This window comes from Pteronotus mesoamericanus, unplaced genomic scaffold (genome assembly GCF_021234165.1).
Source record: "Pteronotus mesoamericanus isolate MK-2021 breed Mesoamerican mustached bat unplaced genomic scaffold, CSHL_Meso_final contig_90, whole genome shotgun sequence".
Lineage (NCBI taxonomy): Eukaryota > Metazoa > Chordata > Mammalia > Chiroptera > Mormoopidae > Pteronotus > Pteronotus mesoamericanus.
In genome coordinates this window covers 4,704,498-4,766,865 of record NW_026555277.1, presented here as the reverse complement: position 1 = coordinate 4,766,865, position 62,368 = coordinate 4,704,498, and the positions used below count along the sequence as shown (strand labels likewise).

The window sequence follows — 62,368 nt, the reverse complement described above, 5'->3', positions numbered from 1 at the left end:
GAAGAAAAGGCACTGACTGCAGAGGTAAGGATACCTTAGTGTCCACCTTCACAGCTTGTAAAACCAGACGTGGACGTTTCTCTCATCTGGGGCCCAGCTCACACCTGCCCGCAGCCGAGGGTCACCCAGCGGGCAGCATGCTGCCCATGTCGGCATCCTGAAGCCCGCTCCTCCCCCCTCAGCTGATTCCTGGGCTGTCTCCACACCTCAGCCTGTGAAGCCCTCTACCATTGTCCCCTAGGACCTACAGCTTCGGGTCCCCCAACATTGGCTGGCTCTCAGAACACTTGAAAGTCATGGTTCTCTCTAGAACACCAAGAGTGATTGCTAGATTGAATCCCATCTTGCAAACTAAGAAGTCTTCCTGGGGAAAATTCATGCAGTCGAAAATTATAATCACAAGGACATACAATTCGGGGAGGGGGGGGGGCGGGGAAGCAAGCTGTTTGGCGCTGCCGCCGCCTGGGCTTTCCAGTAACACTTGTTTGCTCCTTTCCTGTACCCGAGAGCTGTCAGTGCTCACTCACAGCAGAAGGCTCAGCGTTTGGGGGAAAATCTCAGAGAAAAACACGAGAAAATTAAAAACATTAAGTCATTCCCTCTTCCATTGAGGAAGAGCTCCCTTCTTGGGTTATTCACAGAATACCTTTTTAACCACATCTGTTGTACATGAAAATTGCGAAGTGAACTGATGATTTTGACCCACTGAGTTTTGCGAAGAGATGAGTAATGAGGTCACTGACAGACATAGAAGGTTATTTCTAGTCAGAGGAGGTGGGGTTTGCCTGGCCTTCTGATGACTCTTCCTCTACGGAAGTGAGAGATACTGTCACCTCCACAGTAAAGAAACGTATCAGAAAGGGCCAGGAGATACCCATCAGTAGGCGATACAGTCAATAAGACAAATAGTTAACGTTCAGCGGGCCATCCTCATGTTAACAGGACAGCGATGTCCATAGGGGTCCTGACAACCTGCCACGAGCAGTCACTTCTCAGGCCTTTTCTTGTTTGGAAGGAAAAGCACACAACCTGTCACCCTTCTCTTTACCTTTGGTAGCTGGGATTGTAAACTTCAGTCGGAGGAGGTGTACCACCAAGAAATTTAAACATTCACTTCCATTTTGCTTTGTAATGCTCAATTTAATCTGCAAACACTAACGATGCGCCTGGTATCATTGCAGAGCAGCGATTTCTCCTTTAGCCAGTTTCTCAACATCTACGTCCTTTTTCTTGATTTAGGAGAGGGAATCTCCAAAGAAATGGAGTGTGAGATCCAGTGGCGTCTTCCATTCTTCAGCCACTGGAAGTGGACTCTCTGTAGGCCATGGTGTCTTTCAGCATCCACGGGAGGGTGAGGATGTAGTGGTCTTTCGTCAGTGTAGGGGAACTCGCTTTAGATGCAATATGGCTCCCTCAGCAAAGGCATCTGGGAAAAGTTGGACTCTGTTTAACGCTGTAGCCTCAGGCTTGGCTCACTACACAGAAAAAGCAGAATGCCGCCCAAAGATAAATGTCATGCCCCAGGAAGAAAGTTCATGAATGTATAGAGTGTGATAACTGCCTGATATTACTGCTAACTTAGGAATGAATTCTTCTCTCTGGTAGTCGAAGTGACTACCCACCATGTGGCTTTATATTAACTTTCTATAAAAAGGGACCCTGTCCTGGGAGGGGTGAGCCCCCTGAGTTTCCAATGTCCCATCTCCCTCTGTCCGTCCATGGAAAAAGTCCAACCTTGTCCTCAGCAAGGCCAAGACAAAAGCCAGTGGCCAGAGTTTTGGCTTCACATTAAAGCTTAGTCCTCTGGAGCCTGCAGGCAGCTGCTAAGTGGCCTCAGTCCCCATCCAGGTTGCTTAGTTTGTTTTCCTGCTCCGGTAGTGGAGTCCACGTGGCCACTGGCCATGCAGCTGCTAAGGCCAAATGGCTATCGAGAGAGGACACGTGAGTGCATGGGGCAAGTGCAGGTCACCTGGGCGAGAGAGAGGAAGACAGAGAACACGAGCTGCTTTGTTTCCCTGGGGTTACATTAGTTTGGGCTTGGGATGGACCAGGTGTCTTTTCAAAAGAACCAATCAACTTCCCAAGCTTTCGCGGACTTCTGATCGGTTTACACCCCCTAGTTAGACCAACAGGCCTTTACGGTCCAGCACCCTCCCCTGTGCCCCCAACAACCTGGTGCTGGAGGTGGGGGGAAGGGCGGAGTGTTAATCCCCTTGGCAAAGCACAATGATGAGCCATAGAATGTGAAAAGCTGTAGCTTCCCAGTGAAGCAAACAGGCTCATGCCCCGCGCCCCCCCCCCCCCACCGTTTATTAAGCTCGATGTCTAAGAACCTTTGCTTACCTTTTCTATTAATAATTAGTTAAATACCATTGGTAACAGTACTTGGTACCCAGAAGGTACTTGAATAAATGAATGAATGAATGGAGTTCATCATTCCTGGATTACTAATAACACTATTCCTATTTTAAACTATTCAAAATAATATAACTGAATGGGATCAGAAAACTGGAAAACCAGTGAAGCTCTGAAAGACATTAATAACTAACTATACCAGTATGTTTGCTAGAGTCCAAGTGGTCTGTGATAACCCTTCAAAATAATTATTTTGGCATTTAATCTTAAGGAAAACAAGCACCCCTTTACCCCTTATGGTTAATCCAAGTATCCATACTTAGTTGCAAATCACAATGCACAGCCCATGTGACAAGTAAGAATTACAAACAGCAAATTGGTGGAGTGTTGAATGTGAAATTTTAATATGTAAGGAGTGATGAGTAGAGTTCATGGGTTAAACATATGTTTTTAGGTCGCCCTGGCAGGGTGGCTCAGTTGGTTGGAGTGTTGTCGTATACACCAGAAAAGGTGGCAGGTTTGACTCCCCATCAGAGCACATATCTAGGTTGTGGGTTAAGTCCTCTGTCAGGGCATGTACAGCAGACAACTCATCGATGTCTCTCTCTCTCTCTCTCTCCCTTCCTCTCTCTCTAAAATCAGTAAGCATATCCTCAGGTGAGGATTAAAAACATGTTTTTAAGTACTGATAAAAAAGTATTTTAAACGATTCTGATTTAGATAAGACTACCCAAATATTGAAGAAATTAGTAGGGGGGAAACAGGCAAATAAAAAATGGTAACATTAGAATTGTGATTAGTTCTCAAAAAAAATCTTGTCGCTTAAAAAAATTAACCCTCCAGCCTGTCACCGAAAGTGACACATCCACGGTTCACTCCAATTTTCAAAGTATATTAGTCCCCAGCAACTTCTTTCTGCATTTGGTTTCAAAATCCGTGCTTTTGCTGATAATACTTGGCCCTCACTTGAGTGAACAGGCAGCTGAGATTAGAAGTGCTTTAACGAGATGGTTATTTCTCTGAAGTGATCTAGACACGGAGAAGGGGTGAAGCAGAGAACAGTATTTGATTGTCAGGTTTGGAGGAAAAAGCTGAGGGCTTTGGTTTTTCTGCAGCTTACCGAAGTGCTAAGTGTTATTAGAAGAGGCTGAAGTCTTTATAAAAGGCTGCTTCTCGTGTTGTATTTTCAAATAGCAGAGAAATAGCTTTGTTTTTAACTACTCATAACACTTTATTTTTACTTTGTACAAAATACAAAAAAATGCAAATCCAAAGAGTACAGACCAGTAGCGACAGGCACACTGCACAACAGCAAACCTTGTCTAGCAAGACATTAGTTTTTAAAACTTTATTTTAGTGAATACATGCATTATATAAAACAACAATGACAACAACAACATCAAAAACACATAGAGGCTAGAGATTTCACTATTTCTACCCCCCAAAGAATGCTTACTATCAAGACTTTGGATGAGACCCCAAAAAAATAATAATTAAAAAAGGCCAATAATATTTTTTCATAAAAATGTAAAAGCTACCATAAAATGTCTTTTCCCATTGTCACACTGATTAAATTTCCTCTGCAAAGCCATACATATAAACAAAACAAAACAAAAATCCTGAACTGGACAGTAAATACTCAAGAGGGTTGTTACCTAGGTAACCACTCAGTAGTTTAAGGAATCTTTTAAACATTTGGAAGCCTTTCTATTCATTTCTCAGTACAGTGTTCCAGCTGTCCTGCCCTTTTTTCCCCTTTAACACATCCTGAAATAGAAATGCTTGCATCATTGACTCTCCGTTCTTAGGAACTAGTTTTGAAAAAGAAAGTAATGTACAAAATATTTAACAGAACTATGAAAGACGTAGGCCCGGAGCCTTCTCTTCACAGCAAAGTTGAGTTTGCTTTTGCTTTGCATGGCTTCTTCTGTATTACTTCTCAAGGTTTGTTTATCTGCCCCATGAATAAGAAGGCACCTACGGAATTCAAGGAAAACAATGCATAAGTATAAAACAGTTTTTTAAAATGAGATGAAAGCTATATTTAAAGGAAGGTTCTGGGCTGAGTTTAACCTACTGCTTTCAATAGAACTTCATTCAATGTTGGGAATGGTTTATATCTTCATGGTCCAATAGAGGAACCACTAGTCATATGTAGCTAATGAGCCCTTGAAATATGGCTAGTGTGACTAAGCAATTACATTTTTAATTATATTTCATTTAAATTAATTGGACGTTAACGTGAAAGAGCCACATGTGGCAAGAGGCTCCCATAGTGGGCTGTTTGGTTCAAGTGCACACTAATTATGACATTAAAAATGCAATGAGACAAGAGGATAAGGAAGTAGCTGACATTATTGATTTAAAAAAGAGTAAAAAGTTAAATGTATTAGTTTCTACCCTGTACCAACATGAAGCCAACCTCTCCACAAAGACAATCTTATTTATTCTTCAAAATTGTACCAGAGCTGGGAACTGCTGTTATCCTTCAAGATCGAGCTGAAGTTTGAACCAATGACTCACAGAGCCAAGATCGACTGAAATAACAAATCTCAAGTCATAACCATAGAGCGGGCTTCCAAAGGCTGATGACATCCAGCTTCTTATAAAATTTAACTACTGAATTTATTTTTAAAAAAATCAATAGTGTTGAAAGTGCCCCAAAGGGTTGCAGAGCTCTCTGTTAAAAATAAAACAAAACAACATAAACATAAAAATATCTTGTCCTTTTTTAAATGATTCCATCACCCTTTGTGAAAAGCCTGATTTTCCTCTCTCTCCCAGGTGTGTGGTTCTACTATTCGAAGTGTTTACGACAGCTGCCACACAGGGGAGGGACTGAAAGCAGCACTATTGGACTGAACCACAATGACGATTCACCTTTCTGAACTCTAGCAGGCTGTGACCAGTGGAAGGGGAGAATTGCTTACCTGTAGGATTGTGTCGGATGAAAAATAGAAAAGGTCTGTCCACTATGAACCAGGGAGGAGATGACCTTGCAATTAGAATCGCAGCTGTGGGAAGAAAAGGAAACATGTTGTACGTCCAACGTGCGGCCAGCATGGCAGCTGGCCTGATGGGTCCTTGATGCTGGTGTTTGAGAATATGCTTAACAACAGGCCCACTAGTCACCATTTACTGAACACCCACCGTGGGCCAGGCCCTATACATTTACCATCTCGTTCAGTCTACGCAAGCACCATCTTCTTTAACAAACGGACTTACTCCTTTTTGGGTTTTCATGAGGATTAAATGACATAAACATATTACGGCTCTCAGCCTAGTGCTTGTCACTTAATAAACACCCAATGCACATTCACTGTCAGCTTTGCCTGTGTTTACTTATTCCATCCGCCTCCCTGATGAAAGCCGCTGGTCCTTTCGGCCTCTCCCAATCCCTTCAGTGTATCAAGGCCCAGCTTCGTGCTCAGCCATGAAGAGACTATGCCTCTTCCTCTGGCATGATCTAGGTTTCCCTCCCAGTGGCAACAGAGGGCACTCAACTGGGACCAACTGTGGTGTTCAGCTCATCTGCTGTAGACATTGAACGTAGAAAGCAAACTTCTTCAGTTTATGGTCTTAGACGTGCTCACTCTGCCATGCTTACCAACAGTGGCTTGACTTTAATAAGCCTTCTTATGAAAAGGAGGCTTATTACCCTTGCCAGAGGGTAGTGCCAGGCATAGCTGCCCCATGCTTGCTGCGATGACCCGCTCTGCTTGTTCCAAGCCCAGAAAGCATTAATGGCTCGGGCTTGATGTTCCAAAGGAAACATCTGCAGCTATGTTGGGGTAAACCATTCAGCCCGGGGTTATAAAAACAGCTCAGTAGTTAGCAGGTGTTATAGGCTAAACTGAATCCCCTCAAACTTTGTATGTTTAAACCCTAATCCCCCATGTGACTGTATTTGGACAGAGGGCCTTTAAGGAGGTATTTGTTTACATGAGGTCATGAAGGTAGGGCCCTCATCCATTAAAACTGGTGTCCTTATAAGAAGAGAGGGAGACACCAGGGATGTAGGCACGCAGAGAAAAGGCCGCATGAGGACATGGTGAGAGGTGGCCACTGCAAGCCAAGGAGAGACGACTGAAGAGACCCTGCCAGCACCTTGATCTTGGACCTCAGCCTCCAGAAGTGCAAGAAATAAGCTTCTGTTGCTAAGGCACCCATTCTGTTATGGCAGCCCCAGAAGACGAATATAGCAGGCCTGGGCCTCGCGTGGATGGGACCCGGGCAGTTACACAGGGCCCCGCACTCACAAGGGCCCCACACTTGGTTGAGTGTGCTTGGTTTCATCTGCTGCTGCCGTCTTGAAATTTGTAATCAGTTTTGAACAAGGGGATCCACACAAATTTTCATTTTGTGTAGGGCCCTGCAAGTTATGTGGCTGGTTGGCAAAACTGGTCAACAGCTTTGGCAAAATTTAGGTGTCACAACCTAGAAAAGACAAGAGTCATCTTAAAAATCCCAAGCCCTCTTATTCTGGGTCTGTGTTTTAAATGCTATTTTAAAGGAATATTAAATGTTTGTTTTAGAAAGGCAATAAAGTGTCTATTGTGGGTGTACCTTTTAATGACCAGAAATATTTGACCCAGTTACAAGTGTAGCTGAGATATTATTCACTTTATGAGCTTGCAGAGCTTGGTCGTATCTATTCAGGCAATCTCATGTGGATAATTAGGGTGAAAAAAAAGACAACCTAAGGCTGTTCTAGTTTCTCCATTATATAAGCCATCAAGGAGAAAGCAGATGTGGATGTTCAAATGATCAAGAAAGGCTGCACAGCGATCCTGGTGCCATTCAATAGCTGCGGGCTAATTCTTCACTTTGTCCGAGATAAAGCTGATTGACTATCTTCCTATTAGTAAGTACTATTATTTTATTTTTCAATCTGAAGATTGATCTTTTCTGCCAATAAGAAGCCAGAATACGCTCTATCCTTCTGAGAGCAGAATTCAGCAAATTACGGTGCTCAGGCCAAGAGTAGGGGTCAGATCCTGTTTTTATCACGTTCTAAATAAACAGCCACACCCATGTGCTTGTGTCGTCTGTGCTGTCCTGTCACTACAGTGGCAACGTTGAGAAGCTGCTTTGGGGACAGTATGGCCCACAAAGCAGAAAATACACAGTTTAGCTCTTTACAGAAGTTTGTCGACTCTTGTACTAGAGGAATTTCTCTCACTGAAGTACTTCCCTTAATAAAACAGACTTCAAGCTTCATGGACATAGGTCCTCAATCTGTCATCTGTCTCAATTCCCCACTGTCTCTCCCAGTCACCCCACAGGACCCGACCGGAAGTCGATGGTGACCTTGCCCCCCTGCACCAGGTCCAGCCCCACCACAGCACCCGGCTTACTTGTTACTGCTGAAGCTTTGGTTCCATCTTCACTGACTTCGATTTTTGCTTTTTGCAAGATGTGAGAAATATGAAGGTTTTCAGACCCTGTTTCCAGAAAATAAGACAAAAACAGCATTTGTTTGATATGCAAACCATCTGTTTAGCTGGAAAAGGAACCTCAGCCAGGGCAGATGCCAGTTCTTAAAAGGAGTCAGAGGAGAAGTGACCTCTTCCAGTCCCGGCGAGTAAAGGCTGTAGGACAACTGTCACCTGCAGCATCTGTCATGTGAACTGTGAGATCACTTAAGAGGAGGGAGGCCCTGACCCCAAATATGTTAGTGCCTCTAGCAATTCAGTTTTATCACTAAGGATCTTATTTAAAAAATAAAAATAAAAAAAGAGCAGAGCTTTAAAAAAGGAACCAGCAAGCCAACATTATTTTTCACTTACATAATGTCAGATCCAGGAGGGATTTCAGATGGCATTTATTGAAGGGGAAACTGAGGCTCCAAGTGTTTAAAAAATCTGCTCTCAAACCACATGGCTACTTAGTGGTAGACTAAGTGCTGGCTTTTTACAAAAGCCACTCATTCCACAGGCATGTTAAGTGAGAGAAGAGGGTCAAGCAGGAGAAGAGTTCAAAGTGTGGTGAGGGCCAGACTCAGAAATGCAGTTTTGCAGCTGGAACCTTCTGGTGAATTCATTTTCCTTCTCAGCAAACCCCTTCCACCCCAGCGAGACCCACTGGGCACAGCTTCAGGGACAAGGCAAATGGAGGTCAATGTCAGTCTTGACCAGACATGGATCTGGATGCAAAAGGAAACAGTGCTTTCTGTGTCATCTGGTTTTATTTTATTTTATTTCATTTTTTGAATTTATTGGGGTGGCATGAGTAAATAAAATTATATAGCTTTCAGGTGTACAATTCTACAATCCATCAACTGTATATTGTATTGTGCGTTCACCACCCCAAATTCGTCATCTGTTTATAAATTGTCTACATTGATGCTGGCTCTCATTTGACCAATTTGACTCATTTGACCACTGGTGAGAGAGAGGCACCTTTTCAGGGCCCAAGTCACCTGCAGGCTTAATCAGAATGTCTCAGGAGAATTTTGGGTACCAGGTCTTCCCTCAGAACACCTGTAAGTCCCTGGGGACACTGTGTAGCGTTTAGGCTACACAGGATAACCCTGAAGGAGAAAGTGCAGGTTAGTAGTGCTTCTCAAACGTTATTGGGCTGAAGAGTTTGGTAAAGTGAAGATTCTGATTCAGTAGGTCTGGGTCAGATTCAACACAGTGCATTTCAAACAAGTTCCCAGGAAATGCAAGCTGGGACGAATGGGCAGGAGCGTTTGGCAAACAGGAGGTGGGGGGACTTGTGCAGGGCGTTGATGGGGTGGGTGTCAAGTTTATCCCCAGGATCAGCATTCAGGTGTTCACTAGTGGGCAACTGAGGCTGCTGATTGCTTCTCACTCAAGGGGAAAAATATAAAATGGAGTGCAAATAATGTTTAAGCCATGACTTTTCTTTGGGAGGAGGTTGTTATGTTCCAAACTGAAAAAACAAAGGACAGACCATTCAAACATGGCTCCAGGGAAAGGTACCTGTGTTAGCAAAAGAAGGGATATCATACCAGCTGGGTTCTAGATGTTTGGGAAAAAAAAAATTAAAAAAAATTCTAATCAGACTCCTTTGAATTTATATTATGTCAGATTCATGGGCATGAAATGACAAAATACATACCTAGATATTGTGTATGCCTACTGTTATCTGGTGGAAATACGAATTTGAGAGCCTAAACTATCTTAATTTTTCAAGCACAGGGAAAATGTGTGCATTTGGAAAAAAAAAACTAATACCTAATTAAGAGCCAAATTTTTAGGTATTAGAGACAATACATAAAATGCTTCTTTAACTGCGTAGAGTCACTTGGGCTGCATAGGAAATGAACACATGAAACGCAGGGATGACTGACATGCTGATTTGAGTGATTAAGGCTCAACAGCACCATTGGGTGACACATCAAATTATACCTGGGTGAGTTTTAGGGCAACACATTCATAATTCTGTCCTTTTCTTTCTGAACAAATCAGAAACTCAGTTTGCAACACAGTCTTCATGTTGAAGAATAAGTTTTAAACTGAACGTACTTGTTATTTTTGCAAAATTTGCCTTGGATGGATCAAACATCTCAGTGATGCCAAGAACTTTCAGCGGCTCCTTCAGATCTGTTTGTGCTGTAGCTGTGAACCTAGCATGAAGGCAGAAAACAGGGGGGGAATCATTAGACTATACATGATACTAGCAGTGCCAGTGGAAAATGTTTACAGATTCTTTTTTAAGTAGCCCTGAACACCAATCGAAACTGTATTGAAAATTTTAATCACAGGGCAAGCTGAGAACAACTCATTCCTCAAACCCTGAGCTGGCATCAGTAGCACGTAAGTGACAGCAAGTAGGCGCCCTCTTACCCTCAGGCGCAACAAGCTCCCTATTCTAATCTTGGGAGGACCCACAGAGGCACCGTCCCTTGTGCTGACGGAGAGATGTATGTTGTTGACAAGTGTCTGCACTCTGCAATGTCTACTGCTCTTCCCCATATTCAACCAAAGAGCCGTCATCTTGGCTGCGGTAAGAACTACCATCCTAATCGGGACAGGGATGGTCAAAAGAGAGGAGATACCTTCCCACTAGTTCATGGTGGGATTCTGAAAGCATCTTACTGTTAAAATGAGAGAAAGCATTAGAAATAGGTGTCATGGTATTGTGTGTGTGTGTAATACAATTTGGATATCTGGCCTATAGCCACACGTATGTCAGCTATTACACGTGTCATCAGAGGACGCTTTACCAGATGTGATCACATCCTGCATGAGAACAACAGGGTAGGTGAACAGATTCTGATCACAAATGGGCTGGAATGGTGATTTACCATTATAACTGTAATTTACCTACAACGTCAGCATCTGATTCACTGATATTGAGCACTGCCTATGTGCAGGCTTGTTTTATAACAAAAAATAATGTTGGGAGGATTACTAATACTTATTATCAATGTACTTCTCTGATTTCTTAACTCAGTGACTGGAAATGAAGAGCTGTTAGAAATGGAAGGAACCACGTCCACGCCACTGAGGCTGGGTGGTTAAAAGCCATAGAGATGGGTTAAACACTCGTATTAAAAAGTTCATAAAAGGGGACCCCTCACAGGTCTGGGCAAAGCATGCTCTGACCTGTTAGAAATTTAGGATTCAGACAGAATCTGGGTTACTATATTTTGCTGTGTGTAATGTGCACCCACAATTTGGCCCAAAGTTTCAGGGAAAAAATCTTCCGTTTTAATTTTTTAATTTAATTTTTTATTCATTTAAACTTATATACTTGTTTCCTGTATTATAAAGGAATTTTTAGCATTAATTTTTAAACATTAATATTATGGTATAAGAAATTTTATGTAACAAATAATTACAAAGCACAAGAACAGATACAAGGCATTTCAGGCACTACCCATGTATAATGCGTATGCTTATTTTCCTATCAAAAATTTGGGCAAAAAAAATACTCATTATACATGGCAGAATATGGTATTTTTCCCTTGCATTCAAGTCTTAACAGCTCAGGTTCCATATATCTTATACTTTCAGGGTATAAGAGAAAAACTTCCCTAGATACTAGTGTACGAATTCTGCCTGGTCAAAATACAGTGGAACTCATTTCTTGAACTTAATTTGCTCTGGAAGGCTATTCGAGAACTGGATTTTTTGAGATGGGAGATGTTTCAAGATGAAGTTTGACTGTATTGCATAGCTTTTGGACCGTGTCCTTCAGCCTCTTCCAGCTAAAACTTAAGTAACTGCAATGAAGCTCCTTATCAAAAAACAGAACATGACTAAACTTCATTATAATTTCATCAGACTAGTATGATGGCATGAGTTTCTCAGTCTTTGAACAGAACGAGGTATGTTAGGAGCTTGTGGGTTTGTGGCAGCTCAGAGGCCGGCTGCCCTCTCTCCTCCTCCAAGGTTGTTAGCCTGACACGGGGTTACCCAGAGGCACAGGGATAACAACAGACCTTTCCAGAAGCACAGCCTTTTAGTCCTGCCCTGTGGCTCTATACTGCAAAATGGGCTTCGCGACGGGCCAGGTTTTAGCCTCGTGTTGTCTGGTATCTGACACAGTCACTATTAAGGACTAGCACTCCTGTTTTCTTCTCCTTTAAGGGAAGGGGCCACTTACTTGGGCAGAACGACCTGCACCCTCTTGGGCACCATCATGCTGGTCCAGCTGTCGATGGTCTTGGTGTTGATGTGAGGGATGATGGCCGAGAGCGGGGTGGAGCTCTCGCTTGGCAGCGCAATCAGCATGCTGATGCTCTCTCCGTGGTAGGGCAGCTCAATGAAGTTGTACCACAGGCCATTGGGGGTGCTTGCCGACCCTAAAGAAATCAGAGGCAGGCTCAGCGTGTCCTTGATGATGGCCAGATGTGGCATGACTGATTGCTGCCCACCGGGGGAGCTTCAGAGGGAAGAGGGCAATGTAGTTTGAGAACTTCCCTTTTCCAAAATTAGCTTCCTCAGGAGACAAGGTAAGGACAATTATTTTTTCCTTTCCTGGTAAAGAATTCCCTTTCTTCTGTTTAGACTTGTCTTAACAGAATGACTTTGGGCGGCACTAAAAGTACATGAATTCTGTTGAGGAGAGATTAACTAGATCACAAGGCACTTAGAATACACTGCTTCACAAGAAGTTGACCCTTATCATAGGAATAAAGGGATGGATTTGAGCTGAGCTGCCCTAGAGGGATTCTTTGGCCGAGCCTATGTGTGCATGTTGAAGAGGAGGGAGGGAGGGGATAAACACCTTCCACTGTTCAGGGCCCACTCTGTGCCAGGCCCATGCCAAAGACTTCAGCACATTTCGCATTTGCCAACAGACACACAGCTAAGAAGTGGAGCCCAAGGACTCAGGCTCGGGTATCTAACGCCAAAGTCTGCCTTCCTACTTCGCTACCCTGACTCCCTACTCGCTCTTCATTCATTCCAGTAACTATCGTTAGGGCTCTTAGATACTTTATGGTACTTACTAATAAAAACCCAAGAATGATTTAAACCAGCATTTGTCAAAATATTGTCTAGAGAACATGCGACGTGCAGGATACTTGGTAGACAAACTGGGTTTCGTATCTCAGTAAATCTGGGAAGGACTGGATCCTTGGATCTTCTTGCAGATAATGCAATATCAGTATTATAAAGGCTCTGAGATATGCTGAAGAAAGCTGTTTAACTCTCGTTATCCCCAGGTTTCCCAAACTAATTGGATCTTAGACCCCTTTTATCCCACATAAAATATTCAAAACATTTAGCAACTGAGCAGCACACCCGAGCATCACCGATTCAAGTGAGGAAGAGTGTAGTTACCATGGGCACTGGCAAGAAGCCCCGCTCATGGGGATGAGACCCAGAGAGGCTTCTAACTCCCTAGGGTCCCATGGAATCATTACATCTGGCATGTGATGACCGACTTATAGAATTGAACGAGGTAGACGGAAAGCCAGCATTTCTAGATATATGGTAGATTTCTGAAAAGTTTTACTAAACACTCTTAAAACATTTAAAGAAGAACCTGGTGGCCTTGGTGTGGTTATTTAACCTCTGTGTGCCTCCTAGTATAGAGGATGGAGGTATCGGAAATGTTAAAAGTGTGTACCCAGTAGGGTTGCTGAGATGAGCAAATGAGAAAAACATAAGTAAGGGATGAAGCAAGGCCTGGCCTATCATGGGTTTCCCCAAGCCCTCTCTTCCTCCTCTAAGTGACATAGAAAGACACTGTATTTAAGGAAGAGAGAAACAAGAAAGGAACTGCTCTCATGATTTTCACTGTCTTTTCTTTGGGGATGACAGCCTTTGCCAATCACTGCACCTGAGACAGGTAACATCCATTAGCCAGGTCTCCACAGACGGTGGTGGGGAGGGAGAGAGACAGCAAACTTTGTTACACAATAGACCCTTTTAGCTATAAAAGATAATGAAAATAGTCAAGCAATTAGAATGTGAGACGCTACAGGTTGACATTGCCGATTCTGCCTACGAAAGAATACAGAACCCTTCATATCTACTTCTACCCTGCGCAATACAATGGTCTCAGCAGAAACTGGAAAATCAATGGAAAGTAAGGAAAAAAAATTACTTCCTAATAAGCCCTTTAATCCTCAAAGAAAACATAAGGCCCCTACTCTGGCAGAGCTAATTTTTAGAAACTGAAACCTGGGAAGTAGTTATAGGTGATTACGCCAAGGCGTGAAGCAAGAACAAGGAGGCAGTCATTAACTGCCTGCAGAAGTGTTTAATGTTCAGATAAGGATTGGGGTCATGAATAATAAACACTTACGCGCCAAGGGCATTCGAGGGTGGGGGGCGGCCTCTACCGCCTCCAGTTAATCCACCCTTGACTGGAGACATTGTTAACGAACCTTGGCGTCCAGCTGCTCACGTCTGCCTGGTCATTCACTTCTCCCTGGCCCATGTCTGCCTCTGATTGCAGGAGTGGAGGGCAAATGTCAGCTAGGATGCCTCAGAACATAGCGCGCCATGCTCATCTTCACTCGGTGGCTTGAGGAGCCAGGAGACAAAACAACACCTGTCCTCTCCTTCCACTCGGCCACTAAAGTACTGCTTTCACAGTGTCGTCTCATGGAGTGCAGGCGCAGAGGTCAAACACACGAGACCTGGAGTGATACAACCTGGATTCAAACGCTGGCTCTGACACACACTCTCTCTGGAACTTGGGCGAATTCCTTCACTCCAGGCCTTAGTTTATGTATCCATACAATGGGCTACCAGCACCTACGTTACAGAGCTGTGAACACCACATGAGAATACATATATGTACAGTGCTCAGCACAGGAGGCATTGGTGGCAAAAACTTCCATCTACTGAGGCCAGTAACTTTGTGAAATACTTCACTTCTTGAGCGTTCAGTTGCTGCTCAAACAGTTGAAACAGTCAATCCACCAAGAGAAAGCCCCAAGCTGCAGGTGAGCCCAGCTCCTGTGCAGAATGTGTCACAAAAGGGAAGGGCATTCGGGAAGCTGGTGTGCGGGCAGGGTCCCAGGCTGCCTCCCTTCAAAGCGTCCTGCCCGAGGCTCTGCACTCTGTGCCTTCCGGGACGCAGACGGAGTGTGGTTAACGAGGACAGTTTCTACAGAGGGTATAACAATGTGAACAAAGCAGGCCTGTTCATTCTGAGGGGAAGGGAAGACGTGAAAAAGGGAAAAGCAGCCTCTGCTCTTAGATGAACAGTGATTGACAAACCTTTAATGAGAAATAAAAGGCAGAAAATCAAATATTAAAAATATAGAGATTATTTAGAACTTTCTGTCAGCGGTGCTTTGGGGATGAGCCGGCTTTTCTGGAAAGCTCCCTAGAATCCTCCAATTCCTATTTTAAGTCCTGTAAGGGAGGAAGTAGCAGCGAGGCTCGATGAGACACTAAGAATGCTTATCAGCCTGTAAAGTTGGAGACTGCAGGGTCCGGCACAAATAACACCCTTTTTTTATTATAAAATCTTTTATTACAGAATTCATAAGCATGTACTTCTGTGACATAACCATATCACACTCAAGCACACCCTATGACATTTTAGGTGAAATGTTCAAATTAAAACCATAAATTATTACACCCATATTATTACCTTACCAACCACACTCAAGCAGGCCTTCCTTCTGCCAGACCCTGTATCTTAGATACTTACTCTCCGGAAAGGCTGATGGATGAATGTTCCTCTAATTACCTTCTACTACAAGTAGCTGAATGGATTTCCTGAGTTCTTAAGGAACTGTTCGGGCTGTACTTCAGTAGATATTGAAATACGTATGTTAAAAAACACAACAGATAGCTCCACTGCCTACAGTCTGTCTTCAGGCCAGAGCAAAGGGAGTTTGGGGAAAGTGGAAAGCCGACAATTTAAGCAACCGGGTGAGCACCGGTGCCCGTGCTGAGCTGAGGAGCGCCGGGCAGAGAAGTGGGTGGCTGAGGGCAACAGTGCATTTCTCTGCAGAACCAGCACTTACGACACAACCAAACAGAGAAGTAAAATGAGCAGGTAGGTATGAGCCGGAAGGTCAGAGGAGAGCAAAATCTAGAAATATACCGATACACACACAAACATACATATGTATTTTTGGAATTCCTTGTGGTCTTTTACAAAAAATAAATCTCTGCATCTAAATTCATAACCATAAAGACAAAACATTTGTAACTACTTTGAGTCAGCAAGTCTATGCAAGGAAATTACCTTTAGATGTTCTGACACAAGAATCTAAATATTTGTGTACGGGAATGGTCACTGCCGTGTTGTTGGGTACAGGAAAAAGGTCGAGGCCACCAGCAGGGTATTACAACATGTTATACCGTGGAATATAAAGCAACTGATACAAGGATCACATAGATCCACAGGAACTGACATAAAAAAAATGGTTTTACAAGATATACTATCTAATAAATAAAGCAGATTATGGGACAGAAATGACAGTGTAACCCTATGCATGCAAAAAGCCTCCTAGGCATATTTTATATACCCATAGAAAAGGTCGCAAATGCCATACCTAGCACTTAATAGGGGTTTTCATGCTGCGAAATGGAATTATAGGGGACCTTTACTTTCTGCCTTATAAGTGTTGTATTTGAGGATTTTGCAATAAGCATGAAGTGTACTTCTACTAGAAACAGATTTTCAGGCTTTTTAAATGGAAAAGTTTCTATCCTCCAAGCGTTTATCCTTGACGTTTGCGGGACAGAAGTGAGAAGGGTCCCCCCACTTCTCCTGTCTGCCCTCTGCCTTGCAGTTTGCTAAGTGAATCTTCTCAGGGATCCTGACGACACCCTGGGAGGCGGGGGAAGACGGAAAGACTGATGGAGAATGGGATGGTGATGCTTCTGCCAAGGGACCCAGACCAGGGAGGCTTGGCGAGGCCCAGGACACGCCCCACGGCCGGCCCCGGGGCCCTGTGTTGGGTTGGAGCCGGGCCTCACTGGGGCCACACAGCTCTGAGCCCTGGCTGGCCATGGTGGCTGCCTGACCAGCCAAACCTGCCCTGTCTTTCTGTGAAAACCAGAGTTTAACGAGGGGACCCCTTGTAAAGCAGGGGCAGAGTACAGAGGAACCATGAAGGATGGCGCCCTGGGCGACACACAGTGGGGCCCCCGGACCAGCCCTCGGCTGGGAGGGGTGAGGGCAGGCGAGGCAACCCAGAGCTTCCGGTCACACCCCGATGGCAGGAGCCGAGTAGGACCTTGGTGGAGGGATGCAGGGCCCTGGTGACTGCCGGACAGGGCTGGGAAGCCAGAGGCCTCGCCCTTCTCGCCCTCCTTATCTCTGTCACCTGCTGGTTTGCCCCACTAGCCAATCCGACAGGAAGCCAGGGGGCAACGGAGTGGACGGGTGTAGCTTCCCGGGGCTCAGGGCAGGGTGCGGGGTGGGGCACACAGGTCAGGGACGATGTCCGGCACCTCAGTTGCACAGAGCAGGGACCTCTGATAACAGAAATGTATTTGTATACCACTTTCTATAAAACTCACACATATGTCCTTAGACAAAGTGGTTCTTTACTGAAATGCTTCCGGGAGGTATAGTTTCCTCTCGGGGAATCCTACATACTCCAGAAAAGTGTGTTACAGTCATTCCTGGAAATGCAAACACTTGAATCTTTCATGGGAATGCCCATAGAATGCCTTGCATTTTCTTCTTTCACTACTAACTTATTCGTCATGTTTTTCAGCAATAAAAACATACAGTAAATGAGTCCCCCCTGCTTTTAATTTTGTTGGAATGCAGAGCGTGTACAAAAGTAAAATGAAATGGCTTCGCCCTGGCCCTGTGCTGTGGCCATGCTGGCGTTCCGCTGACCGCGACTCGGAGGCAGAAATGCCTTTTATTGTTATCGGTTGCGTCTCACGGTGTGTTTCTGCAGGGGTTTTAAATGTATATTATCTTTTTAAAAAATTCATCGAGAGAATGACAAAATTGTACCAAGAAGGCTGAAGACTGACAAGTGAGGAGGAAAGGGGCTTTGCTTACTGCATCCCTCTCATGAGTCATTCTCTCATTAAAAGAACTGGGCAGTTGGTAAAACGTTGGGCAGTGCCTGAAACTACCACATACTGAGCATGCAAAGGAGATACCTGGGGGCCCGCAGGTCCAGGCATAGGTCGGAGACGTCAAGGCTGACTTATAAAGTAAAAAGAAGAGTAACTGCAATTGGACCACAAATGCTTCAATAAAACCAGGTTTAAAAAGCAATCACGAGACTTAGTGATCTATGGTATAGGAACAACCGCAGAGATGGGTCATTTTTTTTTTCCTAATTGCAACATGAATACATATTTTTGAAAATTTCAAATTAAAATTTAAAAATATCGTTTGAAAAACTACTACTGTTAAACATTAAATTGAACATCCTCCAACAAGCTCTTTATAGATGTATGAATATATATAGCCAGTATTTTACTGAAATGAGATGAATCAGCATCTGCTGTTCTATAACTTGTCTGCAACCAAACATATATTATAATCTTTATATAAAACTAAGTCTATCATATGTGTTCCACTATATGTATGTATCTGGTTGCTCCTTGTTTGCTAGCGTGTGATTATCTTCAGAGCATCATTTCCTTGGCGTGGGACTGCTGGGGCAGGGGCTCGAGAAAGCCCTGCAGACCACAGCTCCTGGCCCCCAGTGGTGCTCAAGGGTGCCCGCGAACCCCACGCCAGAGCCACCGCTGGAGGCTTTGTCCGTCTTCGTAAGTTTTGCTAATTCGATAAATGGAAATCTGATTTTGCTTATTTTTAATTTGGTAATAGAAGATGGCCAATGATGAGTTGATAATACTGTTATATGTTTAATGTCCACTTACACTACCTTTGTGAATTGCCCTTTCGTCTTGCAATTTTTAACCTAAAAGCCTCTATGTGTTATATGTTGATACATGACCTTTGCAAATAATGCAACGGCTACCATGATCTTTTTAAAAAAAAAATCCTGCCCTCACCTCCTTTGCTCTTTAAAAAGGTAAAATAAAAAGGCAGGTTAGCTCTTGAACTCAGGGAAGGCACTCAAGGGCTTTTCTGCAGCCGGTGCCTTCTGGAACCGAGCTTCGGTGTGAACTTACCGCTCCGGAACAGAGAGAGCTGGGCTAGCATCGGCACTTGGTAGGACTTCCCGTCAGCTGCCACAAACGGACGCTTCTTTGTGTTCTCGGGTCGAAACCGTGATTTCCACAGACCCTTAAAATACAGGGCATTGACCAGGACCATTCTTGTGAGCACGCCATCAATAAGGTCCGGGGAGAGCAGGTTGTCGATCTTGCCTGTGAAGTCACAGAGCAAAGAAGAGACTGAGGGCTGGCACGTCACGTGCGGGCAAAGGCAGCTGCTGGGTCAGGTAGAAGGGGAAATCAAAGGACTTCTTGGAAGATTTGAAAAAGCAATTTTTCACAATACTCCTTTATACTTTCTAATTCTTTTTCCTTGCTAAAAATGAAAGCTGAAAACAAGTTAAAAATAAGAGACCAGAAAAGACCTTAGAGATCCTCTAGGTAGGGATTACCAAACTCTTCATCAAGAAATCCTTTTATACCTATGCCCTCTCAGCCCCATGCTTTAGAAAATTTTACTCATCCAAATAAGCTGCCTTTAATTATTAATTAATTTCCCTATTTTTGCTAATAACTGACATATCTGATGACCAGTGAGGGTTTTTGTTCAGCACAAGATAAGTAGCCGTGTTATTTTAACCACTGAGTTGATTTACTCTCAGTCTAAATAAAGGAACACTTTATCTCATGTAATGTTATCAAAGATAAATGCTTAATTTCTCTCAAGATTTTAGAAATGTTGTGCATTCATTTGTAACTTATGGCTAATGAAGAGCTGAAGTTAAAATTGATGTCTACATTTATGGGTCAGGGGTCAAGCTAGGTGCTAATATTACAGAGATGAAAAGAAATGTGTCTGTCCTAAAACTCCTAATTTGGAAGGAAAATGATCTTCACAAGACGTCAAGATGGTCCACCTTGTTTGTGTCAGGAGAGAAGGAGCAACAACCGCTGTTCTAGGGAGCTCCTGATAAGTCACAAATGTCCTTCAAAATGCTCCCTTGTGCCTGACACTGGTTTTTCATTTAGGTTCCTTTTGCTCCGTATTTGAAGCTTCTGCTGTATGTGTGTGTGTAGAGATATCACTAATACCCAAAGCTATTAAAAATTAGTTCAATGTAGCCTTTAGCCCAAGCATGTTTAAAAACAAAAAACAAAAAATAAAAAAGGAGTGCATACCATAAATGCAAGTTGTAATATATTAAATGGTGAGAGTAAAACCAACGGTTTCTGATGATGCAAGAACGTCTACCTCAGCTGGGAGAGCTTTAAGTCCTTTTAAATGAATTGCAAGAAGATTCTGATGTACAACAAACAAACATTTAAATAAATCGTGGTAGAGAAGCGGACCCAGGTTTCCCTGACCCACAGTGTGCTCAGTAAGACAGGTTCATGACTGCTCCTAACTTCCACAAGGGGGCACCAACGCCACCTTACCACAGGATCTGAAGGAAATCGTGTAAGTTATAAATAGTCATTACTCAATACAAGGCCCGCCCCTGGGAACAGACTTTGGGAAGGAAGTTAGAACCCTGTGCTCCATTGATAGCAAGCTCCTTAGAGTTGATTCCCGCATAGTGAACGTCTCTTGCCTTTGCTGGGAACATCACCCAGTCCAACCCCTACCTGCCTCTTTCAGACAAAGCTCAGTGGTTCCTCTTCTATACATCTTTCTGACCCTTCCTACTCACCTCTTAGGAGTTCCCTCCCATAAAGCCCAATTCTCAGCACCACCATGACACCATGATATTTTATTCTAGACAAGTTTAACGTGTCTGTCTCTTCCAAATGAACCACAAATTGCACAAAACAAGGACGCTGTCACTCATTTCTTAAAACCCCTGTCTAGCTCTATGTTCAACATACAGTCAGTACTGAAGAAATCTCTTCAGCCCCTTTTTGCTCAGATAAATAAAACCTCTGATTGCCACTGGTAGGACTAAAATATTCTAAGGAGGCATTAAAAAAATGAAAGGAAACAATAAAGGGAGAAAGAGAAGAAAGGCAAGGAGGCAGGAGGCAGGTGGGGCACCTGCCATCCATAGCTGCCATAAACATGCACCCATCATCCATCCGCAGGTCCACACACACACTCGCCATCCACTTACCCATCCATCCTTAGATGCCTACCTACCAGGTGCCATCAGGTGCCATGTACTCTCTTAGACAAGAAAATGAAACAAAAAAAAAAATTGAACCCTGCTCTCAAAGAGCTGTGGATCTACACGGTGGAGGCCAACACAAATGAACTTGGAAGAGGGTAAAGCTGCAGTTGTAATAACTACCTTGCAGTGGAAGTACTCAAGGATGTGAGGGCAAAATAAGGGGAATGTGATCTGGTCAGCAAGGTCAGGGATGGATGGGTGCCTTGAGGAAGCTGAATGGGCTAATGGCTATAAAAATAGCTCACACTTGAACATTTGCTAAGTGCCAGGCACTTTGATAAATGCTTTACATGTATTACATTTATCCCCATAACAATCTTAATGTTGTTATAACCATCCTAGTGAGTATCACTACGATGTTTCTGTTTTATAGATGAGGACACGGAGGCACAGGGACATGAAATAACTTGCCAAAGATTGCACAGCCAATAAAGAGCAGAACTGAGATGCAAACTCAGAGATTAAGTTTTAACTATTATGCTATTCATGGGACAGTGTGAAAGCGAACGGACATTAACAAGGGGCAGGGAAGTATTTCAGGTAGCAGGATGCACCTGTTGGGGGTGGTGCTGGCAGCGAAGGGGAGGCTGCAGAAAGGTGGGCAGGGCAGCCCTGCGGGGCGATTCCCATGTCCCCAGCCACTGGAAAGGGCCTCTGTGGGGGTTCTTCCACTCTCTGCAGGGCAGAAGATGCCGCGCCTACAGAATGAACTTGGTGTTCTTCGCACATGGACTGTTCAGTGTCCAGGGTCCTTCTAAGACCTGTCAGGTAGGCAAGTAGTTCTCAGAGGGGCCATTCACCCCAAGGGGCAGTTTGGAAATTTGTGGGAGCACTTCTGGTTGAATGAGCAGTAGCCAGAGATGGGACATGTCCTGAACTGTCACGACAGTCCCAAAACAAGGAAGAATTGTCCTCTTCCTGCATAACTTTCAAACACCATGCTGTATGTTCACATTGGTGAAAATATGTTTCCCATGATCTGAACCCAGAACCTTCCTTTTTCATGTAAACACATGTATCTTTTGGGAGGCATACTTTTAATGTGCAATAAATTTGCCAGGAATGTGACTACCATATAAATCAAGTAGAGACTATGCTTGTTTTATTCAGAAATTTACTGAGAGTTTTTCACCATTTCAGAGAAAAAACTGCATCAACAATGATAATGCAGCATGTGGTTTCCATGTCATGGGGACAACATACTTGTCTTCCTCTGTACCACTGGGTTTGCCTATTGAACTGTATATATAAAGGGCTTTTGTTGTTCCTTGTATTATAGTTCGACATTATACATACTAATTTTTAAAGTTTTGTGTCTGTTGTGTGAAGGTTATATTAGGCATAAATTTCATTTCAGGAGAGTAAAGAGAGCATTCAAAATATTTTTCTTAAAAGAAGGAGTTGAGTCTATGGGCTTGAAAAGTGCTGTTCGGGTCTCACTGTGCTCAGTTCCCTAGAGATGCAGTGAGCAGTTGATAGAGAAGATGTGCATTCAAGTGCTTTGAAAACTGTCAACATTACATAGTACATTAGAAGGCTGGGAGGGCACAGTGAACACACTACAGTCAAACTGCCATCTAGTTGCTCAGTGCCATCAGCCTCCTCCCACTGCTCTTAGAACTACAGGCTCAGAAAAACCTCTAAACCCTTCACGTTTGTTGGTCTCCTGATGGTTTCACTATTGCACTGTCCAGGATCCTGTTGAGAAGGGACACCATGGATTTCCCCAAACCAGCCTGGCTCTCATCCACCCTCCAGAGCATTCTTTGCCCGTCCCTTCACTAGTCCCTTGAAAGGTTACCAAACATTTACATACGTAAGTCTGGTGATGGGCGGTGGAGGTAGACGAAGGAAGAACTTGTTTTAATGCAGCATGTTAGGCCCCTCCCTTAGAGATTCTGACTCAGTAGGTTGGGTCCAGTGGTCTACATTCCAAACATATGCCCCTGGTAATTCTCATGCAGGTGCATCAGGGACCACATTGTGAGAAACAGGACCTGAAAGCCGGAGTTCCCCCAAGTTTTGTCTTTGAGTTTCTCCCTGTTGAGTCTCTTTTGCTGCTTCTCCTGTGCTGTTAATTCTCCCTTCTTTGACAACTGGTTTCCAAATCTACATTTCTAGATGTAACTCTCCCCTGTTGTCCTGAGCTACCTCTCCTCCTGAATGGTTTCACCTGAACTTCCACTTTACAAATTAACAGGTTTGAAATGCTGAGGTTAGACATTTACTAGCTCCATGTGAGAAGAGATGCATGTAAACAAGTGATCATTATGCAGCGTGGCAAGCGCTATAATGAAGGGGCAGAGGAGAGGCACAATCACATGCCCATCACAACCAGAGAGGAGCCCCCTACTTCCTGAGATGAGAGAAGCAAGAGGCCGGGAAGGTGAGAGAGATCAACCCTGAATCTTCACGGCCGAGAAGGACATTCCAGGCAAAGGAGACAAGAGACAGAAAAGAGGCAATAAAAATTTCAAAAACAACAAGAGCCAGTGGGCAAGGACTCTGGGGATGAGATGCAGTGAGAAAAGAAGAGGGTCTATGGGGCTGTATTCTGTTCTACTGTCCATGTCACAGGGAGAAAAATCCCCCAAAGACACGAGTGGAGTCATGAAAAGAAAAGGCAAGCAGACTGAGGTTGTGGGGCCTGCTCAGAGGGAAAAGACAGACCAGTCAATGGGGTACTGGCCTTTTGCAACAGAAGGGCCGCTGGACTTGCGGACATACGTTAGAATCTCAGAGTCTTACCCACACTGTCATTCACAAAGTGTAAAATCATACAAAATATTGCCCAGGGAACATGACCACTCACCCCTGGTTTCGTTTTTAACCCAAGCATTGATGGAATCACAGGCGGCGGCTGGATCCTTGAAGTTCACGTTCCGGACTTCACACTGAAACACATCTTTGTTCCTTGTAACAAAAGGCATTTCGATTTTAGAGCCATTCTTCACAAACATTGCATTAGCCACTGTCACAATATCTTTATTCTTCTTGGAGACGATGGCCTTATTGATCTTCTTCAATGTTTTACCGACTCCTAGGGGGGAAATGAGAAAATGCGGCAATTATTGCCACCAGAATTTCCAAAAGTTATTTTTCAAATTATCTTCTATCTTATGGTAAATAACAACAGTCTAAACAAGATAATATGAGTAGCAAGATATTACATCTTCTGCTTTTTCAGTAGCCTTGTGTTAATTAAGAAAGGTGAGGGGGAATAAAGTACAACTATTACTAGGTCTGAAAAATCAGTTATTCTTTGAAATCAAATCAGGCACATTCAAGGCATTCTCAGCACCTTCCCCATGTGGACCTCACTTTCCTGGAGGACTCTCTTGGGACCAGGTCAACAGGAAGATTGGCAAGCTCCTCAATTATGGAGCCATGAAGGGGTACAGGAAAGGAATCTTCCCAAGCCATTCCCTTTCTCACTTAACAACCTTGACTGTTGCTTCCTTTCCTGCCAAAGATTTAGGAATGTGATTCTCTTTTTCTATTTTGGAAATCAAAATGAATAAAATAAGCATTCGAAAGGCGATAAAAAATGGCCATGTGCCACCATCCAAGAACAATGTGATTTTTACTTGATATCAAGCTCAAAAAATAAGGAGATTAATTTTATGGCAACGTAAGATTTATTTTACATGAGCCATGCGTGCATGCTTCATTTGATTTTAGAGCATGGGAAAGAGGAAAATAAGTTATGAGGATGACATGTGTTTATATAAAGAGCTTGTTACAGATTCTTCTTTCTCGCTTCACAAAATGACACTGCCCTAAAACGCCCTGCAGAGTGACCTTGGCAGTCTTCTGGAGAGTCGACTTGTCACTGAGACTGTTTCTTCCTCAGACCCTTTAAACAAAGGCAGGGTAAAGACTCCCAGGCTCCACGAAGAGGTGATCCTGAGGCCTTTGTCAGGTCTCTCACAGCTCTACCCCTCATGCTGTTCCGGGGGCAGGCCCAGTAGGAGGGGACGGGCCCATTTTCCAGGTCAGGGACAGCAAACTTCAGAGGCCAAGTCCCAGGCCTGTCCCTTTCAGCCACACGGCCTCCTCCACATGCCCTGGTCTCCTGCTGGGAAAAGATCGGAGCAGATCTTTCCTCCTCTGCCTGCACTGTCCTGTCTCCATCCTCGAGGAGAGCACCACAACTGCGAGTTCTCAGAGGCTGGGCCGGAAGTAGGGCCCGAACAACCATTTGGGCCCCCTCGGATTACGGTGCCAGAGGAAGTCACAGCGGCCTGGGAGGAAGAAAGGGTGGGGCAGGGCTGGGGGCACCGCCGACAGGCCAGCAGCAACCAAACTTTAGAAACACTGCTTAAAATGAGGGTGGCTCAGCACTGAAACAAACAACAAAAACCCAGCTGCTGTTTTGGAATTGGATTGGCTGAAGGAGGGTCCTAGGAAAGAAAGGCCCTAAATTCTAGGAGTGATTCAGTGTGAAGTTATAAATCAGCAAGAGCTTCTGAGCTTCCAAGAAAGGGGCAGAACAATGAGTTTCAAGCATTCAGTCTTTCCATGCTGCCAATGCGTGAACCGACTGGAAGCTCGGGCAAGCTTGAACCCAGCGGCGTCATGGCAGCAGAGCGCCGAGGCCCAGGGTGCCGGCGGCTCTGCAGGGCGGCGAGGCACGGGCGCAGGCCACGCCGAGGATGCGGGCCACAGGGCCCACAGCTCACAAACCCCTGCCTCCCCCATCGTCCTCCCCGGCTGAAGGCAGCAAACGCACATCAAGACTCCTAGAGGGTCATGGCCAGCAGAAGTGCAGGAACTCGGGGAGGAAAAATCTGTCATTTTCCAATAAAGCAACTGAGACCTAGATGTGAGAGGTGACTGGCTCAAGGTCACAAAGTCCTGCAGGCTCTGCAGCCAGCCCAGCTCCTGCACCCACCACAGTGTGGCAGAGGCAGGGGGCGGTAACTCCGGGGGAGAAAACCCAAGCTAAAGCAAACAATGCTGCTAGGACACAGAAGCCCTTCGGTGAGGTTTAAATAGGTGTTTAAAAAGAGGGTTTCTTTCAAGAGAACTAAGCCTTTTCCATTGGGCTTTACTTCAAAGAAATTGTTTTTGTAGCCTTTTATTTTACATAATTATAGCTTCACGGGAAGTTGCAGAACAGCGTTTAGGGTGGTCCCAAGTCCCTGTCACCCAGAGTCTCCCATCGGTGACATTATGATGGCCAGAGTACAGTGCGACAACCAGGAAATTGCCATTGGGACAGTCCACAGAGCTCACTCAGATGCCGTGTGTGTGTGTGTGTGTGTGTGTGTGTGTGTGTGTAGCTTTATGCAATTTTATGCCCCAGGTAGATCATGTGTCCGTCACCCCAGTCAAGATACAGAACAGCTCCATCACCACAAGGCTTCCTCATGCTGCCCTCCATGGCCACACCCACCCACCTGCCCAGGTGACATTTTTAAAAGTGCACTCAGAGCCATAATGCCCTTCTAGCCCTGTATGGCATGGAGGCGGGGCAGACGGGCAGTTTTCTTTTCATGGCTCAGAAAACTGAGAGATGCAGGGACTGACCCAAAGCCCCACAGCTACAGAGCAGAAGCCAGAGCCCAGCTCTCCCCCCTTCCAGCAGCGCCGCATCTGTGCGTGAGAGCCGACTGGCCGAAGCCCCAGGCGGCGCCAGGGAAAACCCACCTGGCTGCTCCGCTTGCTTCTGGGGCTTAAAGCAAAGACCCAGCAAGGAATCCCCTGACACAGGCCCCCTGCCGGGCACCTGCAGCCAGAGCTCAGTGGCGGCACACGCACCTTTCACGCCGTATCTCATCACCGCGGTGAGCTGCGCCTTCGTCCGGCCATCGGCCCCCAGCTGCAGCATCCCCAGGACGGACGCGATCCCGTGGGGGGACACGACGATGTTCTCCTGAGGCCGGGATTTGGCGATCTGACTGAACACTTGGATTCCTATGTCGGAGCCTAGTTCCTCCAGAGGCTGAGGATTAAACTGGAGGCACACGGAGGGCAAAGTCACAGTGACCATGAGCATAAAGGGGAAACGCCAAGACATGGTTCCTGCCGGCAAGGCCCACCTGAAAATGAGATGAGAAAAAAAAGAACATTTAAATTCTACTTAATCGGACACTTTGGGGACTGTTATTCACTCAGCCAGGTATGATTTACTGTGCTCTGCATAACCGAATACCTTCTTCAGACGGAACAATGTAGACTAAATTGGCTTTGACCATATGTTGTTAGGAGGACAAAGGAGGGAGAGGAAGGGAACCTCTGCTTCGTAAGCCCCAATGACGTCCCAGACGCTATTCTAATTATTTATCACTCATAATCACCGTTCCCTCAACCAACATTTACTGAGTGCCTACTGTGTGTCAGGCCCTTGTCTAATGGCTGGACATTCAACTGGAAAAAAGGTGGTCGGACCCCTGACCTCCTACAGTTTCCATTCTAGAAGGAGACAGAAAATACTGACTAAACCAGGAGGCGCTGAAGTAACTTCGGAGGGGGATCCAGGCCAGTGATGTTAGTGAATGACAGGCTGCTGTCGGGGAAGCCGCCTCTGCTGAGGGAACACATGGGCGAGGCCGCAAGGATGAGAGGACCCAGCCATGCACGGAGCAGGGTTCGCAAGGGCGCGCCAGGCAGACTTTGGCAGGGCAGAGCCCCTGAGGCGGGGACAAGCTGGTGTTAGAGGTCGGGCGGCGGTCACTTCAGGAACCTGGACGAGCTGAAAAGGAGGTGGGGCCAGATCCTGCAGGGCCCGTAGAGCCTGAGAGGACTGTCGGATTTCATTCGAGGGGAGAAACCACTCATGTTGCTACGATTATCTAACTACACACTGTATACTCGGTTTTTTCACAAGAACATATTCCTTTCTTAATTAAAGAATTGTTAATTACAATACATTTAAGTGACATCCATAAATCTACACTGGGGCAGAAAACTGGTAAATTGATCAATTGTGAGGATGGCACTGTATACAATGATACGCTCAATCACGGTGATTTTTTTAAAATGCGCTTTCTTGCTTGAGGTCTCTTGGAAATGTACATGTGTTTAGAAAAAACCAAATACTTTCATTTAATGTGAACTTAAAAGTGGCAGCTGGTAGAACAAAAGCAGAATTCGTGATATGGCTACTTTGGTTCGTCCCTTCTAGACCGAGCTCCTGTGAAACACAGGTCTCCCATGGGGGAGGCTGGGAGTGTCTGCAGACAACAAGAAAGTGGGAGCCCTCTTAGGAGACAGGTGCTCAGGAGTGAGGGGGAAATAAAGTCTATGTGCTCCAGGGAAAAGATAGGGCACTGGGCCTATCAACAGATGAGTGGATAAAAAAGCTATGGTACATAAACACAATGAAATATTACTCGGCCATAGAAAAGAACTCTTACTTTGTGCAACAGCATGGGTGGATCTAGAGCAGCAATTTTCAAATAGTGTGCCACAAGAATTTTTAAAATATTCAATACCTGACTATTTAGTCAGGGATACTGACCTCTCTTCCCTTAGATCATCCAAAAAAATGGTAACAGCCAACACAATAGCCATCCAGTGTGAATCAATCAAAATTATATGTTTTTTTCATCTGACCAGCAAAAATGTATTTTTTGGTGTGCTGCAGAATTATAGTGATCAGTGCATGCCAAGAGAGGAAAGATTGAAAATCGCTGATCTAAAGGATATTATGCTAAGTGAAATAAGTCAGACAAAGACAAATGCCACACGATTTCACTTATATGTGGAATCTAAAGAGCAAGATAAACACACAAACAAAACAAACTCATAGATACAGAGAGCGGTCTGGTGGTCGCCAGAGGGGAGGGAGGCTGCGGGGCTGGGCGAAAGAGATGAAGGAATGGATAAGTACAAATTGGTAGTTAGAGAACAGTCACAGAGACGTAAATTATAGCAGAGGAAACAGAGTCAATAATATCATAATACCTGTAACCCAGGTGGGTGCTGGGAGTACTGGGGAGGGGAGCCCACTCTGTAAGGTGCATGGTTTTCTTCCCATTGTGCTATACATCGGAAACTAATGCAGAATAACACTGAATGTAAACTGTAGTTGAAAAATAAAGTGAGAAGGACTTTATAGATTTAAAAAAAAAGGAAGAAAGAAAAAGAAAGGGCACTGGGGCAGCATTAGGCAAAACTGGCATTTGGTGTTTCCTTGCCCTTTCTTTCTATGCCCCCGTTTCCTGTCCCCTCCAGATCATAGTAGATGTTCAATAAATGCATATGGGATTAAACCTGAGGGCTCATATACTTCCTGCCTGTGCTAATTATTTTTCACTGCACCAATATCATCCTTATTGAGTGTGACCAGGAAAACGTTTGTGTTGAGTCCCGAGCCCCGCTGTTCACGCTGAACACACCCAAGGAGGGTGACATTCCCCGGGGTGGGGAGAGGGATGTCAGCAGGGGCTCCCCGCCTGCCACAGCCCCCCACCCCCCACGGCCACCAGGTGAACCGCCACCGCTGGCATTCAAGGCGGTGTTGCAATTGTCTTACATTTTGTGAAACAAGCACATTTTAAAAACACAGAGCACTGAGTGTCTCCAGAGCTTCACAGTAAAATAATCGCATGGAGGCAGCCCGTCTAAATTCAAAACAGGTAAGTGAACTACACGCGCTCCTGCTGGGGGCTTTGCCATGGCCAGCGTGGCCTATCTTGCCTTTGGCATCCAGGATGGGCTCCACTACCCTGACAATCCCTCGCATTTCTTTTGGCCTGTTGGACTTTGGAGAGCTTCCCAATGCTGATTATGGAAGCTTTACTCATTTTATCTAAAAATTAGACATTGTGTCTCTCTTCCGTCCCTCTTTTCACTTTTAAAAAATTTTTTTTGAGATAAACTAATTCTTTAAAATGAAATATAGCAAAAAGCCATTATAAGTATAAAACAATTTGTACAATCTTTGTTACAAACAATAGAATCCGGTGACTGGAGCCAACCTTATTCATCTGAGTTGACGCTTGCATTAGAGGCTATTCTGGCTTCCACCTTCACAGGCCATGTAATCTATACCTCAAGCCTCCACCAGAAATCCTCCAGGATTAGCGAATATTTGAACAAATATTTGAATCTGCACACTCATAAAAGGCATCAGATTGGTTTTGCCTCTGAGAGCTTACAGTTGATTCACCTAAATGTTATGGACTGATGTAGACAATTGTAAAACAGGTATAGAGGATCCGGAACAGACAGAAATTTAACAGGTCCAGTATCTTAGAGTCAGCAAAGACCATCTTCTGAATAAACGGCCATCTTATTTAGCAGGATTTTGCTTGGTTAGGAAGTGTTGCTGAAAGAACAGTTCCATTATGAAGTGGGGGAAGGCTGCCATGGGTGTTTTTCTTGGTTCCTTGGATAGGGGAAGTTTCTGGGAGACATCTGAGTGAGGTTTCATAACCGCGCATTGGGGGAGTGTCAGGGCTGTGCGGAACTTGGGATCCGAGCCATTTTTGATTGATGTTCTGGGCATAACTTCTTCTTGGCCTCGGTTTCCTAGGCTAAATGCTAGCTCGTCTGAACTCACCTGGCTTGTGGACACGTCTAAGACTAAGCTTTCACTTCTCTCCAAAGTCCCATAGCCAGGAGAGTGGATAGTGATCCACAAATTACTTCAGGCTTATAAAATTCCTAATACAGATCCATATTCATGTTTAAACAGACAATCTTTTACATGGTGTAACTGTTGGCATTATCAGGCCTTGAAATGCTTAGTCTCTAGAGGACAAGCAGATTCTCATTAGGGGAAAAACACAGTAACCTACTGTTTATTTTTAAAAGAAATTATACTTTAAACTTTCAAATAAGAGAGAAAGAATAAAGATGTTGCCCGACTGTATTACATAGCATCAATATGTTTCCACTTCTTGAATAATCTTTTCGTAAGAGTACAAAAGAAAGGATTCCAGTTTAAGCCATCCATGGAGGAAGGTCATAAACCTATAAATAAAGCCATTGTTACAGGCATGTCCTTCCACATGTGGGTTTCTCTTTCCCCACAATCTTCTAGTTTCTCCTACTCCAAACCGCCCCTTCTTGGTGTGGAAAGTTTTTGAAGTGATCGGGCACTACGTCAAGCTTTCAGTGAGATTTAGTGTAGTGAATATTCTCTGGTAGTTTGCAAATGCCAGATGCACGGCGCACCCCTACACTTATAAACGTGCCACTGGCCGGGGGCAGACAGGGCAGAGCACTCTCCAGACCCCCTGGACTTCAATCGCCACTGCTCCACAGAGAAGACGCTCAAGTCTGTAGCTCAAGTTCTCAGCTGAATTTCAGTGCCATACTTTCAGCTGTTGGCTGCACATTTTCACCTGATTGTTCAGAACACTGTCCTGGCCTAGAAAACTTTAGTGTGAAGTCTACCGACTCCTCTTGCAGGGGTGTCCAACCTTTTTGGTGTCTCTGGGCCACACTGGAAGAAGAAGAGTTGTCTTGGGCCACCCATTAAATATACAAACACTCATGAAAACTGATGAGCAAACAAAAGGTTTTAAGGAAATTTACGATTTTGTGTTGGACCGCATTCACAGCCATCCCGGGCCGCATGCAGCCCGTGGGCTGGACGCCCCTGCAGGGTGGTTTTTCCTGTTACTAGTTCTTGGTCTTGCTCCCACCTAGGCTTTTGCTTCTCTCCCTTACCCTCTGCCTACTAAGCACCAGAGCGTCCCCCCAGCTCCTTCCACGGCCTGTAGGAAGCTTTCCCTGGTCGTCTCTGATAGGGCTCCTCACCTCCTCTGAGTTCCTGTAGCATTTCCCATCGGCACCTCTCATTTTGTTTTTCAAATATGTTTTGTCTTCCCTCCCAACAAGACTGAAAGCTCATGGAAACCCAGGACCATGGGACTTCAGAATCCTAGTGCCCACAGGGTCTCCTTTGGGGACTCACCATTGGTACATAAGAAGCCAGAGATTTGCCTGTGGGATTAATCCAGCTGCTCAAGGTGTTTGGTTTGGAATGCAAGGCATTATAAAAATATTTAAGCAATTAATAGTTAGAAGATGCCACATACAATCTAGATTTACAGTTATACTCAGGAAAAAGCAAAATGAACGGGAGTTCTGGTAACATGGAGTTCTCACTCCTGAGGCAAACATCCTGCGCAGCAACCAACCCCTGGGGTCTGAGCGCATGCTTTCCCATAAACCATAGCTCCCTCCGCTCTTGCCGTCCCTTAAGTCACCTCTCGAGGCTGCGGAGGGGCTGCGGCCAGACCCCTGCCCTGAACGAGTGCCAGTCCATCAACAATGGGAGACTCGCAGAGCCGGTCACAAAAGGTGAAGCTTAGTTTCAACCTCATAAATTCTTTTTTACAAAATAAAATAAATCTTCTATGTAACACATGAGCTAATGCTATCTGTCAGCTCTATTTACTATAACAAATAAGATGTAAACAGTTTGGGGAGGAAAAAAACACTAGAAAGACTCTTCTGGCTCCAACTCTTCACCAGATGATTCACATCTGTTTTACGAGGACCTGAGAATGTCTAATAAATGGGAAGCACTCCATCTTTTTCATTCTCTAAAAAATGTCTAAAGTGATACATGTTAATTGATATGTACTTAAAATCTTTATGTTATGAAAGATTTCAAATATATGCAAAAATAAAATTAACTCCCAATATCCAAATAAAAAAGTATCAACTCATGGTCTATTTTATTTCTTCCAAAATCACAGATTCTTTTGAAGCAAATTCTAGACACCATATAACTTAAAATATTTTTGACGCATACTCTAAACCTATGGAATATATTATACATATACATTTATATCTGTCTTAATATATATACATATACAATATCATTATCCCACTCAAAACTCAGTAATTCTTTTATATGTTAAATATCTAGTTGGTATTCAGCCCTGGCTGGTGTGGCTCAGTGGATTGAGCACCAGCTTGCGAAACAAAGGGTTGCTGGTTCAATTCCCCGTCAGGGCACATGCCTGGGTTGCAGGCCTGGTCCCTGGTAGGAGGCATGTGAGGTGCAACCACACACTGATGTTTCTCTTCCTTTCTTCCTCCCTCCCTTCCCCTCTCTAAAGATAAATAAATAAAAATCTTTTAAAAAAATATCTAGTTGGTATTCATATTTCCCTGATTCTCTTTCTCTCTATTTTTTTTTATAGTTTATTTGAGTCAGGATCTAAATAAGCTCCACACAATGCAACTGATTGATGTGACTCTTTCAAAAAAAAATTTCTCCTAGTGGCTTCATTTTTAATTTTTTTCCTTGGAACTTTTTGGTTGAAGAAACCTGGTTATTTGTCTAGGATTCCCACAGTCTAGGTTTTGCTAACTGCATTTGTGTGATGCTGTCCTCTGTGCTCCCTGTAAATGGGTGGATCGGGAGCAGAGGTCTGTACGCTCCTGAGTCAGATCCGGCCACACTTGCTGATTTGTCTATGGCTGCGTTCAAGCTCCTACAGCCAACCGAACAGAGTCACCTGGCTTCAACAGGGACCCCATGACCATCTGACAAGCAAAGCCAGAAGCTCAGTTACTACTTGGCCCTTTCCTAGCAGTCTGTCACCTCTGCTCTAGGGACTGATCAGATTCAAATTTCTTTTTTGTGAGAATAGTTCATAGAGGCGTTATACCTGGCGCTGGGAGAAGGAGACAGTGGCCATTTGTCGTGTGTGTGTGTGACCTTAGCAGCTACTCGTGATCATTGCTTAAGTGGGTTATTTTATTAGGGGTTGCCCACTGGTGCTATTGTAATTCTAACTTTCCTTCTTCATTAGCTGGAACACTTCTATAAAAAGAAATTGTCCATAACCAATGATTTGGTTATCCTGAGGTTCAATTTGTACAGCAAAAGCAGGATAAATGCTTGAGTCATTCCCTATATTGTTCTCACAACAGTATGTTGGTTATCTAGCATTTTTAGAGTTGACCAGAGGGGTTTTCTTAGTATAAAAACTCATGCTTTTTCTTAGTATAAAAACTCATGCTTTTTAAACATACTGTAAGGGCCTCGATCCAATGAAATTTTACTGTTCTTGCTGATGTTCAAGACGAAGTTCTTCAGGTTGGTTCCTGAACTGTTCGTACGACCTGTAGTCTCCTCAGCTTCTCTGTTTTTGGGTTTGACCACATGTTCCAGGCTCACTCTGCACACTTCCTGTCCCAGGTGGAACCAGCCACTTTTCTAAAGGGCTCTGGTTCCCTCTAGTGGGAGGCAGCATTGAGAGACCACAATCTGAGGATGCTCACCTAATAAAACTCTAAGCTAACGCTGGGAATACTGGGCATTGCTAACGTGGAAAGTCCAAAATGTGCTTACATCACTCTCTGGCCTATATCCAAATAATGAAATTCAAATGATGAAATATAGGTTGTTTACCCATGAATCAGTTTGCCTCCCACGGCCACATAGCCCAAGGGAGGCACGCTGGATGATGAAAAGATTGGGGAGAGCTGGGCATTAAAGTTGGGCTGGGCTAATCAAAATGGGTCATGCTCATGTGAAGGCAGTGACTCATCCTGAGAGTGGGATGCTAACCAGGCGAGTGTCTGAAATGAACAACTGGCACACAGCGCGACAAGGAGAGTCCCCTAATGTACATTGGCAGGCGGGAGGTATGACAACGAGCCGCTACCCTCCTTTAATGAAAGATGACACTTTCACAAGCACTGGGAAAGCTCTGATATCCTTCTGACCTCTATTTCCAGGATCCTCACTCGTAGGACCTGGAGCCCCTATTTTTCTACCTTCGGACTAACCATTCCTTCTAGACAGACTACAGGAGGCAGAGAAAAACAGTACATCAGATTATATGAGAATCAGGACATCGCCCAACAGTTTCTTTCTTTTTATTTTTTTGGACAGTTTTTCCAAAGAAATAAATGTGAAGGAAAGGTATGAGACTGCAAACTGAGACTCCTAAGTGGCCTTAGGCAGGACTGAACTGCCACAGTCATGCCAAGTGTTTCTCACCAATACCTTTAGCAACAGGCCACGGTCTAACTCTTCAGGGTGTCTAGTGACTTCTAGAGACTTTCAGGGGTCGACCCACAGAGAGGAAGGCTGATCTGCAAAGTGACAGGGGCTGTTCATGCACAAACCATTGGGGGTGAGTCTCAAGCACAGTCCTGTAGAAGTGAGAGGGCTCTGGTCCCTCAGATCTCCACAGACATTCCTGAGGTGCGTCCACCCAGGCCTGCCTTCATTTTCCAAACGTCTGCCACATTCTCTGAAGGCAGAAAGGGAGAGGAATGAGCAAAACAAAAGGGCATTTTGATACCCTGGGAAGTGTCCTGTATTATCAGAATGAGTCAGCATCTTTCAAACTTCAGAGAAGAAACAGGAAGTGCTAAATGACAACGTGCTCCTTCAGGTTGCAGGGGAGAGGCTTAGAGACCTCTTTGAATTCCTTCTTAAATTTTTATCAGATTTCAAAATGCATACTTGATATATGACACTGATTAATTTAGCCAAACATAAACCTAAGGAGACTCAGGAAAGAAATGCCCAGCCACAGAAATGTATGGCAACAAAGTCTAAAAGTTTCCTTCAATGCAGAGATACATGTTGTACTACATATACTTCAACTGACATCCATGTGCCTTATATCCTCCTATTATTCATTCTTAAATCTTTTTTGGGGGTAAAGGGGGAAGACTATGAGTAAGAAGAAGGAAACTGAGGATTTGTTAGTTGCCCATCTTTTAAAATACAAGCCTATGGGACATTCTGTTTTCCTCTAAGTGTGAGGGAAAGTTAATCTAAGGTTCAAATCCTAGTTCTATTCCCCACTAACCAAGAGATCCAGGGCAAGTCACAATCTTTATCAAACTCAGCTTTCTCTGTGCCCTATCAGAAATCAAATATCAAGGGTGGCCATGGGAATTTCATAAGCACAGACAGACAGACAGACAGACACATTATCTGGCTCAGAATAGGCGGTCAGTAAATGTTGGTCCCCTGCCCCTTCTTTTCCTCAATACTCAAGACCTGATTTTTTTTTTCAACAGCTACTTAGAAAATCTCAAGGATCAAGCTAAGAAAATGGGTCAAACAATACTTCCATTTGATAAAGCCCTAACTGTGCTTCCTTAGACTATTTGAGACATAGAATAAGACAATGCCAGTGTGTTTTAATGTCTCTAGAAGAGAATGGAGGCATTGAATCATGGTGGGGGTGGAGCTGGCTGAGTATGTCCCAAAAAACCTATAATGATGCTGAGATATGTTTTTCAATCATTAAATCTCTCTTATTTATAGTATCAAGTCCTATAGACTTTCTTGTTGACAAATCTTTAAGATGTAACAATTCAAATGGGTGATTTCCTAATCAATAGCCAAGAGATCCCTCAAGACATTATATTGATATGGACCAGTGGTTCGCAGTCTTTAAAAGAAGGAAGAGCCTTTTTTAGACATGAGAAAGTATTCAATACTTTATGACTAATTATAGTTTTAGCACTTGTAAAAGTACATGATAAAAAACTACCAAGAATTCATAAACACTTTAATAAACTGCAAATTCTTTTTATCTCTAACAGCATCTGGCTACATCTCAAAGATCATATTTTAAGATATTATTTACCCAGCCTATACTCAAAGCTGGAGCATGAACATGATTTTTCTGACTCCTTAGAATAACCCTGATGTTGTTGACGGGTCTTCAATTCATAGGTGAGAAATCAATGCACTCCAGATTGTTGCTAGTAAAAAATGGAGAGTAAGTGTCAGAAGTGTAAATTCATAAAAATCTTTCCGAAAGGCAGTTTTTGGTATACATCATCTTAAAAATGTGTACACCTATTGGAACAGTAATATCCCTTCTATCAATCAATCCTAACGTAATAATCAAGAAGATACGGGTCTAAAAATGTTCACTTTGGAGTTATTTCTAGTAGCAAAATCATTGCGATATTCTTTGCAATAAAGTACTGCAATTGGCAATAGCAATGATCATTGCAACCAACATTTCTAATGGAAGGGACCCTGTGGGTGACCTTTCACCAGCTTTGTGCATTTCTCCTCTAGCTTTTGTGTGCTTTGTTGCTAACAGTTTGCACCTGTCACCTTCAGAGAATTGCTAGTGGGGTTGAAGCCCACTTTTTTAGTGGGCTCTAAGTGGCTAGGAGCTGACACACATCATTCCTCCCCTCCACAGGCCAACAGCCACTGACTGCTGGGCTGAGAGTACAAGAGCCCAGCTTCTCCACCTCAAGGTGGCGTAGATCAGCAGAGCTCTCTGGGCTTCGGCTGAGTGTGGGACTTCACCTGGTAGCTCCTCCTTGACTGGCAGCTCCCCTTTCTAATACCCACTTCCCTCACCCTCTCACCATGTCATCTGGGGGCCCTTCCTCAATGAATCATTTGCACTTTGGCTCAGGAATGCGTCTGGGAGCCTATGATCTACGACATCCAATAATGAGGGTCAGTTCATGACATCCGTCTAACATAATATCATAAAGATATGGTAACAGCCTGATGTATCTTAATTGAAAAAAAGAAAGCTATGGTATAATTAACTATGTAAAAATAACACACAGGCACAAAAAGACTAGAAAGAAGGGTATCAAATATTATCTATACATTTATTTCTGATGGTAGGAATATGATATAGTTTATTATTCTTTATATTGTTGTGTATAGTTTCCAAAATTTCTACAATGAACACCTCACTTAAAACAAGCAGCCCTTTTCTGTTTATAAAAACACAGCAGTGGGAACCGAGATCAGCCGAAATGTGTAGTGTGGAGGAACAGAAGAGGCAACAGAGCACAAAAATACAGCTTCAATCACTGGATCAAAAAACTTGAATTAAAAAAACCAGTTACTGGAAAAACAGAAAGGGTTGAGAAGCAATATAGTGAGAGCCCTTTATATATACTAAAATGAATGTTACACCCCATTACAACCCACAGACCATTTCATATTGAGTTTTTTCAGCAAGTGGTGTAAAGTTTTATTTTGATGCATGTGACTTGAACCATTCATGTGACTAAAACTACACATTAAATATTTAGTTTCAATGATTACAGTTTATTAATTTTTTCATTCCCTGCATTTAGCATAGTACCTGGTACACAGCAGGACCTCAGTAATGTTTATGAAATAAATTGTAATTCGGTGGAAATTAACTGATCTCATTACTATTTTAGGTAGCAGCAACTTTTATTGCTAACTTTAAAAATTCCAACTTGCTTAAAACTTGTGGACTACATTCTTAAGTACTCAAAAATAATGGCCATCATTTATTGAACGTCTACCATGTGCGAGACTCTATAGCTGGGAGCTTTATATTCAACATCTTGCTGAACCTTCAACTTAAGATGTAGGCATGAGTATTTATATTTTACAGATGATGAAAACGGAGGTCCAGAAAAATTAAATAAGCTGCCCAGACTGTACAGAGTGTACAAGGTGAAGAGTCTAAAAATGGACACTCTTCACCAATATATCACGCTGCCTCTTGTGATAGAGTTTAAAGGGTCAGCTGAGGAAAAAGTGAAGAAACACTGCCTTCTTTCTGCCTCTCTGTCCTGCGCTTAAATCATCAAATACTCGGAGTAAACAAGTGACCACAGCTTCACAAGGCACAAGAATTGAAAGGAATGTTTGTTACTCTAGTGCAGTGGTCAACTTGGAGGGGGGCTCCACTGCTCCCCAGGGGACAACTGGCAATGTCTGGAGACATTGTGGTTGTCCTACCTGGGAAGAGGTGCTACTGGCATCCAGCAGGTTGAGGTCAGTGTTGCTGCTAAACAGCCTACGATGCCCAAGACGCAAGAATGATCTGGCCCGAAGTGTTAGTGCCAGGGGCGAGAAACCCTGCTGGCGCACGGGAAGGCACGCATTGCCACTCTCCTCCAAATGAAGATACCACTGACTTTGCTTAATTTAGCATCCAGGCCTCCGGGTGAAGGCACAGGCTGCTCCTTGTCAAAGCAACAACTGCATTGACACCAATTGTCACCATGGCTCTCCCTGGAACTTTCAAATCCAGGCTTCTCTATGTGGGAAAGGAAAGAACCGGAGGCCCACAGAGATTCCCTTTTGTGGCTTCCAGAAGGAGAGAGTGCATTACCAGTAATGAAAGCTTTAAAAAACTTTTTTTTAATTTTTATTTTTAGAGAGAGGAGGGGTGGGGGAGAGAGAGAGAAACATCAACGTGAGAGAGAAACATCAATAGGCGGCCTTCCATACACACCCCCTCTGGGGATCGAACCAGCAACCTCGGTATGTGCCCAAGAATTGAACCGGCAACCTTTCAGTCCACAGGACAATGCTCCAACTGGCCAGAGCAGTAATGAAAGCTTGGCATTGTCAGCCCCCTTATCAGACCAGGCTCATGGACAGCCTGTTGAAGAGAGGCAGAGAGGCCTGCATCACCCAAGCTTCCCGTGCGGGACATCGGGACAGGCGCTCGTTTGTAGCAGGCAGCTGCTCCTCGCAGGAGGAAGCGGAGCCCCAGACTCCTAGGGCTGGGTGTCCTCTGCGCACCCCTGACATCCTTCCCATGAAGCAGCAGCAGCAGGGACTGGGAACCCAACCAGTCATCGCCTCCTGTCGGCCTGTGCTCCCCATCACGGCCGGGGCTCTCCTCAACTCCCACTGTAATTTTTTTTTTTTTTGAGCCAAAGCCAGCTTTATCATTCAGGTTCAGGGACCAGCACTGCCAGGTACAGAGAGAAAAACCTAAAACGCGCACATATAAGCTAAATTATTCTTACAGCCGCTATACTCACTCCCTGGGAGCTTTCTGAACTAATTAGTGAAGCGAAGCTGAGCCCAAAGCCTGCTATCCTCCCTTCCCTCATGAAAAGGGGGCAGAGCCCAGCTACAGGGGAAAAGACACCCAGCAGGCAAGCATTTTCACCCTGCGCCAAATCACCCCAAAAATGCCACTTGTGGGAGAGCCCCCTCTACCCGCTGCGATGCCCTCTTCTTCTCAGAAGGAGAGTTTGGAGTTAGTGGGAGCCCTGTGCATGATGGGGGTTTCTTCACGGGGCGGTGAGGGCCCCAGCTTTGGCAGCATTGAGGGAGGATGTGGGCTTTAATCAGGCAGGAACTCAAGACTCATGCATCCTTACCTCAGTCAGCTGGGGGAGGGAGGATGGCACCGATATTCTGCTGTGAAGAGGCGGGGCTCCACATTTCTAGAGCTAAGCTCACAACTAAACGCACTTGGTTCGTTTGAAGTCAGGGTGCTATTTCCAAGGCTGCTGTGTCAACAACTGCTAGGTGGTAGGTACAGTTTGTCCACTTATCTATTTCACAAATATTAGGGGAGCACTCACGTGACAGGCACAGTGCTGAGCTGAAAGTGGGCAAGAAACTGGGCCCAGCCCCGACCGTCCTGGAGCCGACAGTCTAGAGCCTTAGTTCTCAACCCAGCAGGTTTGTCCCTCGGGAAATGTCCGGCAACATCTGGAGACATTGTTAGTTGTCACAGCTGCTGGGGAGGGTGCTACTCTCTAGTGGGCAGGGACCAAGGATGCAGAGCAACATCCTACAAGGCTCCGAGGAACAGTGATCACCAAGGAAAGTCTGCTCCACAATGTCGATGGGGCTGAGGAGGCCGTCAGAGGAAGGGCCACGCGGTGGATGTGATGTGTGGGTGTGATGGATATGACCAGAAAAAAGGGGAGAGGGCAAGGGACTGGGTAGAAGGTCCCAGACAGAGGGCCTCAAGCACCAAAAAGCCTGGTGTTAGGAGGTACCATGGATGGTTCTGGAAACTGAGATTCTGGAAATATATTTATTTGAACACCCTCATCGCCTTAAAGTCTTTGTGAGACAAGGTCTACCCTGGGGCCATCGCCTGACAAAGAGCTCATCATGACACACATCACAGCCCAAACCCTGATGTCCATCCTGCCCCACAGCCTTCCTTCTCGACCACCAGGCACCACACACATTAGAAGAAGTAGAAATTGAAACCCTACTTTTTTCTTAGTTTTGATACTGAAAGCATGACCCCAAAAAAGGAAAAACTGATAAGCCAGCCTCATCAAAATTTTAAAATTTTGCTCTACAAAAGACTCTGCAAAGCGGATGAAAAGACAAGCGATAGACTGGGAGAAAATATTTGCAAACCACATATCTGACAAGGACTAGTATCTAGAAAATATAAAGAACTCTCACAATGTAACAGTAAAGGAAAACAACATTCCAACTAGAAAATGGTCAAGGGACATCAACTGACATTACACTGAAGAGGACACACAGATGGCAGATAAGTCCATGAAAAGATGTTCAACATCACTTGCCATCAGGGAAATGCAAATGAAAACCACAATAGGCTGTTAATACACACCCAGTAGAATGGCTAAAATAAAAAACAAATGTTGACACCAAATGCTGGAAAAGATCTAGAGGAATTGGACAAAACACACATCACTGGTGGGAATGTAAAATGGGGTAGCCACCCTGGAAAACAGCTGGGCAGTTTCTTACAAATCTAAGCATGAATTTAACCATACAATCTAGCAATCTTGGACGTTCATCTCAGAGACATGAAAATTCATGTTCACACAAAAATTTGTACACCAATATTCCTAGCAGGTTTATTCATAATAGCCCCCAATTAGAAACTACCCAGGTGCCCTTCAGTGGGTGAATGGCTCAACAACCCACGGCCCATTCCCATCGTGGAACACCTACCCTAGAACTACCGATATGCACAGCCACCTGGATGGATCTCAAGGGCATTGTGCTGAGTGAAAAAAGTCAATTCCAAAAGGTTATGTACTGCATGATTTCATTTATAAAACAATCTTAAAATGACACAGTTTTAAGATGGAGAACATATTAGCAGTTACTAGGAGCTAGGGAAGATGGGAGGGATGTGAGCAGGTGTGCCTGTAACAGGCTGACATGAGGGGTCCCTGGGATCGAATTGTTCTGTGTCTTGACTGTGGTGGCGGCCACCCCATCTACAGCTGATAAACCTGCACAGAAGTAAGTGCACACATATGAGTGCACATAAAACTGCTGAAATGTGAGTAAGGTAGATGGATTGTAGCAATGTCAATTTCCTAGTTGTGGTATTTATTGTTGTGTACTGTAGTTATGTAGGATGTTCCCTCTGGGGGAACTAGGTGAAGGGTACATGGGATCTCTCTGTACTATTTTTTTTACAACTGTGTAAGAACCTACAGCTCTGTCAACATAGAAAGTAAAAACAAAGAAAACAAAAAAGCTTTAAAATTTTAGTCAGCAAACAAATGCACCTTAAGACAGCTTTTTATTATTTATTCAAATTCCTTTCCCAATCCTGCGAGCACACTAAAAATGTCAATGTTCTAAAAAAAAAAAAACAACCCCCAAAAACAAAACAAAAACCCAACAATACTTTGGCGTAATTGTGCCTTTGCATAATTTGTGACAACTTCAATTCTTAGACTTTTTGGCCTCTGTAGGCTGCTGAGGCAAACCACCAAAGTTCACCCCCCAGCTTCGCCACCAATTACCCACGTGACTTTTGACAAGTACGTAACTTCACTGTGCCTCAGTTTCTTTGTCTGTACAGTGGGTATAATAGAAGTCCCTGGCTTATGGGCTGCTGTGCAGCATGAAAGAGGAGAACACATCTCAGCTTCTCTTGTCAGTCAGTGACCACACTGAGCACCAATCACAGCTGGCTCCCTGGCTCTGCCATTACTCTCATCACCGCGGATGGCTGAGACGTCCTTGGGTCTCTCTCCTCCGCCTCTTAGGGTCTACTCGACAACCCATCGCAACAGTTCCCGCAACTGCAAAATATCCCCTAGTTCCAATTTCTAAAAATAGAAAGGAATTCTGAAAGCTGCCTTCTCTATTTACTCACGGTCTCTTTTTTTTCAATTGTAGGCCATTTCCTACACTTCTTTGCTGTAGAAGGGATTCAAGGGTCTATCTACTGCGTGACTTTAGGAGAGTTTCACCTCTGGTCACAAGTCCTCAGGGAATGTGACCAGAGTGGCCTTGTCCTTTAGGGGACAAGCAGCCAGGCCCCATGCAGCCCCTGTGAATGGCCCTGGTGAGAGGGTCAAGAAATGCCTGATGGTCACTGGGTGACTTAGCAAATGGGTGTCAGGCTCTGCTGATTTCCCTCATGTTCTTCCCAAGACTGCCACGTTCATGAACAAGGAAAGGTGTTTCCTACCAGCATGAACTGAAATATGGCATGATTAGACTGAAACAATTTTTAAAACATTTTAGTGTGGCAAAGCCAGACCAGCCCTGTCTCACTGGTTGAGAGATTCAAGGGTAGAAGTCTGGATTGTAAGCTGAGTCTCATCACTGTTTATTTGCTTAGTTAGAGGAAATGGCTAACACAGAAAATGCCTGATAAATAACAGAAAATGCCTGATGATTGCCCAAGGAGGCCATTTAGCAGTGATTCCAAGCTGCACTGGAAAGCCTATTGTGATGGCAACTAAAAGGAAGAGGTCCTCCAGGAGAAAAAGCTTAAGTTTTAGCAAGTGTGGTAGACTCTAAAACCTTGTATTTGTTTCTGTTTTGTTGTGTTTTTTTTTTAAGTTAGGTAGAAAGAGACGAAGTCCTCTTATCCATTTTCATAGATATTTTAGGATAGGAGGAAAAAGTCCTCCCATCTCTAGGCTTGCTGTTCCTCCAGGTTCCACATCTCAGCAAGTGGAGTACCCCGTCCACCCAAGGCTTGAAGTGGGACGTCTGGGTGTCATCCTTCATCCTTTCCCCAACCCCACGAGAACCATCGACAAGCTCGATCATCCTTCCTCTGAGATAGTTCCTGAATGGCCTACTCTTTCTACCTCCTCTGCCTCCAGTGCAGCCACCAACAGACACATTAGTCTCCTGTACCCAACTCACTGTCTGCTCTGCCCAGGGACCTTGCTGACAGAGAAGACTGACCATGACCCTCAAGGCCAACACCTGCATCAGACATTTCAAAGGCCTCCCTAAGCTCTTACAATAACATGCAAACCCACTGCCATAGCCTGTGAGTAGGCCTCCCAGTCTGGATTGGGCTTCTTGCTAGAGATACATTCTCCTCCTGGGAGGTCGCAGAACCTTTCCAGCCTCAGGCCTCCATCCATGCACTCCTTCAGACTACATCTGTCATCTCCCTTTCTCTTTGTGCCTGTGGGTGGGACAAGGACCTGGTGTGTCCTGTTCACCGCTCTTCCCCAGCACCTAACATGGCACCTGGGACACCGAGCTGCTCTCTATATACTCAGTGCATCGATGAGAAGGCAGGTCCAACCATCAACATAATTCACTTCACATAGTAACCACCATCTTAAAAGCAGGGTGCGACATAAATTATTTGGGGAAGACATTTTTTTAAAAGAAATTCTAGAGCAAGCTTTCACAGCATGGGCTCTATTGACACTTTGGGCGGGACAATTCTGGGTGGCGAGGCTGTCCTGTGTGCATTATAGGCTGTTGAGCATTATCCTTGGCTTCTACCCACCTGATGCTGGTACCCCCTGTCCCCAGTGGTGACAACCAAATTAAATGTCTGGAGACATTGACAAGTGTTCCTGGAGGGGAGAGGGAGGATCACCCCTAGCTGAGAACCACTGATGCAGAGAAAAATTAAAAACTGGTGGTTAAGATTTTAATTCTGCCCACAAAAGGCCTAATTAATCCATACTTTGTCTGAATCACATGAGCAATAATGCATGTGAATGCAGTATCACCTAATCGTCATTTACAACATCTTTTCAGTGGTAACATGCATTCCAAATGCCTAGTCATGTTTATGAACCGCCATGGACGGTGTGGTTGGTCCCTCCCAAGACTCGATTTAGCTCTCTGCGTCAGTACTCTCGGTGATGCCTGATGTCAAACACATGGCAAAGAACTGGGGTAGGGGGACAAACAGGAAGTCAGAGAAGAGCTGGGGACAGGAAGGGGCTCCTGCTATCTGATCCGATCTTTCATGTCTGGGACGTGAAAACGGGAGAGAGAGACAGAGCACTCCTTCGTGCTTCAGGTCTTTCCTGAGAACACCATCCCACAGAACCCTCGGGCACTCTCTTTTTGTCCTTGCTGTGGCACAACCCAGGAATGGCAAGTGAAAGACTGAATCTCAGTGCTGCTCTAAACCCGTGTTCATGCCTGCCCCTTGCACTAATGTACGACTACTGAGCTTGAAGCAAAATGGACCTCAGGAAAGCAAAATGACTTCCTCATTTTACCTGCCACACGGCAACAATATTTTCAATTGTTGGTTAAATTGCAAATGCCCCGTGAGTCATTTAAATAAATCTCACACATATGAAATAGTCAATTGTGTTCTCAGGGCAATTCCCAGCTGTAAAAATAGAGCCACATGGAACAAATTTTTTTTTCTGCAGCTAATTGAAAATACTGCACATATAATGCATGATTTAAAGCACCCAGGAGGAATTTCAATTTGCGCTCTCTATTTTAAAAGGTACAATCAAATGCTGTCTTAAAGTGCTCCACATATTTAAGTCAATATTGCTTGCCTGAAGCCCCAGCCACTCCTAAATTTTCATGCTATGAATTGATGACCTGAGATTTTAATGCTTTGAGTGACTTTCAAAACAATGGCTTTAATAGGGCTGTGTTTCCTGGGAAAATCTCCAAAACACCGGTGAGATGCCTGCCAGGAGGAAGGAACCAGGTATAACATCCTTCACTCAGGAGCCCAAGCGGTGATCCCTTAAGTGTTCACGGCGCTGCCCTGGAGTTAAAGGATCTCAATATTCTTGATGGCTGATCCAACGGGAGTTGGCAGCGTCTGTGACACTGACAAAGGGACCGTCAAAGTAACATGTGCCCAAGAAGGGGGGCCCAGACGTGGGGTCTCAGTGAAAGTGTAGTCACAAGATTCACGATCATCTTCCATTTCTAGTAGAGCTTAAGAGGCTTCCTGGTTAATCGAACAGTTTTGGAGGTTGGAGGTCGTGCACCACATCGGTAGACGCTACAGGGATGAAGGGAAAGCCCAGCCTGACCTTTAGGGCCACAGATGAATAGAGGAAGAAGTACTCAAAGGACTAAGAAACAAGGTTCAACATGGTGGAGAGCGTTAAGGGTTCCAGGCAAACAAGGAAGGGCTCAATCTGCCTTTACATTCAATCACATTAAGTTTGATCGTTAATGTCCCTCTGTACAGCAAATTACTAGGAGGTGAAAATGAGAAAAGCAGCCATAACTTACCCTGGTGGCCACGGCGACCGACAGATGATAAGCTAACAAAGAATTAAGAGCATCAGAATTTAAAGTCAAATAACACAGTAGGCCCCTGGTGCACATTTATCGAGTTAAAGTAGTACTCACAACTTCGTGTTATTTGTTAGATATGAAAACCTTTAACCCTTAGCTTTTGTTCCATAAATTAAGAAACTGAATTAGAAACAATTGCAGGCATCAGGAATGATCTGATTCAACAGCCTGTCACCAAGGACCAATGTCTTTTTTTCAAAGTGTTTTATTGTTTATGCTGTTACAGTTGGTGCAATTATTTCTCCCTTGATCCCCCTCCGCCCAGCCCACCCCCCACTTCCACAGTCAGTCCCCACCCCCGTTGTCCATGGGTCCTTCCTATATGGCCTTTGACTACTTCCTCCACCTTCTTTCAAACAGCCTTCTCCCTCCTCCCCCTTACCTCTGTCAGTCCATTCCATGATTCTATAATGTCCTATATTATTTGTAACAAAGACATAGATAATCCCAACCACTGGGCATGAAGATACCTACCACGTGGAACCCTGCTGACAACGGCCTCCTGGCTCTGACTGACTAGGAACTGCCCCAAAAGGCCATAGGGAACTAACCCAGGTTGCGTCCTGTGACTCGAGTCGTCATCTCTCTCGCTTGCTTTCTTACCAATTAACCTTCCCGTAACAAGTGGGCTTCCCATGAAGATCTGGGCAATGTGGAGAATAGGTTCATTGGTCAAGGCACCGTCTTTCCATTCTTCCGTCTCTTATGTCTGGTAACTGCCAGTCTCTCTGACCTGTAACAGCCCGGGAGCGCTGACAAAATCTGGCTTAGCTTCTCTGCTTCATGCTGTGAATCTCCCCAAGCAAGTGATGAGAAACCTTTTCCATCTCATGGCACACATAAACAAACTACTAACATTCTGTGGCACACCAAAAACTATATTATATTTTTTGCTGATCTAACAACAACAACAAAAAGCATATAATTCTGATTCATTCACACCCGATGGCTATGGTTGTGTCGGCTGTTGCCATTGCTTTATTTGACAATAAGGAAAAAGAGGTCAGTGCCCCTGACTAATTAGTCAGGTGTCGCACGTTTGAAAAATTCTGGTGGCACACCAGTGTGCCTCTTGCGATCAGCTTTTTGGATATCACACAAATAGAATGCAGCACCACTTTGTGACCCATCCTATATTTTTTCTTCTCCCTTTGGCTCCACTGAGTATTTATTTACAATATATTTTCCCCAGGGCAAATGGAGGGAAGACAGGAAAGCGCTGAGCTTGTTTCAAAACCGGAGAAGGAAGGAGACAAAGGAAGAGCTCAGTGTAGCTCCATCAGCTTCCTAATACACCTACGTGCCCCTGTAGGGTCACTGATGAAGTTCAGGGATGAATGATTTGGCAAAATAGAGAGGCAACATCCTTCCTACCGCCTCCCCAAATCTATTAAAGATTTCGCATGAAAAAGGGATTCCATTTTTTCACTGGATGACCAGGGATGCTCTGAGACAAGTTCTGGCCACAGAGACGATTCTGTGACGCCTGGGTATACTTTCATCCCTTCTTCCTCAGCGTCCCATTCTGGCTCTTGTGAGTGAGTCCCCTCTCTATACAGATGTGCTACAAGAGACCCAACCAGGTTAAGCCCGTCCGCCTCCTGCAGCAGAAGTGTTGGGCACATATTACAAGTGTTGTAAAATAGTTGCAGAGGAAGTTGGGAATGTGTGTAAGAGGTTACGAGTCCCTGGTTCCATCATTTTAACTTCTGAAGGAATATTATATGACAGAAATGTCTCCCAAAGTAAATGAAACAAGTAAATAAAGATAGGAATATCTATAGGCATAGGATCTGGAAATATTCTAAAGTGGGATGAGGGAAGGAGGAATAGGAAAGATTAGATCATTAGTAACCACTTTAAGAAGGGCTCCTCTGCTTTTATCTTCAGTATTTTGCTCATTTCTTTCAGTACAAACAGTTTGTAAACAAATAAAACCCCAAAGACATATTTAAGAAGATGACCATTCTATATTTACATGTTCTTCCCACTCCCTCCACCCCCCAGCCCAGGCAACCATCTGACAAGCAAAGTGCTGCAGACCTCAGAAACCATGTGAATTGATGGGAAACACAATTCCAAACTTGGTTTTAGTCACCCAAATACTGAGGTTCCTCCTCTAGCCTAAGGGTCTTTGCTGAGGTCCCCACTGATGCCTTCTGAAGGGATTTGGTGGGGTTAGGAGAGGTATTCAGCTATTTCCCAGAAGAAACCTGTGTCCCCTTTTGCCCTGGCCGTGTGGCTCAGTTGGTTGGAGCACTGTCCCGTAACTGAAGGGTTTTGGGTTTGATTCCTGGTCAGGGCACATACCTAGGTTATGGGTTTGATCCCCAGTCCAGGTGCATGTGACCCCTGGTCTGGACATGTACAGGAGGCAACCCATTGATGCTTCTTTCTCATCGATGTTTCTCTCTCTTCCTTCCTCTCTCTCTCTCTGAGAGCAATAAAAAAAAAAAAAATGTCCTCAGGTGAGGATTAAAAAAAAGAAGAAGAAACCTGTGTCCACCTTAACACAACTGTGGAATAGGCCTCTTGTCCAGTCCTAGATCTATTGGCTTCAGATAAATCACATAATTTTTTCTGTGACTCAGTTTCCTCCGCTATAGATCAATGATAACCCACTCCCTTCTGTACCTCAGAAGGTTGTTATAAGGATCGCATGAGACACTGTCCTGAGAAATGATGTGACAAGTCTTAGGCACCACGGGACTTTTCCTCATAGGACCAGCCCTTTTGTACCTCCACATCCAAAGCTAAGGCAGAAGAACAAGAATTTCAGGAACTAAAAATCAATGATTTCATGAAAGTTCTTCTTGCTACCTTTGCCTTTGCCTAACCTCCGCTATAAGCTACGACACTGAGGAATCTTTAAGCGTGGAGGAGGCCCATCCTCTTTTTGTCACAATTTTATAGTGACAGAACATCTCTCCAGTTTCTCATAGCCAGTCACGGTGAGAAGATACTCACCAACAACGGAGCTGGTGAGTAGCTGCAGAGGGGATTGGTGGGGCGGGGGGGGGGCACATTTATAAAGCTCCTACTGTATGTGTGTCATCTCGCTGAAGGGATACAGTTGAGGCAACAGAAAAGCAGGGAGACTGAGTCATCTGCCCACATCACACAGCAAGGAACAGGTGACAGACCGCAGGGATATGCATGTCACCAGGCGATGGACACTGCCAGCGGCTTCTCCCCAGGAGACAGCGGAGACTCCCATCACCTGCCTCTCTCTCCCTGTTCAGTCCCTCCGGGTCCTTTTTAGTTCCCTCAGTCAGCGCTGGGGATTAGCACGGACCCCATTTGGGAACGTCCGCCTCCCCTTCTGTTCCCACAGGCAGAACGGTGTTTTCAGTGTATCTGGCGACCCTCTTCCACATTGTGAGGGCATCCCTTCTTCCAGCATAAACTTCTTTTTTTGATAAAGTTCTAAGTACAGGCGCCTCCATGTGTGATATTTCCCAAATAAGACACTCCTCTCCTTTTCCCAATGAGAAAATTCCCGTTAACCCCTCTCCACTCCACCCAAGTTTTGGTCAACCTGACTAAATAAACTTTATGACCAATATGTAAAATCATAAAAGTTATGATTTGGAACGAGCACTTTTCTTTCTCTTCCCACCTTCCATGAAGCAATGTGCTTCAGCATTGCCCCAGGCATCTTCTACATGCCAGCCCTCACTTTTTGAGTCACCTAACAATTTTCCTGAGCACCTCAGCTCCTTCTCTTTCAAGTTGCCCCTGAAATGGCATTTTTCAAATTCATGTGTGACACTGCCCCTGAAACATCTATCCTAAGCCACGAGAAGCCCTGCATGGAGCATTCGGACAGTTACCCTCACAGGTAAAAATATGTCTGGCCCTGGCTGGTGTGGCTCAGTAGATTCAGTGCCAGCCTGCAAATTAAAGGGCCGCTGGTTCAATTCCCAGTCAGGGCACACACCTGGGTTGTGGGCCAGGCCCCCAGTTGGGAGTATGAGAGAGGCAACCACACATAGATGTTTCTCACCCTCTCTTTCTTCCTCCCTTCCCCTCTCTCTAAAAACAAACAAAGTCTTAAATATGTGTGTGTGTATATGTATATATATATATTTTATTTATTCCAGATCCCTACAGCATATTACTGACCATGTTACTGACCATGATGAAAGTGGTCTTTCATCATCTTCATAAAATTTCATTTGATAGAAAGTAGTTACCTCCCCAGCAAACTCGTTGCCTTTTCTCCCCAAGCACAGAGCTGGACTACATTTCCTAGCCTCCGCTGCAGGTGGGAGTGACCATCAGACTGAAGTGTGGTCAGTGAAATGGGAACAGAATTGATACACGCCACTCTCAGACCTGGCCCATCAAAACCTGCCATAGACAACCCTCCATGATCTTCCTGCTCCACCAGCTCGATGCCGACAAGCACCATGCCCTTGGGAACCAGCTGTAAAATACAAAGCAGCCCCAGGGTGAACAGAGACTGGGTCACTGAATCACCAGGCTGGAAAAGGATACACCCACTTTAGGCTTTATACAAGTGGAGAATAACCCTCCATTATGTTTGAGCCGTGACATACATTTGGGTTTATTTGTTACAGCAACTAGCATGACCTTAACGAAGGCAACATTCAACATTTGGTGACTGTGAATTCATGAGCACAGGCACAATGACTAAATCTGTACTTAATTACTTTGCCTTGAAAGACAAATACCATATGACCTCACTTATATATGGAATCTAATGAACAAAACAAACTGACAAGCCAAATGGAAACAGAGGCGTGGACACATGGAAGAGACTGACAGCTGTCAGAGGGCAGGGGGAAGATGGGATGAAAGAAGGTGAAGGGATTATCCAAAGAACATAAACGCATAACCCACAGACACAGACAATGGTGTGGCGATGCCAGAGAAAAGTGAGGGGGGGTGTTGGGAGCTGGATGGAGACAAGCGAAGTGGTGGTGGTGGGGGGGCATCTCTAATAATGTCAACAATAAAAATAAAGAAAAAATAAAATAAAACCCCCATTTTGCCATGCAACCTATAGAAGCATTCAGAATGAGGACTGACAAAGCGGGTTTCAGGAGAACGTGCCTAGAAAGACCTCCAGTAAGACAGCTGTTCACATTTCCTCACACAGGAGTAAGAGGGAGTTCACTCCCCACATTGACCGTCCTTGGCCCCCGACCAGCCCTGGAAGACCCAGAAGGCTGCGGGAAGGACAGCTGCCCAACTGATCACTCGGAGTACTGCCCACCAAGAGTGTTACAGGAACGGAGTCTGGCATCAAAGCACGTGAACACACAGAGCAAGTCGCTCATTCTCTAGGTCAAAGACAGAGTGAAAACATGAGTCTCAGAGGAAGTAAATGCTCACCTGGACAAGCCGAACCTCCCCACCACCTCGTTCCCTGGAAGGCCGCTCAATTCCAGCCCCCATGTGCAGCACCTGAACTATATGCTCTACTTCATCCTCACAAGACTGAAGACATGGTTACTTTCATACCCAACTCACAGATGAAGAAAGAGAGGTTTGAAAAAGTTTAGCAAATTGGCTGCAGTCTCCTGGCCTCCAACTAGGAACTGACCAAACCTGGATCCAGACCAAAAACCTTTGGCGCCCAAATCCTCCATATTCCTAATTACTTCACTATACTATAGAAGGGGAGGAAGAAGGGGACATCAACTACTTGGATGTGACAAATTTTGAAATAAACTATTTAAAAAATAAGAGCTGTAAATACTATGAAAAGTTATATCTCAAACAACATTCTAAGTCTTCATATGTTTGTGGAGTTCAATTAGGCGTCTTTTAAAAATCATGTCCCACTTTTTCTTTGGTCATGTTGAGTTTTATCCAGCTCAGCCAGTTATCTATCCCCTTGGACTCTGGATAAATGCACTTTACCTTTTCAACCGAAAGGTCAATATTAATTTTAGAGCCCGAGTCCAATGAAAAAACAAGTGTCTAAGAAAGGAACTGGAGGGGTTTGAGGGCCCAAGGCATCAAAGCATTACTTCAAAGATAACACAAAAGTGTTAGCCTCTTCCCATCGCATGTGTTTGAGCAGTGTCGTTGAAGGATATCATGCAGCAAAGTGAGAAGATGGTCTTTTGAGAGGAGGCATATTGTGTGACAGGAATTTCTTTTTGAGAAGTTAGAAGAACTGGTGGGATATAAATCTTTGAACAGTTATGGTATCCGCTCAGTTCACACATTTACAGACCTGGGTTCAGGTTCTGGCATTGACATATCCAGGCTGTACAGAGGATCAAGGACACTTGGGCTGCTCCACACTCTTCTTTCCCACTGTATAAGTGGAAAGGATACTGTGTCTGTCCTACAGGCAGACATGTGGCTCGAGGAGACAACACAGAGCCCTTGTCAAGTGAAAAAATTAATGGCAGTTGGGGTAACTTGCCTGTCCAGAACAGCTTTCTCAATGCTCCCTCTCCTGCTGACCACAGGACTGAACATGTGACTCAGACTGGCCAATCATAATCTCCCATTCCATTGAGCACAGCCATTGGTCCAGAGAGAAAAAGCACATGACCCAAACTGAACCAATCAGAGTGCCTCCCTATGATTTTTCCAACTAGAAGTGGCAGAAAGCTCATTTTTCCTCTTTGGCTATAGACTATAAGGAAGTAAGCCTGGAGCTACCTACAGTCATGGCCCCTGAATGAGAACAACCTCCAGAGACAAGAGACAGGGAGGGAGGGAGAAAAGAGAGCGCCACACAGGTGAGTCTCCAGGTCCAGTCACCTCCCGGGCCCGAGGCACCTCCACCACGCCTCAGGGGCAGCAATGCAAACCAGTAGCGCCATCTTGCATGCCACGTTTTTGTGTCAATTATTTTGATTTGGGTTTTTGCACTTTTATCCAAAACATACTGCAGTATTAATAGCTCATATAATCTAAAGAGTAACCAAATCCTCAATAAGAATTTCTTAAGTTCCTTACTTAAAAATTCCTTACTTAAAATTAAAAAAAAATTAGTAGAGGAAGCAAACACTGCCATTATTTATCCACCATTTTCTTGAAAGAAAAAAAAGAAAAATCCATTTTCATTTACAATCATTCGTTTTGAGTGAACTTTGTATTTGGCGTTAAACTCTCACATGCCCATACCCACTTTCAAGATTTGGTCCATAAAAGCTTAGGCTAAAAACAAATAGTTATTTTTTTTCTAGAGCTATATTAGTTAGCACTAAATGGAAGAGAAATAACTAGTAATGCTAAAACCCTAGGTTACCAGAGTTCTCACTGCAGGCTTAAGAGGGGCATTATATAAACAAACTATATTCACCAAGATTTGCAGCCACTGCAAGAAATCCTTCTGCCTTTTCAAAGGATTTTTTTTCCCCTTTTACACAAAAATCTCCTGCACATTATCTTTCTCTCAAGAAAGAACTGATAAAAATAGAAAGGCACAGTAGATTCTGGTTCTGGAATTATCTTCTGAAGCAAAGGACAAAGTCTGAGGTCAAACTGAAGCAAGAGCATGGAGTGTCCTCGATCTAATCTTGAACTAGGGCGCGTCCATCCCAACTTTTGAAAGAATTCAAGGATGAAGTAGGGGACAAGTTTGTCAAAATGCATTAATGGAATTTCAAATAGAAGATTGCTTGGGTTCAGTAGCCATCCACAGGCACAAAAAGCCCCAGAAGGAATGCCAACTCCTCTGGACTGGGCTTACCTCCAGCCCTAGAAATTGACCCAGAATAAGGGGAGAATCATTGACTGTGTAAACAGACTGTTGGGCGAAAAGTGGCATTTCTCAAAAGAGAAATGAAATCATAGTCATCTTTCAGGGTTCTTAGACAAATTGTGAACTCATAGATTACAAGTGGCTTAAAGATGTAGTTTATTGCATTTGACTCCCTTCCATACCAAAGGGTATTTTTTTAAAAAAACCCAATATTGATTTTTCAGATCAGACATGCAATCTAGTCATGAGGAAAGACAGTTTTGGAAAAAAAAGATGGGCATATTTATGGGTAGGGATAATGGTTTATGAAGAAGAACCAAGTATATGGGACACAACTTATTTGATATTTTTTATAAATCCCTCCAAGTGGAAATACAAACCAAATCTTCATGTTGGCCCTCAATGCCATCTCTGGGCACTAACGAGTCAAGCTGAATAATCTCATAGGTTTAAAAGAAAAAGAAGAATTTCATGTAGATAAACCTAAAACAATACATTTTTAAAAAAATTTCCTCTAGCCCTGATATTTATTTATGAGAAAGCTGGATCAGACAAGAAAATAAGCCTTGACATTACATTTTTAAAAATAATAAGACATCCTTCAGATCATTATTTCAACACACGCACCGATCCATTATATAGACAGAGAAATGAAGTTCTATATGGTCACCTATACAAATCATTGCAGGCCCAGCTCACACCTTCTTCTGACCCAGGGCTCCTCCCCCCACACTTGGCTGAAGACATTAGTCAAAACACTAATGAACACTATGGAAAAAAAAAAAGAAGCCAGTCAGCAAGAGGGCATGCATCACCATCATTGAGAACGTTAATGGAAATAAAGCAGAAAGCATTCTCCTACCTGGTACAAATCATGAAATAGAGAGTACAGCCCAGCCCATGGAACTCAAGGAAGACAGACGCAAGCCAAAAAAAGGTTCAGATGAGGATAACTGAAGCGAACAGACACAGAAGCCCTTCTGTATTAGACTTCTGCTTTTTTTCTTCTGCATTTTTTCCTGAGTAATGTTCAATCTCAGTAGACATGGTTGATCAGATTTTTTTTAAATGTGAAGATATACAGGGTGAGGCAAAGGTGGGTTTCGACCTGCGAGTATGCGAAACAGAGTTCATAAAGCTACTGTAATTAGCAGAACCTGCATCTCCTTCTCCGCATGAACAACTGTGAAGCTACTTTCGCCCACCCCTGTATATTAAATGCAGAAGTACCAAAACCTGGGTGGAGGTCTGGAGAGGGGCACCCCTTTAAGCCTGAAAAACAAGCACTCTTTCATGAAATATATAGTGAATTTATAATATAAAGGAGTATGGTTTGGTTCAGGTACCCACTAAATGCCTTTGCATCATGCACCACTTTTGGGTCATTTGGGTGTGTGGGCACAAATGAAGCTACACCTGGGCATGGGTGCCTGGCACGTAGAGTCTGGCGGATAAGGCACGCTGCTGTGACAGTCACTGCCACCAGAGGCATCCACAGCGGAGGGAGGATGTGTGTGCTCATAGGCCACACACCTGCTGTGGAGGGTCGGGGGGTGGTGATTTTCAGGAAGGACTCTTTGGAAAAGGTGATACCAGATCCGAGTCTTGACAAAGGCAGAAGTTACCCAGACAACCAATGCAGACAAAACAGAGAGAAAGAATTCTAGGCAGAGGTTTGGTAGTTGCAAAAGCAAGGAGGGTGTGCGGAGTCTGCAGGAAGTTCAGTTTTGCAAGAAAATAAAGTTTGGGGAAGGGAACGGGGACAAGGAGGTGGGGAGGGGCTGAAGGAAGCTTAAACTTTGTCAGGTTGTTACAAATGGCCGGCAGCCTGGGGCGTTGCTGTGGGGGAAAGAGGAGCACTGTGGAACATTCCCTGGCTGGGTGCTGAGGGGGCCTGGGCCAGGACTGTCCAAAGGCAACTGAGTGGCCCTGGGTATTATGTGGGAAGCAGGGCCCAGCACATTCCAAAGGCTGAGAGCTGCTGGGGCGGCCGGACCTCCACGCTGAGTCTCCCCGCTTGCCCCCAGGGAGGCTGTGAGAAAGTGGGAAGGCGGCGAGGTCAGTGAAATGGTTTGTAAACAGCAGAGACTGCATCTCGACACAGGGGAGGTAACACGAGATTTATGTATCGGCCACCCTCCTTAGAGCAAGTTGGGTGCAATGCCACAGAAAGATGGTTGAGAGCTCACCTTTCAATCTGAGATACCTAACCTGGGATACAGCATAAGCACTCCTTCTGAGTCAGGGTGTGTCCCAATGACAAGAGGAGGCACTGGGTTTTATCAGCAGGGACACAAGCAGACTTGGGTTCGAGGGGCAGAAGGAAAGTCATCCCAGCAGCCACATGGAAGACGGTTGAAAGGGGTGCAAAACTAGGCATGAGAAACCAGGCAGCCAGCCACTAAGGAATCACAGGCTGTCATGGTCTCCTAGCCAATGGTCTCCCACCTGTGGCTTCTAGCTCAGAGCCCATGGGAGCCAGGAAGCTACTGTAAGCGAGGACCACGGGTCCAGGGGGCCCTGGAAACTCCAAGCCAGCCCAGCATTGCCACATGGGAATATAAGCCTCATGTCCCAGGTCTTATGACTTTAAGAGAAGCTATAAATCCAAGTGACATCTTAATATTTCTAAATATAGCTCAATGTTTGTATACTTTGTCCAGGCCAACAGCACACCTGCCAGCTATAAAAGGCACACTGGCCACCCTTTGGCCAGTTCTGTACACTAAAGCCAGCCAAGGCCAGTGTGATGACAGCAGGGGTTTCCGGGACGCCGCGGCCTGGAGAAGCAACACGATGTGACAACTGTCCAAGAGTCTTACGTCACTGTGAGGTTCCTGCTTCGGCACCTTGGCGAACAGCAGAGCCGCCACCAAGAAAATAAGTAAGTAAGTAAATAAATAAATAAATAAGACATGTTTTGGCTAAGGATGCACTGGGTCTGGGATGGATGACGAGGACAAAAACCAGTTCTGGACTCATTGTAGGTTTCTTGCCTAAATGGCATGGAGAAGTCCACCAGCTGGCAGGTAACTCGCTGGAGTCACCCATCTGGACCTCACTTTGCACTTGGCGAGAGTGGGAGCTGTGGGCACGTGGTCCCCCGAAGGCCATGTAGAGCAGAAGAGGAATAAGGACAGAGCCCTGGGTCACCCTGAGAGGTGCCAGGGAGGCAGAAGGAAACGCAGGCGGAGATGACAACTAGGGAAGGAAGAAAGCACCAAAGAGGAAGGAAAGATCCACATCTCATTCCCCTGAGGGCTCAGGGGCTCTTGCAGGAATTAGGGGGTCGGCTACACCGGGGCAACTGTGGTCGGCTTGCAGAGAGCGCAGAAGCGGGGAGTGACCGGGGACGTGTTAACTCATTTCGGAAGCCCAGGGAGACCTGGTGGTAGCTAGAGACAAGGTGTGGATAAGGGAAAAGAGGTGATGGAATTTTAAAAATACTATTAAAAGAGAAAAGGTTCCATAGGGAGACATGAGGCATTGCCACAGGGAAGCCGTCTAACTTTCGCTGGGTTCCCTGCCCCCACTTTTTTTTCTCTTATTCTACCCTATTCATGTTTCATCATAGCCTAATTCAGGTTGCTCTTTGTCTGGTTCTTCCCACAAGAACGACAATTGAAAGAGAGCAGGGACCTTCTATATTTACCATGTGTTACTGCCTGGACGCAGCAGATGCTTAAGATTTCTTGAATGACTGGCTAAATTCAGAAAATTCTGTTGGAGGGAAATGAGGTAGGACACGGAGAGGTTTTAACCCAGTGGCCCTACTCACTGGGTAGAGTGGGCCCGGAAGTCACCTGCCAAAGGGGAAGGAGGAGGGGAAGAGGCCTCTTATGTTGAAGAAGGTTGCGGTGGGAGCACCAGTTAGCAACCTGGAAGGGCTGTTCAGGGACACTGAAATGCTGAAGTTTATTTCACACGTGGAGCCTCTCTGGGCAAAGGCAGGATTTGGATGCAGGGGAGTCAGTAGCTAGAGTGGGAGGAGGTCACTGGGCTGGAGGCGGTCAAGGACGGAGAGCATCCCCCACAGAGACTCCGGGAGGAGAGGAGGGGAAGCCGGGGAGCCCAAGTCCACGGCGCTGTGGGAGAAAGACAGGGCGGCACAGGAAGCCACACAGAGGAGTAGCCAGGACCTGGCCAAGCCACCAGCTCTTTTCCAGACTCTGCCTCCTCAGCCTGATTAGTTCGTACTAATCCCCTAGGTCCGGAACTGAAAATTAACATCCTTTTCAGACTGAGTCATTTTTGTCCTTTCAAAATTATGCTAATATGCGAAGTTCATGGCAGACAGGAATTTTCCGTATAGCTTCATTTTTTTAAAGAATAAAAAATAGATGACATCTTGATGACCTTCGATAATTGCTCTACACTGGACAGTATTTTCAAACATTATTTTAATAGAGAATCAAAACTTAAGGGTGGAAAGAAACCTTAGAGTTAGGCTAACACCTTCGGTCGCATAGCTGAAGGAAATTTTTCCTGAAATACTGCAAACAGCACATAATTACTGATTTAGAGATGCAGATAGCCTTGAAAGTATCTTCGATTTTGGAAGTGCGCTTTAGATAGACCAAATTGCAGTGCTTATATTTCTTTCAGTTATCTGTGTTCAACTGTTGATATAAAAATCTGCGAAGTAAAAAATTATCACGTAAATTGTTCCTGTACAGTTCAGAGAAGTTAACTGCTTCCTGGCTTGCAAGAGGAAGTCAAACCTTCAAAAACCTTTTTATGTCGATGCTAAATATAAGAATGTTCTCTGCAAAGTAGTCAAAGCAAGGCACAGCAGCATTTGAGATGTCTCAAGAGAGACACGCATGAAGATTATTTTTCGTTCACCAAAACACCAAAGCCTTCAGTAGCATCTTCCACAATACCTAGAGGTAGAGAGCTGTCTTATGTAATCGGAGCCTTCTGTCCCCTGTCAGTCCTGCCGAACACCCAATTCCGCCCACAATTTCTGAGTACTTTCACCTTACCTGTAGCCACTAATCTGCATCGCAATTACTATTTGTACAGAAGATGAAAATAGCAGAGACCCGCTCCATAGGGTTAAAACAGGTGCCAGAGGCCAATGGAAAGGCTCTCCCCCAAACCACTGGTCACCCCCACCTTGCCAGGCTGTGGGAACAATAAGTAAAGAGTCCGTTTGCCTTTCCTTGCAGAACGGCGCACATGCCAAGCACGGGGCAGGGGACACCCGCGAGTACCTGGGTACCTCAGGTTCAGGGTTACGGGCTCCAGCTAGGACGTGCCGGCGGAAACCACGCGTTGCCCTGGACTCCCCGCTGCGGACACACCTGGACGCCCCAGCCGCGCGGCCCCTCCTCGCCCTGCCCGGGTCCTACTCGGGTTCCCGGGCACAGGGGCCGGGGCGCACACGCAGCCTTGGCCGCGGCAGCCGGAGGGCGACTGAGAAAGTTCCTCCGCCTCGACGTCGCCGCCCCCGGGCCCCGCTGGCCCCGCAGCGTCCCCGCCGAGCGAAAGGTCGCGGCGGCGAGCCGGCGGCGCGCGGAGGGACTGTCCCCGGGGCAGGGGCAGGGGCTGGGGCAGTGGCAGGCGCTCCCCTCCCGGCCCCGGGCGCCCGGGATCGGCCGGGACGCGCAGCCCGTACTCACCGCCCCTCGCTCGGGATCCCCAGTTGGCGGCCGCAGAGGGCAGCGCGGCCCGAGCCGAAGCCGGTGGCGGCGGGGCGGGGAGTCGGAGGCCGGAGAGCGGCGGCGGCGGCGGCGAGGAGGAGGGTCAGGGAAGGAAGAGGCGGTGGCGTCTGCAGACTCCGCGTAGCTGGAGCAGCCCGTGCGCCCCAGAGCGCTAGCCAGTGGCCGCCTCGGCGGGGGCTTTATCGCCGCCCGCCAGGCCCCCGCCCCTTCCTGCCGCCCCCGCCCCGCCCCGCCCCGCCTTCCCGCCGCCTCCTTTGTGTGCCAGCGGGCCGCAGCGTCCCCGCGCCCGCACGGCCCGGACGCCCCACTCTGGACGCCGCCTCGCGGATTCCACCCCCAGGGGGTCCCGGTGGTGGGGCCGCGCCCAGAAATCTCCGGGAGACGCGGCGACCCAGAAGTGCGGAGCCAGCCAGGGCCAAGCTGCACGTGGGTCGCCGGGATCCGGGTGTGGGTGGGAGGAGGAGGGATCCAGGGGCTCGTGGCGCGTCCCTGGGACAGAGCGCAAGTCGTCTCGGCTGTCCCCTGGGAGAGACACGGCAGCGCCCCGGGACAGTGCCCATCGGTCCGGGTAATGGGGATAACGGTGCCGGATAGCGGCCGGGAAGGGGCAGATCACCCCTCGAGGTGCTTCGCAGGGTGCCCCGGAGCCGACTTTTCCGGCCGCAGGGACAGAGAAACGGCAGCTGGTCGCCTTCGGCGGAAGGCAGACAAGGGAATTTAGAAAACCGGTTTGCTGGCCGCGGTGACAGCATGACGAACCCGCCGGGTGCTGGGGATCCAGCCCTTTCCTACCGGTAACTACAGCAGAGGGGACCGGACCTGGTGCGCAACAGCGAGGCGCAGACCCCTGGGGCCGGTGACAAATTACTGTCCGGACCCCAGCTGTATTACCCACGTCTCCGGTATTCAGTCCTCCTTTGCATCAACTTAGGTTTGTGGAGACCCAACTTAATGACATAATTTATGTTGCCCGTAGGCAGTGCAGAACCCTTACCGGCAGGCCCAGGGCCCCAGCTGTGAGCAAGAGATGTGGCAAATCTCCTAAGACACAGCCGAGAATTGAGGCTGCATCCACCGATTGGAGCAACTTGGAATCTACAACTGGCGCGTAGGCGACCATGCTAGACGATGTGTGCCTGTGTTGGGGTGAGAAAGTTGCTTTTACGTGTAAAATCTGGACTAGCCTAAGGGTATTCACAGCCTCTCTAAAAGCTGTGGGAGGTTTGGCCCTTAAATAAAAAGGAAACAGTCCGCAGAAAGAAAACTTGTTTCATTATTTACAGCCAGGCCTAATATTTATATCCAGCTACAGAGCAGGACTTAAATCCTTTTTCCATGTGGTTCCCTCTGCCTGACATGATACATGCCCCGCCCACGATTTCATGATCTTCTCATGATTGCCTCCTTATACTTCAGGTCACAAGTCAAATGTCACCTTCTCTAGGAAACCTTCCCTGACCACTTGAGCTAAAGCCACTTCCTCCCCTTTACAACCTATTGCTTACTTCCTAGACCTCATCATGATTTGGTGTTTTGTGGTTTCTTGGCTGGTTTTCCCCCACCCTTATGAGACTATATGCTCCCAGAGCAGGGAAAAGAAACCAGTTCAGCGCGGTTTCCAAGTCACCTAGTTCCTAGTGCCTGGAGCCAATATAGTAGTTGCTCAATAAGTGATTGTTGAAGGTTGGTGAGCAAGTGCCTAGTGACTTTTGACATGATATGTTCCTGCCCCCAGGCACGGTTTAGTCCAGAGGGCGAGGGGGAGCTGGGGAGAGTAAGTGGGATGGGAGAGGCTAGCGCAGAAAAAGCCCAGAGGTGGGTATGAGCGTGGTGTGTGTGAGAAGCTGGGAGAAGCCTCTTCCAGATGGAAGGAAGTCATTCAAGGGACTAGTGGAGAAACAAACGAGAACCAAGAAGTGCAGGTGAATCCAGGTCACGAAAGCCTGCCTGCTTCTCCATATCCATTTCTCTCTCAATCACTTGAACTGAAAAATTTTATTGAAGTAGCTGCAAGTTCACAAGGAGTTGTAAGAAATAATGCCCAGAGAGGTCCCTTGCAAACTTTGCCTAGTTTTCCCCATTGGAAACATTTGAGAAAATTATTGTATAATATCACAATCAGGATATTAACATTGCTACATTGATGCATATTGCAAACATTTTGGTTCATTATTTGCAATTTTAAATTCTTAGTAAAATTACTCTAAAGTTAAAAACAAGTCAAGTTACTCTAAGTGTTTGAAAGAAATGCACAAATAATATTTTAAAGCGTTTTAGTCTCTTATTTTAATGGAACCAACTTTTTTTTAGGAAAAAAAGTTTTACTTTACCAGTTAGAGAGTATTTAGATTCTGGATTCTTCATATATAAAAAGATGCCCCCACCCCCGCTCCCCAAAGACAAAGAGTCTTTGGGACTTACCTCTTGTTTACATGTTAATGACTGTCATCGCTTCCCTGTCCTACCCAGTAATGTGGAAGGAACATTTTGAGCAATACTGTACATGACTTGTCAATTCTGAAATCAGACAGGATGTGGCGTTAACTAATATGCTAAACTAAGCCCAGCCACTAATGTGCCTTTCTCTCTCCTTGGACATCGGATGGGACTGCCAATGAGCGTCTTCCAAAAGGAAACGATTCCAGACAAAGACCCATTCTGCCCGCTGTGTATGCCGGGAATACCAACGACGCTTATTGCAGAATGTGCATGGCTGGTGGATGCCAGGAGGAGGAGGCAGACGCAATCTCCCAAGCTTTCGAGTGACATTCAAGTCGCAGGCACTGCAGCACCCATCATTAGGGGGCTGCCCTGAAGAAGCT

General features: G+C 45.3%; 1 protein-coding gene across 1 annotated transcript; it reads right to left on the bottom strand.

The window, feature by feature from the left end:
- Positions 1-3,561: 3,561 nt before the first annotated feature.
- Positions 3,562-59,721, bottom strand: SERPINE2 (serpin family E member 2). The gene is made up of 9 exons (XM_054585611.1): positions 59,505-59,721; positions 26,777-27,057; positions 23,826-24,053; positions 18,864-19,061; positions 11,935-12,133; positions 9,849-9,949; positions 7,713-7,799; positions 5,286-5,369; positions 3,562-4,332 (listed from the first exon to the last, which is right to left on the bottom strand). The coding sequence occupies exons 2-9, from the start codon at positions 27,033-27,035 to the stop codon at positions 4,295-4,297; spliced, it is 1,194 nt and encodes a 397-aa protein (XP_054441586.1). The 5' UTR covers positions 27,036-27,057; positions 59,505-59,721; the 3' UTR covers positions 3,562-4,294.
- Between the last annotated feature and the right edge of the window lie 2,647 nt (positions 59,722-62,368).

What these genes read in the sequence shown, in the direction of transcription:
- SERPINE2 (XM_054585611.1), bottom strand. Translation starts at nt 27,035, where the DNA reads ATGTCTTGGCGTTTCCCCTTTATGCTCATGGTCACTGTGACTTTGCCC. An exon ending in GCTCTCTCTGTTCCGGAGCG is followed by an intron (nt 12,134 to 18,863) that starts GTAAGTTCACAC and finishes TGATTTCTTTAG; the next exon opens with GGTCGGCAAGCACCCCCAAT. An exon ending in AAATTTTGCAAAAATAACAA is followed by an intron (nt 7,800 to 9,848) that starts GTACGTTCAGTT and finishes TTCTGGAAACAG; the next exon opens with GGTCTGAAAACCTTCATATT.